The sequence below is a fragment of the Haliotis cracherodii genome, unplaced genomic scaffold (genome assembly GCF_022045235.1).
Source record: "Haliotis cracherodii isolate W230 unplaced genomic scaffold, xgHalCrac1.p SCAF_3, whole genome shotgun sequence".
Lineage (NCBI taxonomy): Eukaryota > Metazoa > Mollusca > Gastropoda > Lepetellida > Haliotidae > Haliotis > Haliotis cracherodii.
In genome coordinates this window covers 46,167,689-46,227,687 of record NW_027266286.1, presented here as the reverse complement: position 1 = coordinate 46,227,687, position 59,999 = coordinate 46,167,689, and the positions used below count along the sequence as shown (strand labels likewise).

The window sequence follows — 59,999 nt, the reverse complement described above, 5'->3', positions numbered from 1 at the left end:
AGCTGAAACCATGAAAATTTTCCAGGCTATAATTTCCTATTATTGCTTTTCGGATTTGCAAACGCATTTATAATGTCAATTTGAACTAATGTATAAAACAGGACGGGGAGACAAATGTTTGTAGGTGTATAACACATTCTAGTTGAAATGTAAGTTTCGGCTTCAGGTATTCATTGGTAACAGAGTGAGTTGATGCAAGTATTGAAATGTGTCTGTTTATAACTCATGAAAGTACGACGAGCCTTATCCGTGTGTGACCTTTGTGCGAGCACCACCATTGCTTGATATTGTGTAGAGCAGACATCCCTACAGCTATGATATAAGTTGCATACGCCATCAAGCGAGCAACGTCTAGGCATGGTTCCCTCTCGAGATTACACCAAATAGCAGCCATATCTTTTCACGGGTGATTGAGGAGTACAGTGACAAATGTACTGTGACGTGTCACTGATTTATGTAAAATATTGTGTCACTGACCTTTATTTGTCATGACCAGGCTCATGAAGTTCATATCAGCGAGCTAATTTCCTTTTTCAGCCTCAATTATCATTTGCATTGTGTTGTTCATGGGTCACAAAATCGAACCCCGGAATAAGGCCCATTCATTACCAGGCAGACAGACAGACAGACAGACAGACTTATTCAGTAATCAGGCCTCCAGCCCATAATACATGTTAACATAATGTAGATCATACATGCTTATATACTATGGCGTTATGTTAAGACAAATAGTTTTAGAATACGTTAGAACAGTCATGAGTTACGTATATATTTATAACTGTAGATAGAAATAGTCCAATACGTTTTAAAGTTCTTGTGGAGTTTGTTGACATAAGGTTTAAAAAACTGTTTCACTTTCAGCAAAGCATTCTCTTCTTGCAGCTCGGTATCTGTCACAGATTGACAATACATGATACTCATCCTCGATTTGAGTTAAATCTTTGTAGTGGCAATACACGCACACACGTTCTTCATATGGGATTTCAGAATGTCTTCCAGTTTCAACTGCAAGTTTAAAGTTGTTACACCTGAACATACATATTAATCTTTTATAATAAGCAGAGATTTCACATGATAATAAGTATTTTTCTACATTAAGGTGAGATGCCAGTTTTGAGAAAGACAGTCATACAGCCTCTGTTTAAATTTCATCATCAATAATTTGCTATCACTGCAGTCCTGATTTATCCAAATAAAACCAAATCCATGTTGAAACAGGATATTCCTGATGTGTGATGCTCATGTGGTTTTACCATCAAGTCATCAAGTGACTTGAGCATACAATAGGACTGATATATTAATCTTTGAGGCTCCATATGGATCCCTCTGCACCAGTAACTCACTGCTCTGGACATATAATGATATTGAAGCGGCACTCTCCCACATTCTCCTAGAGCCATGTTGTTATTACTATATTTATTAAGTTTCAAATATCTTTTGCAAAATCTGTGATGCACTTGCTCAATAGGGTTACAGTAGTTAATTCCCCATACTTCAGCTCCATAGCATAAAATGGGAGTTATCATTGAGTCAAAAAAATTAAAAACTTCTCCAACAGGAATAAATCCAAACTTTAGTTAAAATTGTTGAAGTGAGAATAAAGCTTTAATGGCTTGACGTTCAACTACACCAAATCAGAACCAGTTTGGACAGTACGGTTTTTGTAGCCTTCAGTGCAAATCGAGAGATATCTGCAGGCTGTGATTGGAGGATATTCTGTGAGATTTGTACATCCATCCGGTTATTAAAACTGACCATGTTTTTCTATATTTAGTACTGTCTTTTTCAACATGATGACCTATGCTGAATGTGACCACAGCTATTTTCAAGTAGGTGACATTTGGTGCGAAACTGGGGGTGGTGTGTTTAGCTTCCGGTACTCGGAAAAGGAGCTGGCTAAGCTAGTCATTTTTTATTTTTTTATTGCTGGTCTAAGGCCAAACTGTGCACACACGTACAGGTAATAGCTTTTGAATGCTAAAAAAAATTATAACGTTACTATAGAGGCCTATGGGAAAACATTTGGTTGTGTGTAACCTTGAGCGGCTAGACATATCTGTGTTTTAGCCCATGAAAGTTTCGTTGTGAAGAGAGTTCCCAGATATTTATAACAACTCACTGTTTCTTTTTGTTCACCTTTAAAATACCATTTCTCACATTTTCTCAGTGGGCCACCATTCCTAAACACCATGAATTTTTTCTCTTATTGAGATTTATCTTCATTCCTGTTGAATTGCAAAATTCTTCTAGTACATTAATTTTTCATTAATGCAAGTATATCTTGAATATCACTAGTTAAAAAAATTCCTCTTCCACTCTTTTCCTCCAATTTTATCACAAGTTGGTTAATGAAAATCAAAAAGATTAGAGGACTGATTATACAGCCTTGACGGGTACCAGTGCTGCATTTGAAATAATCCGACAAACCAGAATCTGTCCTCACACAAGCAGAAAGTTTGGTGTACACAGATGTAATAAAATTTAAGAAGTTTTCTCTGAGCCCTGCACCATGAAGACTTTGAAAAAGAACATCATGATTTATACAGTCAAACGCTTTACTAAAACCTATGAAGATGCAGTAAAATCTCCCCCCTTTCTTCAAAAGCTATTTCGTTATCATTGCTTGCAAAGTGCAACTATGGTCCGCTGTTGAATATGTAGATCTAAAGCCGGGTAGCGTTTCTGATAGTATGTTGTGACAGTCACACCAGTCTTTGAGTCTATTGTTTAACACTGCTATTAATACCTTACAAAAGGAGTCAATGAGAGATATGCCTCTATGCCAGGCTCCTGCACCGGTCCACTTTTATGAAGCGGACATACAATGCTCTGTCCCCAAAGATCTGGGAATGTGTTAGTAAAAAACATCTGATTAAAGAGTTTTGTAAGTAGTGGAGTCATATAGTCTCTGGTTGACTTCACAAATTCATTTGCAATCCCATCTGGTCCAGGATTTTATTATTTTTCAGACTTCTAATGCAGTGATAAACTTCTTCTTCTGGAATAGGTTTGTTTAAGTCCAAACATAGTATATCTTCTCCAGTGTCACATTCTAATTGCAGCTCTTGATTAGGATAAGATGAAAATCATAAACTGTAGGATTAAGTAAGTTCTTAAAATAGTTACACCATGTGCCAGTGGTGATGTTGTTAGATGAACTTCCTTTTTGTCTCTGATTCTTCAATAGCTTCAAAAATTGCTTAGAGTCTGAACAGGAAGAAGATAATAAATCTCTTTGCTTACTCAGATATATGCTCTTTTTATGTGAAAATAACTTCTTAAAATACCTTCTTACCTTTCGATACACATTTAAATCTTGGTCAAAGTCCCTATGATTTCGAAGTGCACGGTATTTATTTTGTTTCACACATTCCAGTCCATCGTCCCACCATGGCGGTTGTTTATTCTTAATACTGTGAAATGTGTTTTTGTAAACTTTTCCAAATCCTTCTCCTTCCTTATGGTACATATTCACAATTGCATGAATAACTTGATTAACACTGACATTGATCAATGCTGGAAATTCATCATAGTTTTCAAGAAAAATACTCTGAAACTTTGTTAAAAAGTCTAAATGTCTATCTTCATTCCATGTGTATTTCATCCACTCTTGTGAGTCATCATATGTAAGATCATTTTGGCTATTGATATTGTGCTGACAGTCATCATTCACATTTTCTTCCATATATTGAGGGTTTGTTTGGTTACGGTTAATCTCACATGAAAGAGGAAAGTGACCGAATTCATCTCTGTCAAGTACTTTCAAATCACTAAAATGTGGAAACAGGTCAGACGCTGCTAGCATATAGCCTACTACACTTGCTCCATTATGGGTAATACAGGTGAAGTTACCAACTTTATCTCCAAATAAACGCCCATTTAGGGCATGAATACCATAGGCAGCAAACATTTCAGCAAGCTTTAGCCCATAGTTTTTATGTCGCATGTTGTCTTTAGACTTCCTAGGCATATCAAGATTGTCTGATGGATAGTCTTGACTATCATCATGGATAAATTAAAGTGTATCTGATGGGATGTAATCAAGAAAATCTCTCATCCTTGCATTAAAATCACCAGACAGAACTAAATGATGATTAGCATGAGTAGTAAAAGTAGTTTCAACATAGTGTATAAGGCGATCAATACCATCCATATTCATTGTGTGATAGATAGGAGAACTCTCTGGAGAAATGGAAACAAACAAGATGACATTCATTACCACACCCATACAACTCATAATATCTCACGGTGTCATTGGTGTTATGTCATTCTAAATAGCAGTGTTATTTATCAATTTCGATAATCGTGCCTGAAAACTTTATCTAAACATAAGAAAGATAATTTATGGATGTCAACTTCTTTATCATGATAAGGAACACAACGTCATAATAAAGAAGTTGACATCAATAAATTCTATCCCTTATGTGTGTCACTTCGAGATGTCTTTCAAAGATTTATAATTAATCTGTACAGATCAGGAAAAACAAATGAGAGGGACATATTTGTATTGGAAGATTATGGAGAGTGGAGTGGAACTTACGGCTGTTTGCTGAAGTTTTATGTATGGACATACAAATAACACACGCCTTTGTCCTGCAATTATTTATTTTCAAGCATTAAGTAGAAAGCATGATATCATATCATATCATCTTAATGGCACTGCACTGGTTGTGAAACTATCTACTCAGCATCTGAAACCAAAAAAGCAAAAATGATAAAAAGTGAGTGGGTGAGTAGGATTTGTGTGCCCCTTTGGACATTATTCCGGTTATATCAAGGCGTGTCAGCTTAGTGTGGGAGAAAAGCCCGAAGTGATACAGGTCTCAGAATTTTACAACTTTGGTAAAACGCACGAGCACGGGTATGGTGTTGACAAACCTGGAAACATAATCAGGACGAACTGGGATTTCAACCCTCGATCATAGGTTTCTGCTGTGCCCAAGAGATGCAACTCTGCATAGCGAATTGTGGCACCATAGACGAGTTGGCAACCCTTGCCTCCCACGCGATAAAGAGGTGGTTATTTGCTTCTCATCATCATGAGAGGAATAACCATGATATTTAATCTGACATATATGCGATTAAACATTGAAAAATAAATCAACAACTCTGGGATGAACTCTAGATGTGACTAGAGATGGAGTCACCGGAAACACGCAATAACAAAATATCGAATTATCATATCCCAAATGAAAGTTAGCCATGCAGTTCAGCTCATACCTTTGAAACATCATAATTGCAAAGCTTAATAATAATATTAATAAATAAAGTCAGAGACTTTACAAAGTCAAAGAAAATCTAGAAACATACTGGTCAGAATGAGAGGGAATATCTGTATTTTTCGTCACATCAGGCACAATGGAAATCATACACATTGCGGATTTGAAACTTTACTTCTGCTTTCCTATTACTTACCGTCAACCATTTGCAGGATTTTTAATGCTTCACGTTTCTCGAACAGATTCTCAAATTCCGATTGGTCAATGTCCCCATCCTCATTCAGATCAGCAGTGGCAAGGTCATCTTGTACATCTGACAAATATGTTACAGTTTCCATGAAAACCTTCGCTCACTGGTCAATATTTGTAGTTGTTCTCATCATGAGAATAAATAGTACATGCTTGACCTGTTGTTGGATTGGCATAACAAAACTCATTGTATGAATGGTATGAGGTGAGTCTTTTAGGGAACTTGTTGCAGAGTTAGAGCTGGTAGCTCTATTTCGATTTCAAATACAGAAAAGTAATTCAAACGAAAAAACGCAGATGCCATAAGGCGATAAGAATACAATGCTTTAAACTTTGAGGTAGTCTAACTGTAGATTAGAACGTATTATTTTAATTTTCAATAGAGGACAAATTTCAAAACACAGTATGTTTATCTGCATTTTACCAAAACGCCAAGAGTACTTTAAAAAGGCATAGTTTCTAAAGGGCGAATATGCCAGCTATATTAGAACCTGCCGAAAAGGGGTCACGGGGATATTTTTATATATTCATGACCAGTTCAAAATAATGGTTACAAAGTTTTTCAAAAACAATTGATTGAAGAAAAAACCTTCAATAGATAACAATTTAATTTGATTAACTTCCTGCAAATTTGCACTGTTTGGATTCATCCAAGTCGTTTCTTGGAAATCAACATGACTTCTTCCATTGTATTGACCGGTTTTTCTACATATTTAGTCACAATCTTTTAGTAGGTTTGAAGTTGTACTTACATTTATGCACCATTTGGTTTGTAATAATTCCTCAGAAGCAACAATACTTTTTTTTAAATTACTCTGTCTCCATCCCGAACATAGACATGGCTGAACTTGGCATACTACCGTCTCTTTGCTATCCATGGCTGAAATAATAGTTGTTCACGGTAACAGTGCCAAATAGTAATTGCATGAACCAGGGGACAACCCCGACCCGTAATGATGTTCACCATTAATGTGATGATTTACTGATGGAAATGAGCCTGTCGGCATAATATCATAGTATCATAACAATACACCACTTCAGGATATAGAAATATATTTCTTATACGTGCACGTGCATGTGGTTTTTTTTTCTGATTATACGAAACGAGGGTCAGAATCATTGTATTTTCGAGCGAGAGCGACGTCAGATTTATCCCATAAACAGATTTGAATAATGCCGACCGGATGGAATAATCAATTCACTGGTGCGTTTGAAGGGATATTTGCACTTATCTACATACATTTTTTATTAACTAGGCTATTTGTAACCCTATGGGTAATTATTACTAATATTACACTGAGGTCGTAGCTAGGTGAGTCTGTGTAAGTTGTGCTTTAGATATAACGTCACATTGGCCGTAAAATGTCAATAAATATGTTAATATGTTTTGGCAAATAGAATTTCATAAAATACAATTCCACATACATATACAAAGGAAATACTTTTCTAAATCAGATGCATGTCACATTTTCATCGTCATACCTCTCTTTCCTATCCTTGCCAGTCTGGCAGCAACGCCAACTCCAGTAAGAAGCGCCCTGCCTCTGACACGGAGCCATCTGCGACGCCGACGCCGGAACAGTCCTTCCGTGGGGAGAACAATCAAAGCCATCAGGAGGAACACCACGAGCAGTCTCATCTGGAAGCAAAGAACGTAAAGCAATCAGATACATAGTAACAGAAAAGTAACAGTAACAGTATTTCAGTCATAAAACGGTGCTAAATTGGCCTGTGGATCTCAAAAGGAACACTAAAAACATACGATGTAGTTATGTGAATACTTTCTTCAGGCGGACGAACGTATGGACAGAAAATAAGCTATTTTCATTTTAGAACTGAATAAGAATCTCAAACATAAATAACCGTGTGCATTGTTTTTATTAAACCATTAATTCGTTCACTTCTTTAACTTTATACATAGACATAGGAGAAAATGAGAAATACTAACAAACATATGGGCACTGAGCGGAAGACGATCGAGTCATGATCAATAACATGTCTGTTGACAGTAAACACTTTAAACCTACAAATGGTAAACAAACGCAAACGTATAAATATCATGAACGGAGACGTTAAGGAATAATTGTCTTCAAATACTGTTTGATCGTCAATAGAGTGCACCTATTTACTTACCTTCAGCCTGACGTCGAATTCGTATGCCAGGGACGCATTGCTGACTGGGTTATATAGCCGGTTTATGGCCGCAATCACAGCTGAGATGTTTTGACGAATATTAGACTCAACGCCACATCAGACACCGCAATATGTTACTAATAATTGATAACAGTGAAGCTGACGTTAATAGCATTATGTAGGTGTGAATTAGGAAAGTCATTTGTGTTCATGTCAACACATATGTTTGTGTTTGCTTTTTCACAATGAGTGAATGAGTTGAGTTTAACGGCGCTTTTAACAGTATTCCAGTTATATCACGGCGTGTCAGCTTAATGTGGGAGGAAAACCCGAAGTGATGCAGGTCTCAGACGTTTACCTCTTCGGTGAAACCCACGAGCACGGGTATGGTGCTGACAAAGCTAGAAACATAATCGGGGCGAACCGGGATTCGAACCCACAATCATAGGTTTCGGGCGTGCCCAAGGGACGCAACTCTGCACAGCGAATCGCGGCGCCTTAGACGACTGGGCCACCCGTGCCCCCTTTCACAATGAACTATATTATAATAGATTAATATCACTGCAAACACGAAAACGTCGTTTTTTCCCGTATATGGTCATTGGACGGAAAAACGACTAAAAATTCATTAAAATTGATTAATTGGTCAGCGTCTAGAAAGTGTCCAGAAAAGTGTCGAGTTTTTCAAGCGTAAAATGGACGGAAAAACGATGCTTTTTGCTCCGCCTTGTACAACTGTTAACGGCCAATCAGATGGCGCTGGTCCCCCGACGCACGTGATGTCCAAGGCTTCCTTTCCGAAGCTTTAGGTTTCGTATTTCTGGCATGCCTTGCTCTAGTATCTGTCGCGCGCAGTGCAGCGAGATTTGCTGATAAGCTAGTTTTAGGATATGTTACATGTTAATGGAATTCAGACACGCGCCAAGAAGTCAAACCAAACAATGTTACTAAGTTTATTGTGGTAACGGCTATGTACAGTTACCCCTATCGGATAATGGGTTGTGTTTCATTTCGTTATAACAATAACTAATTTTTTAATGTGAAGTTTACAAGATATACGACTTGGGCGCGAGGTCGGTCACATGACGTTCTTCACGTGACTGTATTCTTGAAAAGGCGTAAACACTGACTACTTCCACATTCCTGGGAAAAATCCTTGGAATTCCCTGGTACGAATTCAAACAGAAGCGTGGTTGCAAGCCCATTTAAGGATACCCTCGCTGCAACCCATCCCAGAGAGAAAAAACACGAAAATAAATCCAAACTGTCGCAGTGACAATTTACAGAAATCTATGAACCTACCTTAGTATCTATTTGACACATCTTCACAATCACCTTTCAATGATCGGCCAATTGATCAGTGATGCCAAAGGCTTGAAATAGCCACAGGTTAATTAACAACTTCGAAAATATCTCCCGTCCCGTTTATCGTGTCGGCCATTTTGACGTATTGTACTTGATGTAAATGTATTACGACGCTCTGTCATTGTAATTGACTTACTGAGGTAATTCTGCAAAAGATCTTCTCATCTAATGAGGATATTGTTTGGAATATATTTCTTGTAAACCTACTAAAACATATGTTCCTCGCTTTGGGGGGAACTATTTTATTCCGGGGTGGCCCATTAAATCTAGTAGTAAGTCAAGGCACCATGCGTGATCTGTTATTTTATGTGTTTAAATTACGATTTGGGGCGTTAATAAAATACACTGACGCAAGTACATTCTATTCAAATCAGTTGGATAATTGAATATGCTTTCTTTTACATATTACATAACATCACTGCACAAAATATGAACAGTTGCAGTAACACACTACGGTAATCGCATTCAACTGTACAGTATTTCAGTATTTCAGTTATATCATGGTGTATCAGACTGCTGTGGGATAAAAATCCGAAGTGGTTCAGGTCATCCAATGGGTGTTCGGGAAAAGGTGAGCGTATCCTGCCACACAAGTGGCACCCGTCACAAAACATGCAAGGACAAGTCAATTGTTCACCTGAACAAAGCACGGAAACACACAATGATGCCCGTCCTCAGTTTTACCGAGCATGTAAATTATTTTGTCCGTCAAAAACATGGACGAGTATAAACAATATGTTCATTCACGTAATACATGTCATACATTTGACAAAATGTATTGACTTGGAGCATTATTGTTAATCACAGCGTATGCAGTTGAACTCATCACCCATCCCATTATTGATAACCCTTCTTGAAGATCTATGAAATCAGAAGCTGCAACACTCTATCTTTTAACTGGCATGTCAGACTTCTATTTCATTACTCAGTTTTATTTGCACGGATTACTATGGAAGGGACATTGTCTCGTTGTCGCATTGTCGCATTGACGCCTTTACAAAAACAAGCAAAACGTGTCAAAATTAACAAAAGCGCGACAATTGGCCATTTGTCGCATTGTCGCGTGTTCGCATTGTCGCTCTTTGATAATCCTTTTCTTTATTTTACAAAAGGGCGACGATGCCGTAACGCGACATTTTCAAGGTCAAAATATGTCTCGTTGTCGCATTGTCGCCCCATCACAAATGTGTATAAAAGGCGTAAAGTTCAGTTATTGTTACAGTTAGGAAGTTCAACCTGATAAATGTACGTCTTGAAATGAAAACACAAGTCTATCCGCGAGTCCATAACGTTTTATTGTGAGCTCTTCTCTAAAAGTGCTTAGTGTTCAACTCCCAGTTCCAAACACGTAGTACCTCCTCAATAATCCACATACCTCCAGTGCAGTGGTCTTCCGGAAGATGTTACTCTTGACCGTAATATACAACTGACGAGTGCACGCCTGACCTGTGCCCTCGTTGCAACCCTCGTGATGTGTTTGCCGAAGGGAGAGGTGTAGGAAATGTGTGCTCCAGCCCAGCGCAGAGCTCGCGACACACTGTATACTGATGTATACAGTATTTTGCAGTTGATATACTGTATACTGCATGTGATACTTATTTGCGGACATGTTACAACTTTCAAGATTCAAGATTCAATTTGCATATATTTCATATACAACAGACCGCCGTCATATATCACTGGAATACTGCTGAGAGCGGCGTTAAAACAAATTGTTTTCATAATGGAGCGCTGCAGTCATTTAAAATAGAACCGTATACATATGTTCATGTAGTACCAACTCACTCTATTTGTTTCGAATATTCAGCAGAAAATATATTATTAACCAGGTCTTTGGGAAAAGATATCAATTTTTTATAAGCAGCCACATAGGGATGACAAAGGACCCCTCGCTGATTAGGTTCTTGTTTACTTAAGAGCAGAGTTTGCCATGTTAGATGATATAACCAAAATCCAGGCGCTCCGACGGGGGGCAAGCTGGTCTTGTTAGTGTATGGTATGAGCTGTGACGTTGACCCAAGAGAATAATGTAAAACATGAGACCAACTCAAGTCTATAATGATTGGGAAAGTCTAGATTTCCACAGCTCTAGCCTGAAATTAAGAATTATTCTATGCTCCATTTTAATTGTAGTATTTTCATTTTGTAGACATGGATGGACCAACCAGGAAAGAAATTGATGGATTATCAATATCACATGTTACCACTGATCCAGTTAAATTCATCACACAATAATACATTAGTATTTGACATTACGGCCTTTGATTATTAGGGCATGATCATGTACATGTTCATTGTAGTAATGTACACACCAGTCAACTTGATTAGAATTTTTATCAAAGTGTAGCGCGGCATCAACGATTACTTTATGATATCCTCACTTGTCATCGATGTATTGACATCGAACAATGGACGGCAATTCGAAATTCTTATGGATAGCTTCAATAGGGACAGCGCCGGTGTCAGTACAATTTTCCTAGTTAAAATAAGTATCTACAAAATATTATCTGAAGCAGACAAGAACAATATTTTTTTTTTATTAATGCTTACTTTCATGGATAGAATTAAGGCAATCTAGGCTTGCCAAATCGTTCTAGACTTGAGCTGGATTCCTTTTAAATTTATTCTGTATGGTCTGGGAGACGAACGGGCGTCAGTATCGCATGGAGAACTGGGACAGCCTTAATCAGTGTAATCGGATATGTTGTGGAGTTTCGGTTTTGGGCTGTTTGCTGAATATATAGAATTGCGAGTTATGTATACTCTGTATTCTTTCGTCATGGTAGCATATATATTTTCTATGTTGCTTTTTGAATTATACACAAATAATGAGAACTACAATGTAAACCTCTCTCTGGAGATATGCAATAATACTACTGAAGGGCATATCTGAAAAATGGGACTTCTCGACAAATATTTCTTTCTTAAATACTACCCGTTACAGGTATTCTGATCATTATATCATACTTTGTACAGTTTAAAAGTCAAATAATGGCAAATTGTGTATCTTTCTACATTTTGAATTAATTATATTTTCTGAAATAAAACCTTAGCATCAGATAGTGATATACACGAATATGATCTATACTATTATAAATGAATTATCAATTTCGTATTATGAATTAGATAAACAGAAATATGATAGTAAAACAAATTATTTTAATCTATTCTTGTGAGTAGGTAACGAGAGATCTAGGCAACGCACTAACGTAGCCATTTATGAAAAATGAAATATTAAAAGTTTAGGGGTTTGAACATGCACATTGAATGACAGGGAAGAAAGCAACGCAATAATTTAATTATGAATCAAATTATGTTATAAAAATAACAGAATATTTAGAAAATATAAGTTTAATTTCTCATTGTTGGAAGGTGTTTAATAATTATATAGATTTTGTTTGATTGTTTGTTGTTTAACGCCGCACTCAGCAATATACCAGCTCTATGACGGTGGTTCGTAAATAATCCAGTCTGGACCAAACATTTAGTCATTATCATCAAGAGCACCGATCTACGCATTTGGGATACGATGACATGCATCAACCAAGTCAGCGAGCCAAGTCGCCTTCGTAGAAGCATGGGTTGTTGAATGCCTATTCTAACCCGGATCTTCACGGGTATTTTTTTAAATAATAAAGTACAATGAAATTCTTTTTTTTATCCATAATAAGTGTGTATAAGTAGATGGATAATATGTCCATACACGCCAAGTAAATGGTATATGCATTAATTTAAATGCAAATGATTCAATGATGAGTTCTTTCACAAGTCCATATTTCAAGGCATGTATTTGATATTCATAATAACTCCACAAAAGCTACACAATGGCAACAAAACGGTACCAGCATCACAGATACCAATAATACATGAGATACATATAATTACTTTAAAGTTAAAACATGTATCTAAATAGAAAATTAGAAGGATACACTTCCGACATTTATCGTATTTTGTTTTCGTTTGGAGAGAGAAGTTGTGATTGGTATCTGATGGGTGCAAACAGGTGTTCCCTTCCGCCCAGGCCTTGCGGCAATGCTATAGCCCAAAATGAAACAAGCCTTGTTCAACAGGTTCAGATTCAAAATTCTATCCCACTTGGGCTCCTTTTACATTTAAATATAATTTCTCGTGTCGATATGTGTCAGAAGAAATGAAATATTACAGAACTGGTGAATAGGTTATATGCGCATGTCAGCGTCGATCCTATAATATCCTTTTTTGCAAAATACATATATACTGATGAATTAAGGTAGTAATACTACGCAAATATATGTCCAGATGCATACATCAGTATCATCTCGTGATCTTAATTCGTGTCTTTGAGCCCTTTTTCTACCGGAGATTCTGGGGTGTTACATCACACCAGAAAGTCAGGTCCAAATTCAAGTCATAATTTCATGGTCCGCCTTGTATGTTGGAAACCAATATCGCAATATGGCTAAATATTGCTGAACGTGGTATTAACCCGATTACTCACATAATTATTCCATTTTCTACAGTCATCTACGAACACTATCTTTAAGGAGGTAAATCTGTATCATCCAAATGTCCATACATATATGTCCACATTTATATGTATAAAGCAAGTCGTCCTGCACTCTTCCTTAAAAGATAAATGTTAAGCATTTCCTCTGTATGGATTTATATAATGTAATATCGTTTTAATGTAATACTTATGCAGTAAACGTACCACAGACCTAATGCTAGAATAACATCTAATTTCTGAAATGAACATATTTTACAGAAAAAAAACAGTTGTTTAAACAATACTTATAAAATATAAGAACAAGGAGCCAAGAGACAAATATTGGGCTGTGTTGGACATATTTGTTTCGGGGTCTTATGACAGACAAACCTGATGCCTTTAAGTATAAAGATAAGTAAGTAAAGATGTTGTACATATTCAAATATGTTCGTGATTAACCCAAATTTGAAAAAATATTGAAAGATGAGTGGTAACTATTTATGCCATTATTTCAAATTAGAATGAGAACACATCAGGAAAGCATGGTACTTTAATATACGTATCTTGTTAACCCAATATTCTTTTTTAAGTAAGAGCAGCATGTATATCGAGAGTATAGGTTTGGTGCGTGACTTATCACACAGTACTTTCAGAAAGTGTGCATATTCTGTTTATCGGCAATAAATAACATAAGACGATTCATACGGGTAAATACGATTTACTTCAGAACTAGTATAGATTATTTAAGGTTAGGGGGAAATGTATGTAATTAACAGAACTTTGGCCGGGTTTGAAGGATTTGGGTCCTGGCTTGGGCTTTGTGTTGGACGTGTAGACGGCATTTCCAGGTTTGACGTATCAATGACAAAAATGATATCAGATGCAATTCTCTGCCTTTTCGGGTGAACGATTGGCTTGCCTTTGGATGTGTTTGTGGCGGGTGCAACTAGTGGATCGGAATGAGCTCGCGTTTTTGCGAGCATCCAATGTCATCATTTATTATGATGAATCATGAAACATGCTCCTGATGTTGTCGCAATGGTGCAGTTGGCGCTACTTTAATTTTGGCAAGGGTTTCTCATGATAATGGAAATGCTTATGTCGCTTTTGTTGACCGATAAACATGAAAAGATATACTGTTAGTGTATATATATAGTCATGTTATTAAGAAACAAACGACGAGTGGGAGTTGTTTATTGTACGATAAACAACGACCGAGACTCGTTTATTTCTATATGAGATATCAACATTACGTACAGCCTCTTTTAGGGTGTTAAATTAGGAAAAAATACACGCTTTACAATATTTACCCGTACTTAAATAATGATGATTCCTTGAATAGAATCCGACAGCGGCCATGCTAGATAAATCCATTTTAGGATTTGAGTTTGGTCCCGCATATTCTCACAATTTTCTCGTCAATCATCTGTACCTTTTCTCCCAATACCGATTGTCATATCACTCTCATTTTCGGATTCTCCAGTAAAATTTATTGGGAACAACTCACTAGACACATACCTCTCAAAAATAAGGTCAAATTTACAAATTTTACTTTTCAAGTTGCGAGTGCATGTTCGAATCTCAATAAATGACGTCATGATAGAACAATGTTTTATCGTGAAATAAATATCGCTTCCTTCTTTGTTCTTTGTGATTTATCGCGTAGCTATCTTATATCATCAAATTGCCAATTTCTAATTGCTTTATCATGACGTATCCGTGTCATGTAGCAATAACATACACAAATATCGTTGACTTCGACGTTAAAAAATTGTGTCATGAAATATGATTATCCTCTTGTGTGCAATATTTCTGGTTGATAAATCTAACATATTCTTACTTTAAGAATAGCGACTATACATTATTATATATCCCTTATCAGGTCTCTGTAACATTTGCAAAATGATACAAATATAAAAATACAACTGAACCTAAATGTAATGTTTTAATATCCTTACGTTGCTGAGTGCAGCATTTAACAATAAACAAACAAAACATAATATCTTTAAGAATTATGTTAACAATTCCGACGCTAAAAATAATCTCACAATCTCCATAACTCTTTCTCTCTATGAAAACATAATAACTTTTTTTTAATAATCTGAAGGAATAATAATGGAAATACTATCATAATTATCATCATTATTTATGTTACTTATCCTCAAGTGAAGTAGTCCTCCACACTATACATTTAGTGAAGAAGCCCATGAACATATGAACTATGTAACATACATTCATGGAAATTAGATGAACAGTTGAAGTTAGCAAATGATATTATTCGGTCGAACGTCTATCAGCCATCTATTCTATTCATGAAGAACATTTCACGTGGGACCAACAGAGGGAATTATGACTATCGACTTGCTAATTATTTTTTATATTCATGCCAGCTCAAACGATCTATTGGCTTGATTTATTGTTATGGTATCCACAAAATAAGTAGGATCCGATTTTTTCCGTTTTTGTTGAAATAAAACTGAATAATATTTGCTGTTTACATATCAAAGTTTGCCAAATTGTTACAAAATGTTTTCCCACAGCAAGGCCACGTATCCCCAACCTACTGTGCTAGGCACAGTATCACTGGACTGAGGGAGGGCGGTATTCCTCCTTGTGGGTCACCTGCTTGTCAATATGGGACAGGAAAACTGCAGGGGGTGAGGGCAGTTAAGTTGATGGTACAGACAGATAAGAGAGATCATTTTACAAATGTGAAACCTCAGTCCACAAAGGAAGAGGCGAAAGCTGAAACTTGGTGAGGTTTACAGAACAAAGGCAGTTATTTCTAGTTTCTTACTGACTCTCGAAGATACATTTAATAAAACAATTAGTGTGTGTGTGTGTGTGTGTGTGTGTGTGTGTGTGTGTGTGTGTGTGTGTGTGTGTGTGTGTGTGTGTGTGTGTGTGTGTGTGTGTGTGTGTGCGTGTGTGTGTGTGTGTGAGGCAGAAGAAGAATTGTACACCATAAAAATGGCTACGTATGTAGTTGGGGTAGATATGTTGAATGCCCGGCCAGTATGACCTTTGAGTCACTACAGTTGCAGTCATTAAAATGCGTAAAACAGTATTTGAGTGAAAGAAAACACTATAAGTGAGTGAAACAAAAGACCTCAGTACAGGCACACCCAGTCCCCCAACCCCAAGTCTGCATGTATCAATACTCATACCTGCCACATCCTCAACCACTTAACTTACTCACACAATCATCTGACAACATGTTCGCCAACCCTCGTATCACAACGCATGCACGCATGCACGCACGCACACACACACACACACACACACACACACTCACACATCACATTCTTCTTTCCCCACCATTATGTCTACGTCAGCCATCATGGATCCATGCGCATGCTTTCATACATAATCCATCCTCCCACCATTCCCCAACATCCATCGAACTATAACTATATCCGCCCTCATGTATCGGTATTCGTGCTTTCATACATACATACACCCCCCTACCATTCCCCTACATCCATCGCAGTATAACTATGACTATAACCGCCTTCGTGCATCCGCACTTATGTTCACATTGCATTGCATATGCATCGAATTACACGTTTAAAATATCGTTAATATTTTACATGTACATATTATATATCAGCAAACAGAGATTATTATAACGCAATAGATTTCATCCGTCAAAACATCACAGAAAGAGGAGCAGCCTGGAATTTTACAATGGCATCTGAATGCACTAAGACGTTCAACTGGTCAGGAGGTGAGAGTTGCCGAAGATTACGGTAAACTTCAGTTACAGATCTCCATTACGAATATCTAAAGTATGAATAAAGATCACAGCTTGCTATGACGTACTTCATGCCTGCAGAATTAGCAATGTCCTTAGCTCTAAATTGTATGTCTAAATGCTTATGTAGACAAAGACCCAAATGTATATAGGCATGACCATATTATATTCTACGCAAATATCACGACATTTAAAAACAAAGCTAGATTGAGTCTTTGAAGGGCATTAAGAACTGATACACACAAGGAAAATATTTATGGATGTCAACGGAGGAACACTGCGTTTCGGAATATATACTTTCTCCTTCATCAGGTGCATATTATTAAATGCTATGAGGCAGAGAACATATATTTGTACCTGTAAGAACAACAAAAGTAAAAAGATAGCAAAGAAGGGAACGCAACAAGGGAAGCCAACAGATAACTGGCATGGCGCTGATTACCCCGCCTCCCGTTTGCCCATTGTCCATTTCCCATTACCAATCATTCTTCAATTAAGTTTTGGCTTTAATTTGTCCATTGATAATCAACCATCAACGTCTATTATCTCCACCCTAAAAATATGTAGTTTACTGAGAAGGTGGTATCCAAATATAATGTGTGTTACTGTTGACCACTTTCTTAAAGGCATTGTTGGTTCAAAGCTTTCGGTCATAGAAGCCGTGCCATTTTTCTCTTGTCAGAGGAGTACAGAAAGTATACGTCATCTGGACTAACATTTTTGGTTCGGTGGCTGGGTTAGATCGCCAACTTTGTGTTCTGGCGATTGGGTGCCTCACTCACAGTGTGGGTTCAAATCCCGGACAGGGCTCAACCCAAGAAAGTACGAGAATCTGTACTTTACTCAGAAAGTGTTATCCCAATTATAACATTTGTTGTCAAGAAAACACAATAAATGTATATTCGGCTTTGGATGGGTAATGATATCACAGACATATACGGATATTGATGATGACTTGGAGGAGCTTCGTAACGCACGTCTTCTCAATTCAGGGATTGGTAAATCCAAATATGTGTGTGCGCGTGCGTGCGTGCGTGCGTGCGTAAATGTGGGCCTGTTGGATGTTACATAAAACATTCATCTTGAGCGGGATGGTAGTTCGAGTTGGATTAGCATGTTAACTATATGATCTTCTTTAGGCAGAGAATGCCGCGCATGAATGTATTGATGAAATTCCTAGGTACATGGGGCCTTTTCGTCCCCAGGAATACCCACAGTGGATACTTCAATGGGGATAGGGTGTACACAATGTGCTACCTGGTAGATTGTGTGTCATCAGACCGGACAACGTTGGTCTTTGACTGATTGTGGCGTAAAACACACTTATTCATTTACTTATATCGGAAATTGAATGTTCATCTTAATTGTTATTGTTGAACATGTAATATATTTTTAAAGAAATAAAAGAGTGACATAATAACTACAACTTTATGTGAGCGCGAGTAGCTTTTTGGGAATGAGATGAATAAGTCTTATAAAGTTGTAAGCTTCTTCACAACCGTGTAACTATGAATTGACTTTATTGGGTAATCAAAAAAGAGATAGGACCTAAAATAGCCAAATTTCATACGATTTCACTTGTCCACCATCTTGGATGCAAGGCGAAAACATTTCAGCGCGTTTGAAGCCACTGAGAATGCCCCCTGCAGAGTTGGACGAACATTCTGCGGTGGCGCGGCTGAGTTGACCAGAGGCTATCAGCAGTATTTCCTGTCCAGGTTATTTAGGTCAGTTGTTTGTGTGTGTGTGTGTGTGTGTGTGTGTGTGTGTGTGTGTGTGTGTGTGTCTGTGTGTGTGTCTGTGTGCGTGTGTGTGCGCGTGTGTGCGTGCGTGTGTGCGTGCGTGCGTGTGGGGGGTGGGGGCGGGTGAGATTAGGGGGATAGATGACAGATTTAGCAACAAGTAAGGTCATCTTGAGTGGGAGGGTATTCGCAAATGGATTAGCATATGAACTATGATTCTCTTTAGGCAGAAAATGAGGATCCACGATGTTCGACCTGGTAGAAGTGTGTTGCTATGGACAGTCACGGAGCCATGATCCAGAGAACAGGGTGTCATTAGATAGAAATAAACTAAGTAATAATAGGATTACCAGAAAAACGGGGTTTTACACACAAGCCAATAAACTTCGCTCATTAACACCAGGGTAAGTCAGTACAAGATTGAAAACTGCCCCATAATTATGTATGACATGCTTGTCGGGTATTGCTACATATATATGTGAAAACAAAGTTATTAAAATGAAGAGCAAAACTGATGAAAGTTAACAATAAACGTGTATACGTGTTATATCGTCACTGCAAAAATAATGATTGTTTGTCTTTAGTATTAACATTCAAATACGTTATATCCGTATTAGCGATATTGTCTTTGTTCCACCGGTGAGTCAGCGTTAGCCGTACTATCTCGTAGTATAATTGAATTTCTGAAGACATCACGATACAGTTTTTGCGATGCATCACGTCTGCACTAGCGCTTGATAACAGCCTTGTGTTTGGGCGTTTCAGTGGTTTAAATCGCTACTCTTGATATTGTTGATTAAACTTTGATACTATGAACAATATAATGTTATGTGAGAGGTTGACTTTAGAACGGTAACATACTAATAGTATATAGGATGACATAAACAGAGCAATGAGAAGTTCGTCCAGATTAGTGTATAGGCAACATTTAATAATTAAAATAATTACATTCAACAACTCCCCTTTTAAGTCCATTTTCCTGACTTATAAGTAAATGCAAGAACAATCGGCCGGAATACAATGTATAGTTCTTGTCCACTTCCATATGACTATATAGCATACAATAAGCTATCGGGTCCCGTTTAGATCGGTTTGGGTGGCAGCCTAGACAGCCAAAGAATAGTTTCATCTTGGAATCTCCCATATCACTGGGAATCCTCTTCAATTTAAATGGAGTTACTCGTTACGATTCCGAACCTTCACGTGACTGTGTTTATGAACCATTGTCAAATAGTGGTGACATTAAATCTAGGAAACAATACGCGAAATCGCGCATGCACAGAACGGAAAATTTGGTCAAGACATTAAGTAATCCGCATGCGCAGAACGATTGATTTCAGTACTTCCGCTAAGCGCTTCGAGTGCAGCGTCAAACGCGGGCCTGTAATCTAACACGCGGGGACTGACCAATGAAATCTGAGAAGTAGAAATACCGGTAGACGCTGTTGCTTGATTGACAATGTCAATCAAGAAAGGGAGGAGCTTAACGCTATCGTTCTCTCCCAGTAAATTCCGATGTCAAATAACGACGTTATTTGGACGGAAAAACGATGGTTTGAAAACGTCCAAATAACGTCGTTTTTCCGTCCAATGACCATATACGGAAAAAACGACGTTTTCGTGTTTGCAGTGATATAGTTTTTTCTGAATCATTTTGAATAAAGTCTTTGAAACTAAGGCATTTAGAAGTTATACACATAAGGAAGAGAATTTATGGATGTCAACTTCTTTATCATGAGGAACACGTTTCGGAGTATAATTATGCTTACTCCTTCATCAGGTGAAAGTACTGATGAAGGATTAAGCATATACTCCGAAACGTTATGTTCCTCATAATGGGGAAGTTGACATCCGTAAATTCTCTTCCTTATAATTGAATATGCAACCTTTGTTTATACTTGCCGTCCCTGATGAAAACAAGCTACTGACAGTAAAGCTCGGATTGTATCATTAGTTCTGGTCTTCTTATTCTTCATGCCGAAAACCCGGGTTCGATTCCCGACATGAGTACAATGTGTGAAGCCCATTTCTGGTGTCCCCCGCCGTGATATTGCTGGAACATTGCTAAAAGCGGTGTAAAACCATACTCACTCAATCACTCTTCTGATTCTACTTTACACAGACCAACATAGCCTAATAATTGGTATTTATGATGTAGTACGTGTTACTCCAGTTTTTATCATTATTGTATTTTCCCTTTCCATAAATTCCACGTTTATGATCTGTATATAACAGATATATTATCAAACCAAATTTGTACAAAACGCTTAATCTGACAGGGATCAAATATCAACAATAAATTATCTAAATGTGGTATAAGGAAATGACAAATAATAATGGCTACAGTCACTCTGACCAGTGACAACTTCAGCCTTAGCCACGTTTTGTCGTCAACGCACATAGATCACGTTCAACTGCATCCTGTCAGAGGTGTGTCAGGTGTCGATAGGGGACTGCATGATTCACTTCGAGTCATTTGATATCAAGTTTGCTGTCAAGCAGGATATGAGATCTCTAATGTGTGTACATTGTATGTATGTATACATGTGTAATATAGTTTGAATTGCCAGTTTTTATTTCAAATTTGAAATATATTCCAAATTCTGATTGTGAGATGTCGGTACATTCGAGATAACGGAGTTTGAGATAATGAGATTCGACTGTGTATACAGAGGACAGTGTTGTGTCCCGTCGTGGCAAAACAATGTTCACTCCATTAATTAATTGGTTCACCCAGTTCCGTTGATTAAAATGAACATGTATCATATTCTTATCAGACGTTGAAAGAAGGTTTTGTCATTTACTGACACTGTTTTGCATTCAGAAGTGTGGATTTCCTAGTCAATAGTTGTTAAACAGTACAGTCATAAATAACTCGAAAACATGTGAATTGTAACAAAGGAACCAATTGTCATGGTTGACAAATCGAGAGATTTGAATTTATCCACCAAGGAAATATACATGAATGATCACATTAACAGTCTCGGCAGGAGTTGTTGACAAAAAAGTAATTTCTAATTGTTGTGGGACAATAATTGTTAACTGGCCACAATGATCATGAAGAAGTCCCAGTAAACACGGTTTTCTAACTCAGATTGCATCACACAATCCAATTATGTTTACAACGGAAAAAAACAGCCCGCAAAAGAGAGACAGAAAACACTGGATTTATAGATATGAATGACGTATACAGCAACATTGATACGAGGAATGGTCAAAAAGTTCTCAGCTTAACAAACAAAACCAACAATTGTGAAAGTGTTCTTAAATATATTTTTCAACATAATCTCCCTGCTTCTCATATCGATAAAGAACCCTTTTAATTCCAGTAAGGGCGACGTTTCTGAAACCACCCACTAAACCCTATTTACGGCAGTTTTGTGGTCATCGTTGTAAACATAGGGCTTTCAACGAAGGTGTTTTTTTCAGTTTTGGAAAATGGTGGAAATCACTTGGTGCCAGGTCTGGCGAGTATGGTGGGTCAGGAAGCTTTTCGAACCCACATTGCCGTGCAGCAAGAGATTTGAGAAGAGGCATTTCTAAGACTTTCTAAGCAATCATCCTTTACATCCAAGAATACAGTGGCCATAACTTTCTTCATTGATCTTGAAGATTTGAATTTCTTTAGTGCCGGAGAAGTGTAATGGGGCCATTCCATGGATTGACGTTTCAACACGGGATCGTAGTGGTAGACCCATGTTTCATAACCCTTTACTAATCTCTTTTTTGAATTTGACGAAATCATCATCAATAAGCTCATTTCATCAGGCAATGTCAGTTATATTTTCCTTAAGATCAGAAACTTTGGCACCCTACGAGCAGATGTGTTATTCATCTCTAAATTTCATAAATAATATTTTCAATAGATCAATGGTTTAGACCTTAGTCTTCCTCAAGTTTAGCAATGGTGTCTATCTGACAGTAAAAGGTTTTCTGCCTCCTTGATTGAATCTTCATTGATGGAAGTTGAGTGACGTCCAAACCTAGGGTCATCTTCAGGGCTTGTTCTCACAGCCTTAAACAAAGCTGCCCAACGTTTAACAGTGGAATAGCTAAGACACTTCTCCTCACACACTTGTGATATGCAGTCATGAATTTCTTTGGGTGTACTTTTCTCAAAAGTCAAAAACTTGATGACTGTTTGGTACTCGTTCTTTTCCATTTGTGTGGAACCCCTGTCACGTTCAACTTATATACAAACGGTCTCAACAGATCAAATACACATGCAATGAACGACTCAAACAATGTACTATACTAACTAGTTCACTTTGTAATGGCCCATAGTTGAAGGGCAGCCAGGATTATGACTTTCTGACCTTCTCTTGTATTACATGAAAATAAAACAGAGGAATCACTGTGTACCTGCCAAAGAGTTATACACATAAGAAAGATGTTAACATAACTTAACCTTACAAAATGATAAGTATCTCCATAGCTAATAAACAATAATCAGAATATTAATTCTAAGCAGATCCATATGTGTTACTATTAGTGTACTGTGTGATGTTATGTTTAAACAAAAACATATACATAACTTGTTGGCGGCTTTCATCTTTCTATTTGCTGTGGACATGTCCGCAAATACGCTCTCCAACAAAACTAGCGGTTCATGAAATATAAATGTTATAATCGGTCGTCAAAAGAAACATCAGCTTTGAAAAAGGTCTGCCAGAGATAGAAACGATTCGGGTACAATACCAATGCCGCAACACATCAGAAACATTGCCTGTATACCATGCTTGCACGTGGGTACGGGTTATTGTTAATTTTGCACGTCAGTTGTCAAATCGCTCTTAACCATTGGTATTGTTACGTTTCATCGACCGCAGTAACATATGTAACCCTAACAAACAGTAGACATTAGAACATGCCAGAAAACTTTTATTTGTTTGGCTGCATTTAAGACATGGAGCATAAAACCATATCAGTCGGAGCAAAGGAGGAAGAGCCTTTTCGGGGCTATGACCACGGGGACTCTTTTAAAGTCACTGGACTTGTGGATTATTACTAAGCACAGCATTTCTGTGGACATTGATGGATATTATTACACAAGTATCCATACTGACTCCATACCATATGCTGCTGTAGCCGCATGCAGCTCGTGATTTATGCATGTCCAAATGAAATAATTCTCTCCCTGTGTGTACTCATACTCAAGGAGTTTTTCACATCCAACAAAATACGGCATTGCCTGCTATTTACTAAATTGTAGAGGGCGTCTTATAATAACTCGCCTTTCTTCTCGAAAATATGTATGTATGACTTTCACTTTTGGCAACATATTCAAGATTGAAAACCACAGAAATAATTCTCTTTTTTTAAAACGGAGTGTGTTTGAGAATTGGCATTACCCCTCAGGTCACAATGTCCGACATTTTGCATGTACAACAGTATTACATCATCATAGTGAAGCGTAGATCATTTTCTCAAGCTATGACGTTTGAAAAAAACAATTATTATCTGTTTCTATCAATTGAAATGCAATGTTAATTGAGACAGTACAAATAATTGCACCTCTTGTTCATGGTACTTTTCGTTAAACCCGTGCTGTAATCACAACAGCGTAAAACAATACTCTTCATGATTACAGTATATCGATCGTATACATTGCAGTGAAACCATGATGTACCACATTCTTCATTGAGCATGGTTGGTACATCCCAAAATTGTATTGTAGATGCCCTCCTTAAAACATATTGAGGCATTTGGGGAATATTCATTTATTGAATGTGCGTACGGACCTTTCGTTACACATCTGTTAAGTTGCAGATTTATCAAACCTCGCATTATTAACCCATGCGGTCTTGAATAAAGCTCCGACTAATGTCCAGAGTGATTCTAATGTGCATATCGTTATAATGTTACAGACTCACGATCACAAAGCGTGACGCGCGTGAGCTGGGTTTATCGCAAGCTATGAATACAGTTTCAACTTGACGTAGGAGGAACACCTTACACGATATGGTTACATATGCTGTACAATTTAACTTTCTCTTCTTGGCGGACATGATTTTCTATTTATTACTGATCATGAACTACGCCTTTCAACTCGCTGGTGTTGTTTTAACATGATTACAATCGTGAAACAGGCCATGCCTTGTCAGGGGAATTGAATGTCGACCCAGACGTAAAGGCAAATAGTCCTTTGTAATTATCAAAAAACTTTAAGTCTTTTGTGGATGTAACAATATTTGGACGGTCCTAGCTAGGTCGTTTCGGACCAATGCTCTCCCTTAATGAACTACATGTATATGTATAAGGTTGATATTGTCATGTCATGATTACCAGCCTAATGGTCAAATGGTCACGCCGAAGACCCGGGTTCGATTCCCGACCTGGGTACAATGTGTGAAGCCCATTTCTGGTGTCCCCCGCCGTGATATTGCTGGAATATTGGTAAAAGCGGCGTAAAACCATACTAACTCAGTCATGCATGATGACCACTTTAAACAACACGTAGTCATGTCCAGGCTGACAATGAGGAACTAGTCAGTTGTTTGTTTTCTTCAGTCTGGATTACAATTTGCATTGTATTGTTTATAGTTTACATAGTGTCGGCTCATGCAGCCCCTCCATAACTACTATGAAATGCATGCTTCTGGTGTGTTTTGCCATTCAAAACGGGAGTCCTGTGTGTCTTGTGTCATTTCTGTTGGTCAATATTAAAACCCAAATTACACATGTAATACACATGTAACAGAGTCAGAAATATATTCAAATAGTTGTACAGCATCTGTTTCAGATTTCTTGTTTAAAGTTTTAGCCATTTGCTGAAGGCTCCGAAAACTGACAAATAACAATTACACAACAGTTTGTTCTGCAATGATTTATTTTCAAGCATCGGATAGATACACTGAAATATTATATCACTTGTAGCACTAGTGTTGAAAGCATCTACTCGTCACCTACAACAACAAAAAACACATTGCATATGAGAAAGACAGAAATTGCACGAATAATTAGAGAAATCACGTGATATATTATAAGAAATTACCCGTATCCAAAAAGAACAACACCCACCCTGTGAGAAAAGGTCTTCCATTCCTCGGATGAACTCATCATGACTGACAACTGAGTCACCTGAAAACACCATCACAAACAATGAATGCCAGACAAAAACGACAGGAATATATTCAAATCCATACATGACTCTGAAACATATGTATTAGAATTGAAGTTATAAAGCAGTTTAATAGCAAGGACCCATGAGACTGCCATGATGACGGGTTGACCACTCATACACAAGTTAATTTCAGACAGGAATCTCAATAGCATATTTCATTGTGATAAAAACATACACATGACAGGTTGAAATCATTACATCTGCTATTTCGTTACTTGCCATCTATGTCAACCAAGTTCAGGATTTGTTCCGCATCTCGTTTGTCGAATAGATTCTCAGCTTCTGATTGGTCAATGTTGCCATCCTCATTCAGATCAGCAGAGGCAAGGTCATCTTGCACATCTTGGAAGATTCAAAGAATCGTGATTTAATAAATTGCTATAGAATACTGTAGTTATACAGCTATATATTATCGTTTCCTGTTGTGAAAACATACAAAACATACGTGATTAAATTGTATGGTTCTGTAAAATAGATTCAAATAGTATGAGTTGTTGGTTCGTTTGTTTGTTGTGCTATATAGTCAGCAATATTCCTATTTAACGATGTACATGAGCCGTCCTAGGCCGGACGAATAAGTGGTTGTCGTTATGTGCAGCGGCTCATGCCGACGTGGTACGATAATTGCAGTCAAGCAACTGATCCAGTTTACGCTTAATTTCAACTGATTAACGAAATTGGTCGTTTCATGACAATTATATTGCAAGGGTAAGTCATGTGTTCACGTGAACAAGTCAATATGGTGCATCGGATAACACTTTGGTCAGTGGTTCGTTCAAATTATCCTCCACGTGTCTATATAAAAGAGTATAAAAGCTTTGCTGAGGCCTTGAATGCTAAAAATATATGTGATCACACAAGTTTCAAGCAACAGTCGTCACATGACACAAATAACATTTGTTATTGTCATAGTTGTACATGATTGAATGAGTAAGTGTGTGCATCACGATTTAATGCCATATTGGTCATATGACGACTGTCAATATGTTTGCGAATAGTTTTCATCGTTAATTTGACAAACAAAAGTTGTATAGACAGCAGTTGCAGATCGGATGGTTGTCAACATAACTATCCTCTTACCTCTCTTTCCTCCTAACAGTGCCACTTTGGCAGCAATGCCAGCTACTTTGAGAAGCGTTCTGCCTCTGATTCGGAGCCATCTGCGACGTCGACGACGACGACGGAACAGTCCTTCCGTGGGGAGAACAATCAACGCCATCAGGAGGAACACCACGAGCAGTCTCATCTAGAAGCAAAGAACGTCAAATAAAGCAATCAGATTCATAGTAACAGAAAAGTAACAGTAACAGTATTTCAGTTATACAACGGTGCTAAATTGGCGCTGAAAGAACGCCCAAACTGATGCATGTTTCGAGAGCTGACAACTAATGTCTGTGACGGTAACCAAAAAGTCCACCTGTATTTTGACATGGAAGATTGGGGTTATGTTTTGTTTTAAACTTCGAGAATCAAATTTCAAATTCGAAATCACACTCATACGCTTTCAGTTTTGAGTGAAATTTTCATTTACGGAATTTGCGCTGATTTCTTTAATCTGCAACAAGAGGAACGTTACATCTGCCATACGGACTAGAGTGACAAACAAATGCAGACATCTTTAGGACTGGTTCTACATCTGTTAACCTATATGAGTACAATTAACGCAATATCATCAACGTACTTTTAATAGTATCTACACACAGTAACTTACCTTGAGTAGCCTCTCGAAGTCAGATGCCAGGGACATGCTTGTTGACTTTATATAGAATGTATGTGATCATTGCCACAGCTGAGGTGTTTGACGGGATCAACGTTGAATAATGTATTCCACAGCACATCAGACACCAGAATATGTGTGGCTGTCCAATCAGCGCTGAGTAATTGATAGCAAGATATAACTATCAATTAGGGTAAGTTACATTTCCGTGTCAATATGACAAATACGAGGCGACGTAACCGATTGGGTGGATATGACATACATCTGGGGTTCTGATTAATATAATGAAATGAATGCTTTGTGTTATAAAACCACTGTCTTGAGTTAGGAGAGAGGGGAGTGAGTGAGTTAAAATTTAACATCGGATCAGCATTATTCCAGCCATATAGCGACGAGAGGGAGGAAGAGAGAGAGAGATGGTGGCGATTGAGGGATTGGGTGAGTGCAGTTACCGGTTTGTCTGGTCAGCGCTTGATTATATACAGATCGCTGCAATACAGGTGGAAGACTGTTCCGCTTAGAACATCCAATAAATGAAAAATAACATTCCTAGATGTTCTTTCACAAAATAACATACGGTTTCTGTGAAATTAGTCAACAATATATTGTCGCACTGACATGTCACATGCTAATGACATTAGGTTTAACCTGTGGTTCACATGCAGCAACCCATACCAAGCTAAACCCATCTTTTCACGTCAGTGCATAAATCATATTCTGTTTATTATGGCCACCACATCCTGTTAGAGTTGTGTCTGATGCCAGCCAGTGAGGGTGAGAATGGGTGAACGGGGTTCACATTTAGGATTTACAAGTTTGCAGTCCCAGAGTGAGTGAGTGAGTGAGTGAGTTGTGTTTAACGCCGCTTTAACAGTATTCCAGTTATATCACGGCGTGTCAGCTTAATGTGGGAGGAAAGCCCGAAGTGATGCAGGTCTCAGACGTTTACCACTTCGGTGAAACCCACGAGCACGGGTATGGTGCTGACAAAGCTTGAAACATAATTGGGGCGAACCGGGATTCGAACCCACAATCATAGGTTTCTGGCGTGTCCATGGGACGCAAATCTGCACAGCGAATCGCAGCGCCTTAGAAGACTGGGCCACCCGTGCCCCCTGCAGTCCCAGAGATCAATCTTTGTATAATCATACCGATATTTCCTATGGACGAGACAAACAGACAGAGAGACAGAATTGTATTACACTTTTACTCCAAGTCGTCACAAAATTGTAACAAGTACAATACATGTATGACCACTCCGAACGGAGTTCGGAGAGACTCTTCTAAAGTGTATTTACCTATTTCACATATCAAAAGAAAACAGAAGCTGATCAGCAGCTGTGTAAATCACTTTAATTTTTGGGTAAAATGTCATTGCAGGTTTTGGTGGTAAGAGGACATAAAATTTTATCTGTAAACATATAGGCTTGTATTTCCTGTATATCTCATGATCACGAGTTGATACAATTTGAGAAGTGTGGCATTTGTTAAGGAAACTACATCGCTCAACATTATACACAGAACAATTTAAAATTATAGCATGGCATTCGTCTTCCATAATGTTCAAACACTGAAAACACTTCCTGCCCTCAGAATTCGAAGGCATGTTAATATACCGTCCTAGTTCAATTTGGATAGAAACAATATCAACATCAATTTTTAGCCAAAGCGGTAGTTAAGTTATATAAGTCTTACTTTAACAACACCGTATCCTAATGTCACCTCTAAAGGTATATATTCAGGAGAGGGGTTTGGAAATTAATTTGTTTCAGCAAATACTGGCAAATATTTATTTTTGCTTCAGGTTTTACAAAAACAAGTATTTGTTTGATGGACACAAAATCGTCCATAGTGTTATATATATTAACGGCGTCTTTGAAATATCCAAGGATTGAGACTCTACGAGGGATAATGGCACACTATATGTCTCAGATAAATATTATTCGAGAACACTCGTTCGGCGTTTTAATCTGAGCCGAAAGACTCTGTCACGTCACTATACACTACACAAAAGGAGGAGTGATCAGCTTGGAACCTTGCTTGATATTTATACATAATCTCAGTGATAATAATTTATACCTGTCTCATATTATCTTTGTAAACATTGTATTAGTGCTACGGGATTATAGACAAAACCCGTTTAATCGGATATATTGAACAAATGGCATTTGTGCCAACGTTTAGCTACGTAAGGATATATTGAAAGATATTGTGTACCTACTGTGTGAAAAAACAATGTTTTCGGCCTTTTCGGGGCTATGACCATGGGAACTTTTTTAAAGTCACTGGACTTGTGGATCATTACTAAGCACAGCATTTCTGTGGACATTGATGGATATTAATACACAAGTATCCATACTGACTCCATACCATATGCTGCTGTAGCCGCATACAGCTCGTGATTTATGCATGTCCAAATGAAATAATTCTCTCCCTGTGTGTACTCATACTCAAGGAGTTTTTCACATCCAACAAAATACGGCATTGCCTGCTATTTACTAAATTGTAGAGGGCGTCTTATAATAACTCGCCTTTCTTCTCGAAAATATGTATGTATGACTTTCACTTTTGGCAACATATTCAAGATTGAAAACCACAGAAATAATTCTCTTTTTTTTAAAACGGAGTGTGTTTGAGAATTGGCATTACCCCTCAGGTCACAATGTCCGACATTTTGCATGTACAACAGTATTACATCATCATAGTGAAGCGTAGATCATTTTCTCAAGCTATGACGTTTGAAAAAAACAATTATTATCTGTTTCTATCAATTGAAATGCAATGTTAATAGAGACAGTACAAATAATTGCACCTCTTGTTCATGGTACTTTTCGTTAAACCCGTGCTGAAATCACAGCAGCGTAAAACAATACTCTTCATGATTAGAGTATATCGATCGTATACATTGCAGTGAAACCATGATGTACCACATTCTTCATTGAGCATGGTTGGTACATCCCAAAATTGTATTGTAGATGCCCTCCTTAAAACATATTGAGGCATTTGGGGAATATTCATTTATTGAATGTGCGTACGGACCTTTCGTTACACATCTGTTAAGTTGCAGATTTATCAAACCTCGCATTATTAACCCATGCGGTCTTGAATAAAGCTCCGACTAATGTCCAGAGTGATTCTAATGTGCATATCGTTATAATGTTACAGACTCACGATCACAAAGCGTGACGCGCGTGAGCTGGGTTTATCGCAAGCTATGAATACAGTTTCAACTTGACGTAGGAGGAACACCTTACACGATATGGTTACATATGCTGTACAATTTAACTTTCTCTTCTTGGCGGACATGATTTTCTATTTATTACTGATCATGAACTACGCCTTTCAACTCGCTGGTGTTGTTTTAACATGATTACAATCGTGAAACAGGCCATGCCTTGTCAGGGGAATTGAATGTCGACCCAGACGTAAAGGCAAATAGTCCTTTGTAATTATCAAAAAACTTTAAGTCTTTTGTGGATGTAACAATATTTGGACGGTCCTAGCTAGGTCGTTTCGGACCAATGCTCTCCCTTAATGAACTACATGTATATGTATAAGGTTGATATTGTCATGTCATGATTACCAGCCTAATGGTCAAATGGTCACGCCGAAGACCCGGGTTCGATTCCCGACCTGGGTACAATGTGTGAAGCCCATTTCTGGTGTCCCCCGCCGTGATATTGCTGGAATATTGGTAAAAGCGGCGTAAAACCATACTAACTCAGTCATGCATGATGACCACTTTAAACAACACGTAGTCATGTCCAGGCTGACAATGAGGAACTAGTCAGTTGTTTGTTTTCTTCAGTCTGGATTACAATTTGCATTGTATTGTTTATAGTTTACATAGTGTCGGCTCATGCAGCCCCTCCATAACTACTATGAAATGCATGCTTCTGGTGTGTTTTGCCATTCAAAACGGGAGTCCTGTGTGTCTTGTGTCATTTCTGTTGGTCAATATTAAAACCCAAATTACACATGTAATACACATGTAACAGAGTCAGAAATATATTCAAATAGTTGTACAGCATCTGTTTCAGATTTCTTGTTTAAAGTTTTAGCCATTTGCTGAAGGCTCCGAAAACTGACAAATAACAATTACACAACAGTTTGTTCTGCAATGATTTATTTTCAAGCATCGGATAGATACACTGAAATATTATATCACTTGTAGCACTAGTGTTGAAAGCATCTACTCGTCACCTACAACAACAAAAAACACATTGCATATGAGAAAGACAGAAATTGCACGAATAATTAGAGAAATCACGTGATATATTATAAGAAATTACCCGTATCCAAAAAGAACAACACCCACCCTGTGAGAAAAGGTCTTCCATTCCTCGGATGAACTCATCATGACTGACAACTGAGTCACCTGAAAACACCATCACAAACAATGAATGCCAGACAAAAACGACAGGAATATATTCAAATCCATACATGACTCTGAAACATATGTATTAGAATTGAAGTTATAAAGCAGTTTAATAGCAAGGACCCATGAGACTGCCATGATGACGGGTTGACCACTCATACACAAGTTAATTTCAGACAGGAATCTCAATAGCATATTTCATTGTGATAAAAACATACACATGACAGGTTGAAATCATTACATCTGCTATTTCGTTACTTGCCATCTATGTCAACCAAGTTCAGGATTTGTTCCGCATCTCGTTTGTCGAATAGATTCTCAGCTTCTGATTGGTCAATGTTGCCATCCTCATTCAGATCAGCAGAGGCAAGGTCATCTTGCACATCTTGGAAGATTCAAAGAATCGTGATTTAATAAATTGCTATAGAATACTGTAGTTATACAGCTATATATTATCGTTTCCTGTTGTGAAAACATACAAAACATACGTGATTAAATTGTATGGTTCTGTAAAATAGATTCAAATAGTATGAGTTGTTGGTTCGTTTGTTTGTTGTGCTATATAGTCAGCAATATTCCTATTTAACGATGTACATGAGCCGTCCTAGGCCGGACGAATAAGTGGTTGTCGTTATGTGCAGCGGCTCATGCCGACGTGGTACGATAATTGCAGTCAAGCAACTGATCCAGTTTACGCTTAATTTCAACTGATTAACGAAATTGGTCGTTTCATGACAATTATATTGCAAGGGTAAGTCATGTGTTCACGTGAACAAGTCAATATGGTGCATCGGATAACACTTTGGTCAGTGGTTCGTTCAAATTATCCTCCACGTGTCTATATAAAAGAGTATAAAAGCTTTGCTGAGGCCTTGAATGCTAAAAATATATGTGATCACACAAGTTTCAAGCAACAGTCGTCACATGACACAAATAACATTTGTTATTGTCATAGTTGTACATGATTGAATGAGTAAGTGTGTGCATCACGATTTAATGCCATATTGGTCATATGACGACTGTCAATATGTTTGCGAATAGTTTTCATCGTTAATTTGACAAACAAAAGTTGTATAGACAGCAGTTGCAGATCGGATGGTTGTCAACATAACTATCCTCTTACCTCTCTTTCCTCCTAACAGTGCCACTTTGGCAGCAATGCCAGCTACTTTGAGAAGCGTTCTGCCTCTGATTCGGAGCCATCTGCGACGTCGACGACGACGACGGAACAGTCCTTCCGTGGGGAGAACAATCAACGCCATCAGGAGGAACACCACGAGCAGTCTCATCTAGAAGCAAAGAACGTCAAATAAAGCAATCAGATTCATAGTAACAGAAAAGTAACAGTAACAGTATTTCAGTTATACAACGGTGCTAAATTGGCGCTGAAAGAACGCCCAAACTGATGCATGTTTCGAGAGCTGACAACTAATGTCTGTGACGGTAACCAAAAAGTCCACCTGTATTTTGACATGGAAGATTGGGGTTATGTTTTGTTTTAAACTTCGAGAATCAAATTTCAAATTCGAAATCACACTCATACGCTTTCAGTTTTGAGTGAAATTTTCATTTACGGAATTTGCGCTGATTTCTTTAATCTGCAACAAGAGGAACGTTACATCTGCCATACGGACTAGAGTGACAAACAAATGCAGACATCTTTAGGACTGGTTCTACATCTGTTAACCTATATGAGTACAATTAACGCAATATCATCAACGTACTTTTAATAGTATCTACACACAGTAACTTACCTTGAGTAGCCTCTCGAAGTCAGATGCCAGGGACATGCTTGTTGACTTTATATAGAATGTATGTGATCATTGCCACAGCTGAGGTGTTTGACGGGATCAACGTTGAATAATGTATTCCACAGCACATCAGACACCACAATATGTGTGGCTGTCCAATCAGCGCTGAGTAATTGATAGCAAGATATAACTATCAATTAGGGTAAGTTACATTTCCGTGTCAATATGACAAATACGAGGCGACGTAACCGATTGGGTGGATATGACATACATCTGGGGTTCTGATTAATATAATGAAATGAATGCTTTGTGTTATAAAACCACTGTCTTGAGTTAGGAGAGAGGGGAGTGAGTGAGTTAAAATTTAACATCGGATCAGCATTATTCCAGCCATATAGCGACGAGAGGGAGGAAGAGAGAGAGAGATGGTGGCGATTGAGGGATTGGGTGAGTGCAGTTACCGGTTTGTCTGGTCAGCGCTTGATTATATACAGATCGCTGCAATACAGGTGGAAGACTGTTCCGCTTAGAACATCCAATAAATGAAAAATAACATTCCTAGATGTTCTTTCACAAAATAACATACGGTTTCTGTTAAATTAGTCAACAATATATTGTCGCACTGACATGTCACATGCTAATGACATTAGGTTTAACCTGTGGTTCACATGCAGCAACCCATACCAAGCTAAACCCATCTTTTCACGTCAGTGCATAAATCATATTCTGTTTATTATGGCCACCACATCCTGTTAGAGTTGTGTCTGATGCCAGCCAGTGAGGGTGAGAATGGGTGAACGGGGGTCACATTTAGGATTTACAAGTTTGCAGTCCCAGAGTGAGTGAGTGAGTGAGTGAGTTGTGTTTAACGCCGCTTTAACAGTATTCCAGTTATATCACGGCGTGTCAGCTTAATGTGGGAGGAAAGCCCGAAGTGATGCAGGTCTCAGACGTTTACCACTTCGGTGAAACCCACGAGCACGGGTATGGTGCTAACAAAGCTTGAAACATAATTGGGGCGAACCGGGATTCGAACCCACAATCATAGGTTTCTGGCGTGTCCATGGGACGCAAATCTGCACAGCGAATCGCAGCGCCTTAGACGACTGGGCCACCCGTGCCCCCTGCAGTCCCAGAGATCAATCTTTGTATAATCATACCGATATTTCCTATTGACGAGACAAACAGACAGAGAGACAGAATTGTATTACACTTTTACTCCAAGTCGTCACAAAATTGTAACAAGTACAATACATGTATGACCACTCCGAACGGAGTTCGGAGAGACTCTTCTAAAGTGTATTTACCTATTTCACATATCAAAAGAAAACAGAAGCTGATCAGCAGCTGTGTAAATCACTTTAATTTTTGGGTAAAATGTCATTGCAGGTTTTGGTGGTAAGAGGACATAAAATTTTATCTGTAAACATATAGGCTTGTATTTCCTGTATATCTCATGATCACGAGTTGATACAATTTGAGAAGTGTGGCATTTGTTAAGGAAACTACATCGCTCAACATTATACACAGAACAATTTAAAATTATAGCATGGCATTCGTCTTCCATAATGTTCAAACACTGAAAACACTTCCTGCCCTCAGAATTCGAAGGCATGTTAATATACCGTCCTAGTTCAATTTGGATAGAAACAATATCAACATCAATTTTTAGCCAAAGCGGTAGTTAAGTTATATAAGTCTTACTTTAACAACACCGTATCCTAATGTCACCTCTAAAGGTATATATTCAGGAGAGGGGTTTGGAAATTAATTTGTTTCAGCAAATACTGGCAAATATTTATTTTTGCTTCAGGTTTTACAAAAACAAGTATTTGTTTGATGGACACAAAATCGTCCATAGTGTTATATATATTAACGGCGTCTTTGAAATATCCAAGGATTGAGACTCTACGAGGGATAATGGCACACTATATGTCTCAAATAAATATTATTCGAGAACACTCGTTCGGCGTTTTAATCTGAGCCGAAAGACTCTGTCACGTCACTATACACTACACAAAAGGAGGAGTGATCAGCTTGGAACCTTGCTTGATATTTATACATAATCTCAGTGATAATAATTTATACCTGTCTCATATTATCTTTGTAAACATTGTATTAGTGCTACGGGATTATAGACAAAACCCGTTTAATCGGATATATTGAACAAATGGCATTTGTGCCAACGTTTAGCTACGTAAGGATATATTGAAAGATATTGTGTACCTACTGTGTGAAAAAACAATGTTTTCGGCCTTTTCGGGGCTATGACCATGGGAACTTTTTTAAAGTCACTGGACTTGTGGATCATTACTAAGCACAGCATTTCTGTGGACATTGATGGATATTAATACACAAGTATCCATACTGACTCCATACCATATGCTGCTGTAGCCGCATACAGCTCGTGATTTATGCATGTCCAAATGAAATAATTCTCTCCCTGTGTGTACTCATACTCAAGGAGTTTTTCACATCCAACAAAATACGGCATTGCCTGCTATTTACTAAATTGTAGAGGGCGTCTTATAATAACTCGCCTTTCTTCTCGAAAATATGTATGTATGACTTTCACTTTTGGCAACATATTCAAGATTGAAAACCACAGAAATAATTCTCTTTTTTTTAAAACGGAGTGTGTTTGAGAATTGGCATTACCCCTCAGGTCACAATGTCCGACATTTTGCATGTACAACAGTATTACATCATCATAGTGAAGCGTAGATCATTTTCTCAAGCTATGACGTTTGAAAAAAACAATTATTATCTGTTTCTATCAATTGAAATGCAATGTTAATAGAGACAGTACAAATAATTGCACCTCTTGTTCATGGTACTTTTCGTTAAACCCGTGCTGAAATCACAGCAGCGTAAAACAATACTCTTCATGATTAGAGTATATCGATCGTATACATTGCAGTGAAACCATGATGTACCACATTCTTCATTGAGCATGGTTGGTACATCCCAAAATTGTATTGTAGATGCCCTCCTTAAAACATATTGAGGCATTTGGGGAATATTCATTTATTGAATGTGCGTACGGACCTTTCGTTACACATCTGTTAAGTTGCAGATTTATCAAACCTCGCATTATTAACCCATGCGGTCTTGAATAAAGCTCCGACTAATGTCCAGAGTGATTATAATGTGCATATCGTTATAATGTTACAGACTCACGATCACAAAGCGTGACGCGCGTGAGCTGGGTTTATCGCAAGCTATGAATACAATTTCAACTTGACGTAGGAGGAACACCTTACACGACATGGTTACATATGCTGTACAATTTAACTTTCTCTTCTTGGCGGACATGATTTCCTATTCATTACTGATCATGAACTACGCCTTTCAACTCGCTGGTGTTGTTTTAACATGATTACAATCGTGAAACAGGCCATGCCTTGTCAGGGGAATTGAATGTCGACCCAGACGTAAAGGCAAATAGTCCTTTGTAATTATCAAAAAACTTTAAGTCTTTTGTGGATGTAACAATATTTGGACGGTCCTAGCTAGGTCGTTTCGGACCAATGCTCTCCCTTAATGAACTACATGTATATGTATAAGGTTGATATTGTCATGTCATGATTACCAGCCTAATGGTCAAATGGTCACGCCGAAGACCCGGGTTCGATTCCCGACCTGGGTACAATGTGTGAAGCCCATTTCTGGTGTCCCCCGCCGTGATATTGCTGGAATATTGGTAAAAGCGGCGTAAAACCATACTAACTCAGTCATGCATGATGACCACTTTAAACAACACGTAGTCATGTCCAGGCTGACAATGAGGAACTAGTCAGTTGTTTGTTTTCTTCAGTCTGGATTACAATTTGCATTGTATTGTTTATAGTTTACATAGTGTCGGCTCATGCAGCCCCTCCATAACTACTATGAAATGCATGCTTCTGGTGTGTTTTGCCATTCAAAACGGGAGTCCTGTGTGTCTTGTGTCATTTCTGTTGGTCAATATTTAAACCCGAATTACACATGTAATACACATGTAACAGAGTCAGAAATATATTCAAATAGTTGTACAGCATCTGTTTCAGATTTCTTGTTTTAAGTTTTAGCCATTTGCTGAAGGCTCCGAAAACTGACAAATAACAATTACACAACAGTTTGTTCTGCAATGATTTATTTTCAAGCATCGGATAGAAACACTGATATATTATATCACTTGTAGCACTAGTGTTGAAAGCATCTACTCGTCACCTACAACAACAAAAAACACATTGTATATGAGAAAGACAGAAATTACACGAATAATTAGAGAAATCACGTGATATATTATAAGAAATTACCCGTATCCAAACAGAACAACACCCACCCTGTGAGAGAAGGTCTTCCATTCCTCGGATGAACTCATCATGACTGACAACTGAGTCACCTGAAAACACCATCACAAACAATGAATGCCAGACAAAAACGACAGGAATATATTCAAATCCATACATGACTCTGAAACATATGTATTAGAATTGAAGTTATAAAGCAGTTTAATATCAAGGACCCATGAGACTGCCATGATGACGGCTGACCACTCATACACAAGTTAATTTCAGACAGGAATCTCAATAGCATATTTCATTGTGATAAAAACATACACATGACAGGTTGAAATCATTACATCTGCTATTTCGTTACTTGCCATCTATGTCAACCAAGTTCAGGATTTGTTCCGCATCTCGTTTGTCGAATAGATTCTCAGCTTCTGATTGGTCAATGTTGCCATCCTCATTCAGATCAGCAGAGGCAAGGTCATCCTGCACATCTTGGAAGATTCAAAGAATCGTAATTTAATAAATTGCTATAGAATACTGTAGTTATTTCATTAACGGAATTTGCGCTGATGAGCTTTTCAATGAAAATAAAGTTGTATTTTTTAAAATCTGCAACAAGAGGAACGTTACATCTGCCCTACGGACCAGAGTGACAAACAAATGCAGACATCTTTAGGACTGGTTCTACATCTGTTAACCTATATGAGTACAATTAACGCAATATCATCAACGTACTTTTAATAGTATCTACACACAGTAACTTACCTTGAGTAGCCTCTCGAAGTCAGATGCCAGGGACATGCTTGTTGACTTTATATAGAATGTATGTGATCATTGCCACAGCTGAGGTGTTTGACGGGATCAACGTTGAATAATGTATTCAACAGCACTTCAGACACCACAATATGCGTAGCTGTCCAATCAGCGCTGACTAATCGATAGCAAGTTAGATATAACTATCAATTAGTGTAAGTTACATTTTCGTGTCAATATGACAAATACGAGGCGACTTAAACGATTGGATGGATATGACGGAAATCCGAGGTTCTGATTAATATAATGAAATGTATGCTTTGTGTTATTACACCACTGTCTTGAGATAGGAGAGAGAGGGGAGTGAGTGAGTTAAACTTTAACGTCGGATCGACATTATTCCAGTCATATAGCGAAGAGAGAGGGAAGAGGGAGAGAGAGAGGGGTGGTGGCGATTGAGGGATTGGGGGAGTGCATGGCATATGATATCAATCACTGGTTTGTCTGGTCAGCGCTAGATTATATACAGATCGCTGCAATACAGGTGAAAGACTGTTCAGTTTAGAACATCCAACAAATGAAATAGGTCATTTCTAGATGTTCTTTCACAAAATCACAAATGGTTTCTGTGAAATAAATCAACAATATATTGTTGCACTGACATGTCACATGCTAATGACATTAGTCACTCATCTAACGAGGCAGGTTTAACCTGTGGTTCACATACAGCAACCCATACCAAGCTAAGCCCATCTTTTCACGTCATTAATCATATTCTGTTTATTATGGTCACCACATCCTGTTAGAGCTGTGTCTGATACCAGCCAGTGAGAGTGAGAATGGGTGAACGGGGATCACATATAGGATTTACAAGTTTGCATTCCCAGAGATCAATCTTAGTATGATAATACCGATCTTGCCTATTGACGAGACAACCAGACAGAGAGACAGATTTGTATTACACTTTTACTCCAAGTCGTCACAACATTGTAACAAGTACAATACATGCATGGACCACTCCAAACGGAGATCGGAGAGACTCTTCTAAAATGTATTTACGTATTTAGCATATCAAAAGAAAACAGAAGCTGATCAGCAGCTGTGTAAATCACTTTAGTTTTTTGGTAAGAGGACATGAAATATTATCTGTAAACATATAGGCTTGTATTTTCTGTATATCTCACGAGCTGATACAATTTAAGAAGTGTGCCATTTGTTAAGGGAACTACATCGCTCAACATTATACACAGGACAATTGAAAATAACATGGCATTCGTCTTCCATAATGTTCAAACACTGAAAACACTTCCTCAGAAGGCATGTTAATATACCGCCCTAGTTCAATTTGGATAGAAATAATATCAACATCTAGCTTTAGCCAAAGCGCTAGTTAAGTTATATAAGTCTTACTTAAACAACACCGTCTCCTAATGTCACCTCTAAAAGTATTCAGGAGAGGGGTTGGGAAATTAATTTGTTTCATGAATCAGCAAATACTGGCAAATGTTTATTTTTGCTTCGGGTTTTACAAAAACAAGTATTTGTTTGATGGACCCAAAATCGTCCATAGTGTTATATATATTAACGGCGTCTTTGAAATATCCAAGGATTGAGACTCTACGAGGGATAAAGGCACACTATATTTCTCAGATAAATATTATTCGAGAACACTCGTTCAGCGTTCTAATCTGAGCCGAAAGCCTCTGTAACATCACTATACACTACACAAAAGGTGGAGTGATGAGCTTGAAACCTTGCTTGATATGTATACATAATCCTGTGATAATAATATATACCTGTCTCATATTATCTTTGAAAACATTATAATAGAGCTACGGGATCATAGACAAAAAAAACCTTTTAATCGGATATATTGAACAAATGGCATTTGTGCCAACGTATAGCTACGTAAGGATATATTGAAAGATATTGCGTACTTACTACGTGAATAAACAATTCATTATTTTATCCAGCCCTGAAGCCTATTCTTTGTGAACTTTCGTTGTGTATTTAAGCTTACACATATAAGTGAAATGGTGTTTAAGGTGGCGTCAGGTCAGGAGGCTATTACACAAAACGTCAAAGATCCAGCGTAAAATATCAAGTTAAGGGAATTTATTCACATACTACGACAGGTCGTGTATACGTACATGTATGGCTTTGGTCATAGGTGAATAAAATGGTGAATAGAATTTGCGCTGTGATATTTTTTATACTATGACGTCCCTGCATTGCAACCTCGTTGCACTGCATGACGCCATAAAAAGAATATCTCCGCATATTAGACGTATGAGGGAATTAAAAAGTTAAAAAGTTAAATGCTATCATTTATAATGTTATGCAAAACTGTTAACGCGGTGTGTGATTTCCTGATATACCGCTATGATAAAAAGTGAATATGGCGCAGATATCCTCTACTGACCACCATTAGACATTTCATTTAGCAGTTCCGATTCTGTAGCCAAATCCAAGACAGAAATTGTAGATATTTTCACTCACTCCCATCGCATCCGGGCGTAGCAACGTCAACGATTGATACTTTATACAACACTAAACTTGACATATCAGTCCACATAAATGATACAGAGTACACAAGAGAGCTATTCATCAAAATAAGTTGTCATCTGCTCTTCGCGTTACAGACTATATTATTTCATAATCCATTAACAAGCTATATTTCAATGTATAACATATGCATGTATGAAGAATATATACCTACCTATACCTGTCCGAGCCGTGTCTCCGCTTATGGTTGTGTTTGTGATGTAAGCTAAGTTCCACCCATATTTTTGTGTTTATTGTTTATATGTTGTGATGACAATGTTGTCCTTCATACGCAACAAAGGCTTATTTACACGAAGGAGTATAGTGTCACAACAAACAAACAATCCCTAGAATTCAGTACCAAAAACAAAAAGAAGCGTCTGTAAACGATCAAAACATGTGTCATACATATGCTTGTTTTATCATTTCAAAACTCTTGGCTATAAATGTGTATCGGTGGCATTTGTATTGTATTGTCACTTCATTTGACGTCACGGTGGAAAACCGTTGAATATCTTCAAATATCATGTATCATACTACTGGAAAAGGCATTAACGAAATGTCAGTCAGACCCGTGAAGGTCCGGGGTAGAATATGTCTTCAGCAACCCATTCCTGCCGTAATAAGCGACTAAGCCTGTCGTAAGAGGCGACTAACGGGATCGGGTTGTCAGTCTCGCAGACTTGGTTGATGCATGTCATCGTATCCCAATTGCGCGGATCGATGCTCATGATATCAAACACTGGATTGTCTGGTCCAGACCCGATTATTTACAGACCCCCGTCATACAGCTTGAATATTGCTGAGTGTCGCGTAAAACAACATACCAGCTAACCAATCAACTAAATGTCAGTCAGCGGACAAATCCAACAAGAACCGAATGGTATTGTTAATGAAGATTATAAAAAATTTGGAAACACGAAGACACTAAAAACTAGTATTGAGGTCGCCATAAATGTCAGAAAGGAAACAAGTTGACTGGATTTGCGCCAAACAAAATATTGCAAAGATTGGTTCAGCAACTGTATTAAATCAAGAAGTGCTTGATGGTTAATTCTGAATTGTCAGATTAACCAGGGTGCCATTTAAAAGCATGTTTGGAGTGAGCGATTTGAAAGCGTTACTCTCGCTTTTTCTGACTTTTATACAGTTGTGTTGATACGTTAGGGTACATTATAGTCGCTTCCCAAAATATGTAGTCCTAAACAGAGTGGTAGTCCACCTTAGGACATGCCAGTAACATGTAATTAGGAAAAGGTTGCGACACGGAGGATCGGACCAGGTCAGATCAAAGGACGTACATTGAGAAGGCATTTCCGGGCACTCTTACGAGGACTATTTGAATGGCACTGGTCTTGAGGAATGTAACTAAACACATCGTTTTTGTGGAGAGTTATGGACATTTTTTCAATTTTTCCATATTTTATCCCGCAGTAGCCTGGGAATAAAATTGTAATTTGTTTGCAAAACTACGGAAGCGTAGTGGGGCCATGGTGACAATTGTTTTGTCTAAGATCTGCTGCGCAGGACTTAGTATCTTCTACGTAGGTCTTATAATTACTATTTCCTACTTAGGACTTACTATCTTATGAGATACTAAGTCCTACGTGGAAGATACTAAGTCCTACGTAGTAGATTCTTAGACACAAAAACTTTCACCGTGGCCCTACTACGCTTCCGTACAAAACCCTTCATGCACATTGAACTGAAAAAGTTTACAATGCCCGAGGCACAGGATGTTGAGGATTATAATATAACATCGTTATAGTGGGGTGGAGCTTCATATTCTCAAGATGTGACGTTTAAACATCTAATATTATACTTATTCAGCAGCAAACGAAATGTATCAACATGTTTTGTTTCAAATATTAGTATACGTGTGTAAAACAGCGGAGAAAGTCCGTTTTTGCCACTCGCCTTGAGGGCGGGCCAAAGTATGATCGAGATGTTGTGCTACTGTTGGAAGTCACTGTTGACTATAGCCGTATAGGGACGGGCGTTGTCCAGCTGGAATACGTATTTCCAGTGACGGGCGTACCTCGGCAGGACCTACGGTCTGAAAACGTGGTCGGTGTTGCAGATAGCAGTGACGCCATTATACCTGCCGTGGCCTATGTTCTGAAAGACCACGGGTCCAGCTCGCTGCTTCCGTCTTATTCCTCCCCAAAACATGATGCATGGATTGCCCCTTTTACAATTCGTTACCGTTCGTCCCCCTTTCGCCTACCCTGATTCTACCATCCGACGTTGAGATGCAATATCGACTCTCTCATCATTGTAGATGATGGCCCTCCATTGCTGATGACGCCAATGTTCATGCTGTGTGGCCAGTCAAAGTCGTTCCTGTCGGTTACGGTTTGTAAGAATGGGGACCTGGACGATGGCATAAGACGTCGTTGGTCCTTCGACGACGTCGGACTGTGTCGGCACTGACTAAATGTCCACTGTTTGCCAAGCTATTTCAGTGGCCCTGGTGAATCGTTTCTGCAACTTCTTGCGGATATGACCATCTTGTCCAGGTGTGATGACGATGGGTCGACCACTACGTGGTCGTCGATGCTTTTTGTGGCGTTATAACCATAGCTACCATGTGTTAAACATGTTTACAAGAACCTTTCGCAACGTGCCCACACCAACGTTTTGGACGTTGCGTTTGCGCCAATGATGTTGGTCGTATCTCATTTGCAACTTGCGTTTCATTGTAATGATACGATTCAGGAAGACGTTTACATTGTTTACTTCCTCAACAGTATATACCTGACCCCATCACTGTTTAAAACTTGACTTTCTTTTGCTGTTCACTATATATTTGTCCATCCACTAAATACTTAAATGCACCTCCTGTATACTCATGGTACTATTCACATACATTGTAATTTACTACCGCCTTAAACATTGCTATTCGTGATAAAAGTCACTGATTGCATACATTTTAGTAAAATTTAACATGATAAATACGATGTTATTTCACAACGATAGATGCCCATCTTGCAAACACATTTATTTATATGTTTCTTTGCAGTCTTATGCTCCCTCGTAACACATGTCATGTGGCCTTAAATAAGCGGCGAATATAGAATGCATGGGCTTAGAACATTTCAAGAGTCCCTCTAAGGTGCATATCAGTACGAGGTTACAGACCAACGATGACATCGAACACTTGCCCAGTGTTTGTGGGTTAAACGCCACTTTGAGTGTCAGCTTGACGGGGGAGCAAGGTCGAAGTGATGTAGGTCCCAGGAGCAAGCGTATGATGCTGACAAACTCAGAAATATAAACAGGATGAACCGGAACTCGAATCTACGATCACAGATTTCTGATCCAACAAAATGCCACCTTTGCCCCCGAACATTTTCCTAGATGCATATAGGTACAAATCCACTATTGAATGTTCTGCATGCATGTTCTGACATCAGCATGTAATAAGATTATTCCTCGGATTCAGCCAATTCTCTGATACAATACAAAATCATAATCCTTCTGTCGGTGTTCTGTGGTGAACAAGGGGGATCTATTTAGTCTCAAACCAACAATTCATGTTCTTACGGTGCACCCTTGTCAGGTGTTTGTGAAGGGGTCTCTCCTTTCTTTCCAAACGCAAGTTCAAGACCTATTCTGATCACTTTATTTACAGGTGAGACCTGACCTACATGGTTTTGTCGCTTTTATTTTTATGAACAAATGATATAGGAAGGGTTTTGTATTATTTATTTACGTGAAACACCTGGAATCAAAATATACGAATCTTACACATATTCTTGTAGTTGAATATGACATTGGTCTTTTCAAAAAGGTTAATTGAACTGTGACTGTAAGGTTAGGTGACAAACAACAATTGTTGAAGAGTTTGTGCAGCAATGATTTATTTTCAAACATCAGTGTAGAAAATCTGACACGTTATTTCATCTTGGATTTGTGTCGAATGTATCTATGCAGCATCTAAAACAAAAAACGAAAACATTCCTTGATAACGAGAGAAGTGGTACGCATATCATCATTTGAGAAATCCATGATATATTATAATTATATTCGATAAAATAGAACACCCACCCTGAGAGAAAAGGTGTTACACTGCTCGGATGAACTCATCATGATTTACAACTGAGTCACCTGTACACAGAAAGAGGAAATAAGGAATGCTTAATCAAATTTGCAGGTATACAATCAAAAAAGTCAAGACACTGCAAGATATATTATGTACGAGAACTGAAGCAACACAGTTGCAAGGACTCTGCAACGTTTACGGTCATGGTAAACTGGTGATCAGGGATTTTTTTATAAACTGCTTACAAGAAGCAACAATTATGTCACGCTAAGTACATTGTACTCTTTCACATGTTATGTTCAGACGTGAAGCACAAAGCAATCTCTCGTTGCGATAAAAAAGACATTCCCATGCATCTGCTATTTCGGTACTTGCCATCTATGTCAAGCATTTCCAGGATTTGTTCCGCATCGCGTTTATCGAAGAGATTCTCAGCTTCTGTTTGGTCAGTGTTCCCATCCTTATTCAGATCAGCAGAGGTAAGTTCATTTTGCACATCTAGAAAATATGTGACGGATTACATGAATTGTGAGTTCGTTAATGTCTTCATCAGTACAGAAACAAGGCAGTTCTTCCACAACAGAATAATTCATTATTATACCTAGATGTAAAAACGATGTTTTAATTGACAAACAAGACACGTATGTTATTCAATGGTATGTTTGTTTGTTGTGTTATGCTGCAGTCAGCCAAACATTAAACTACGGTTATAACAAACGCAAAGGGACCATCAATTTTAGTTCGTTATAACCGTAGTTCATTATAAGCATATATACATGATATATACAGCAAATCCCCGGGGCAAAAACAACAGTACGTTTTATCCGTCAAATCGTTATAAGCGTGTTCGTTAAAATCGTAGTTGACTGTATATCAATTTTTCCATGCCAGCCTGTAAATATAAATCTCTAGGCAAGATTAACCACTGGTTAGCATTATGTTCAACGTCAGGTTACAATATTTGCAATCAACCAAGACATCGAAATTCACGGCCGATCCCATTTAATCGTCCCTTATTATAAGCAAAATATAATGCGTGCCAACGACCTCTAAGGACCTCACGTGTCCCTCAGGTCTTGGGACATTATTATTTTCTACAATATGATATTGTTCTCTACATTTCACAACAAAAATCAACATGGTTGTTTGTAGCGTTTGTATGGGGAACAAGTCAAAAAAGGGAACTCCACTGGACATAACTTTAAAGCAACACTCGCGTGATATAATTTGTTGAAACGATTTCAAAGAGTGAGTTTGGTTTTACGCCGCTTTCTGCAATATTCCAGCAATATCATGGCAGGGAACACCAGAAATGTGCTTAACGCATTGTACCCATGTCGGGAATCGAACCCGGGTCATCGAGGTCATGACGAGCGCCCTGATTTAAAAAGAAATTAAATGAATAATTCTTTCCCGTCATTTTTTTAGATGTAGATAACTGAATGAGTGAGTATGTGTTTTAGGATTTAACGCCACATCTACCATATAATGACTGTTACTATATGTATGTTGATAGTTATCATTGTTAATTTGGCACTACAAAAGTTGAAGATCGGATGGTTATCAGCATTGCCTTGCCTCTCTTTCCTATCTGTCCCAGTTTGCTAGCAACAGCAAGGCCAGCGAGAACCTTACTGCCTCTGATACGGAGCCATCTGCGACGACGACGACCCTCGGTGGGGAAAACAATCAAAGCCATCAGGAGGAACACTACGAGCAGTCTCATCTGGAAACAGAGAATGGCACATAAAAGAATCAGTTATGCATTATAATTACAGGAAGACAAATGGTGGACAACTAAAAGCAAGTGTGTGTGTGTTAGTGTATTTTGTTTTAATGCCACTCTTAAAAGTAATTCAGTTATACATATAGGGGTTAGATGGATGTTCAAAAAAATTCCAAAGTGAGAATAAAAACTAATTATAATTATTATCACCAAAGGACTTCGGTTATCAGCGGTCACTTTGTCAGGGTAGATTCGAGTCAAACCAACCGTGTTTCGGTTTTTTTTAACTTGAGGTTTCTGAATCAGAATCCAATACAAAATCTCACTTTGGCGAAATCCATTTTGAAGGAACACCACGTGTACTGAATCTACCCTCACAACCGCTTATTTGAAAGTACAGGTCTGTTTCCAAAATAACCAACATCAACATGAATTGCCTCATATCGACCAGTATTAGGAAGAATCTGGCTACGCACAGTAATCAATATTTGAGTCAATTCATATCATTGTGTGTGTTTTACTCATCCCTGCTCGTCTTCATAGAGAACAGCTGTGAGACAAAAATGTATATTTAATTATCTTTGTTTGAGAATATTGACAAACGTGGTTCACACTTTAACTCCGTAGTTCAAATCTGGTTCATAAAAAAATATAAATAAAAAACAACTTTCAAAAGTGGGATGATATCTATTATCTAATCGAATGGGTCGTTATAAACGAGGAAACATTTTCATATTTCAGCGGAAGAATCGGTTGGAACTGCGGAAGATCATAAAACATAGGCTCAGTGAGACACTGATGACTTTCGTACGCCAATAGAACTGCATGAAACACTAGCCAAACACACAGGGAGAAAATAACCACAAAACTATGGATATCATCAGAGTGATTTCTTTAACAGAATCATTGGCGAACACTTTTCAACTTAGCTCTTAATAGAGCCTGGGCTTTCTTTTTTTTTCTTTAGTTTCATCTGAACAAATACAAGAAATACAAATATATATTATTTTGTGTTGTTGGTTTGTTGTTTAACGACGCACTCAGCAATATTCCAGCTATATGACGGCGGTCTGTAAATAATAGAGTCTGGACCAGTCAATCCAGTGATTAATATCATGAGCATCAATCCATGCAATTGGGATCGATGAGATGCATCAACCAAGTCCACCCGATCCCGTTAGTCGCCTTTTCCGACAAGCATAGTCACCTTTTGCGGCAAGCATGGGTTGCTGAAGACCTATTCTACCCCGGAATCTTCACGGGACTATTATTTTGTGGGATTATTTTGTGTGGTGACAACGGACGAATATGGCTACGTATTGTAATCGATGTGTCATGTTTGCAGGTCATACCTTAAGTTCAGCTTCAGTGGGAGGGCCGGGCGAAAACAATGAAAAATAAGAAGCACAACTGTATTGTTTAGCATTGGTAACTGTTGAATATTTGGAAATGGACAGAATCATCCACAACTGGTTTTCAACACATTAGATAGATTTAAATAGTTTCTGACAATGGCACATGCACGTTCACATAAACTCTCAGCATCGTTATTGTTGATGAGGTTGGTGCATCAGTCCTGGGCTCTTAATAAGCGGAGTTCTTTGCAAAGCGGGATGGTACACATATGTGGTCGGACGAGGAATTGGATTGTTATAAAACACTTTTTCTTTCATTGAGCAGGATGGAAAGATGGGAGATGAGCTCAGAAACGCAAACAAATACAAATGCCTTAATGGATGTTTGTATGAAACTTATGTTACCCTACGTGACGAAAATAAACGCACAATTCTGAATATCATCAAAGTATCTTCCTAAACAATCGGTGGTGAACACTCGCGTTATGAAAAACTATTAGCATTTCAATCAAATCATACACAACGCATCTTACCTTGAGTAGTCTCTCGAATTCGGATGATATGGACTCATTGTTGGCTGGTTTATATAGAAGGTGTACGATTACTATCACAGATGAGGTGTTTGGCATGACAAGCGATGAATAATGTATTTCAACACGACGTCAGTTCAAATCAGTACTGTATAATCGATAGCATCCATGCATCATCACCATGTGTTCGTGTGATTATAAATTAGGTTTTGGGTTTGTTTTATTTCATTCACAATGAACATTGCTAAACTAGGCACAGATTATGCATGCAACTAATGCGAGCCTACTGAAAGGATCACGTGGCCATGACAGGAATATGAGATTCTGATAATGCTTTCTTGATAATCTGATATCGTTCAATGATGGTCAACTTTGGACTTCCCTTCATACTTTTTTTCGCGAAGACCTAGTATCGCCAATATTTGATAGTGATTCATAAACACATCTTCATGTTGGAGTTGGAATCGTACATTGGACTCTTCTCTTGACAGTGACTTCTTATGATTATGATTTTGTTACTTTTATTGATTTCTATGAGAGAAGTGGGTGAGTGAGTATGATTTTTACGCCGCTTTTAGCACTATTCCAGCAATATCACGGAGGGGGACACCAGAAATGGGCTTCACACATTGTACCCATGTCGGGAATCGAACGCGGGTCTTCGGGGTGACGAGCGAATGCTTTAACCACTAGGCTACCCGACCGCCCCTCTATGAGAGAAAGGGTTGAGAGGTGTTTGATAGTAAAAATGGCATACGATGTGACTTTTTGCCAAACCTTTGTCTAATCCAAACGATCATTTACAAGCCGTTGCAATATACATGTAGATTAAAGATTGCTGAGTGTGGCCTAAAGCATCAAACAAATCAAACATCGCATATGACATATGGTTTCTGAAAAATAGAATCAACCATTAATTGTAACATTGACATGCGCCATGTTGATGACATCTGTCACTATGATGTGGCAGACTCAATCTGTGTGCCACATACAGCAACCTATCCCAAGCCCAACCTGTAAGTTCACGTCGGTGCTTATACAGGTATATTAGTCTGCTAATATTAGCTGACTCACCACCACCTGTCAGAGAGTGTCTGATGCGAGCGGGTGAGGTTTTGCATTCCCAGAGCTAATTAATCTAAGTAAAATTGCGAAATACGGTATCTTTTACCTAAACAACAGTCTCCTAATTTCACATCTTAAGTTATACAGGAAGGTGGCTGGTACTTTTGTCAAAAAGTAATTTGTTCCAGAAAACGGTGGAAAAAAATGTGGCCTCAGGTTTAACACAAACAAATAATAGTTCTATATTCATGCTGGATAGCCATACACAAATCGTAATTGGTATCATTTATATTTACGGTGTGTAATGATGTGTCGCTTTGAAACCTGCTTGCTGTTTGTACATAATCCTGTGACAGTGAATATTTAAGCTTCCTCATAAAATTTCGTTTGCATATTTTGTCTTGGAGGCACATAATTATGGATCACAATACCGTTTAAACGGAACTATTGAACTTATAAGTACTATAATATATTGAATGATAATGTATATGCCTACGAATGCCTACGTGGTCTAGTGGTAGAGTGTCTGCCTGGAGAGCAAAAGGTGTGGGATCCGATCCGCGGCCGCGTCATACCAAAAGACGTAACACGATGGTACTTGTTACAGGCATTAAGGGTCTGAAACGAGGTCAGAATACTGTGTCGGAGTGTCAGAGTGGCCATGGAGTATTCATGTTAAACTGCTGCCAATATTTTGTGGACTTGCACCATAAAATCGGCACGTGTCAGGGACAAGTAGAAGAAGACACGACGTTAAACCATATTTTACCTCACCTAACCTACTAACGGAATAAACAATATATTAATTTAACCGGGCTTGAAGACTTCCTCTTTGCTGACTTTCGTTCAGTGTTTATTATGGTACTTTTGGATTTTCAAATTTTCTCTGGTGGGGGGGGTCATTTTTGATGCCACGGATATATAATTCTTTAGTGTGGGCGTACCCCTTTCCAAATCAGAGTAAGAATAGGTCTTGAACAACCCAATACATGTTTGCCGTAAAAGGCGACTATGCCTCGTAAGATCCGGCTAGCGGGATCGGGTGGTCAGGTCTCACCAAAGCGAACTGTGGCATCCCTTGTGAGACAATATATGTTTTGATGATAGGGGGGTGAGCGATCAACAAACGAGCAAACAAGCTTTGAAGAGACAGTGGTGTCACATTCCTAGTAACACACAACGGTGATGCTGGTATTATATATTGTGACGGGACATTGTTAGTTTGTCCCTGCCTCTTTCATCAACTGAAAAGCAAAAAAAATTGAAACCACGAGTAAATAATGGAAGTAACGGGAAAATAATTGAAATTACGAAAATATACCCGAAATAACGACCAAAGAAAACAAATTCGTGAAAATAAACCAATATTTGTAATATCGCGAAATTTCGATTAAAAAATAAATATATATGCTACCCAAGTGGCACCGTTAGGCTTTCGTAAAGAAACCCTGGACAAATGATTCGAAACGTGATCAATGCTTGTATCCGCTAGCTTAGTTGATTGTAAAGGTGATTGGGAGGCACGGTGGATATTTGAAATATATACATTAGCTACAGTTGGATTCCAGGTGCATTTGTAATTATCACTACATACATACATATATCTGAATGTTGCTGACTACGCATTACCAATGGCTTAAATGGCATATGATCCGGTTCAACCCTGTCCTTTACATGCAGTGGCTATCAACTCCAGCGATAAAATAATCGTGTTGAAGGTAAATTCTCCTTCGGGGTCCGTTGAGAATATGAAAATTGAAAGTATTACACAGCTTTAATAATATTCTTTCAAATTTATTGGTAATATTGTCACTTACTATAATATTGCGACTGTTAAGTGGCACCGCTTCTTCTTCTGGAAAAACGTTCCCGGATAGGTCAGATAAACTCTCGGGAGGGGTTGTCACTGCGTCCATCGGTGAGCTAGGATATCTGGGTTGTCATCCAACCACTGCTCAAGGAGTTCAATACCAACGTTTTTCCAACTTGATGTATAGTATGGGGACCCCTCTGATACGTACATACCTATCAAGAAATATCATTTTTACTTTGCTGTGCCCGTTTAAGTATTCTCAGAGCAACAGAATTATCAATACCAAGCATCACATGTACAAGTGTGCGCAATGGTTCTGATGTATTTTTGACAAAATATACAAACCGTCCAACAGTCGTCCATGTGAATTTCACTAAATAAGGTGTAAACACTAATAAATATGGAATTGAATAGTTTTTTATCACTGACTGTTTCCAGTAAATACAGAAAGTCAAACTCAGATAAATATTTCAGAAAATTTAAAATCATCGAGTTATAATATCTACCGTTAACATTCCATGTTCAAACGTTATGACAATGAGTAAGTAAATATTCACCTGATAAGGAAATGGTAAGGATTGGTGCTTGACGGTTCTCTGGTCCATGGCCTCGCCCCTATTCAGGAGCATCACTGGTATTACTGAGTGAAGGTTGTGACTTCTCCTCCAGGTTGGCATTTGGGGTCGGCTGTCTACCGTCATTAATCACCTTTGACCTCGATCTTCTCGCTGAAGTCTGTGTTTGCCTTTTGTCATCTGTCTTCAGTGGTTTCGTCTGGAGGCGGCCGATCTTGAAAAGTGACAATCAACCACGACATCGCATTTCTGCAATAATCTAGATCTGTCTTACATTATTTGAGATGCCCTAGTTATCTGATAAGAATGGATTGGTGTTTATCGACTGCCTGAATTTTGCTGCTAGACCTGTGAAGATCCGGGTTAGAATAGGTCTTCAGCAACCCGTGGGATCGGGTTGACCACCCGATCCCACGGGTTGCTGAAGACCTATGTCATCGTATCCCAATTGCTTAGATCGATGCTCAAGATTTCAATCACTGGGTTGTCTATTCAAGACCCGATTATTTACAGGCCGCCGTCATAAATGAGTAGCTGGAATATTGCTGAGAGTCTAAAGTTCTCTATTTCTTTCTTGATGAAGTCTATTGTCATCTCAAAAGATGAACATTTCCTCTGTGGTTGGTCGTTCTTTCATGCAATTGATGTCTTCAGGGACCCCGTTTGAAAAGCGCGCAACTCATCAACTGTTGCTGATTTAACCTCATTTATGATCAGGTATTTCATTCATAAACCAGAGTTTAATTCAACAATATCAGAATATTCAAGAGAGAAACATCCAATTCTAACTATATGTAGTTAGATCCTTAGCAAATATGTAGGGGTGTTGAGTGTTGTGTACACATCAAAGGTCGGGTAACTCCACGTATGCCCATCTTTTAAACAGTATGATTTGATTGTTTGTTTGTTTGTTTGTTGTTCAACGCCGCACTCAGCAATATTCCACCTTAATGGAGTCTGAACCAGACAATCCAGCGATTGACATCATGAACATCGATCCACGCAATTGCGATACGATGACGTGGATCGATGCTCATGATGTCAATCACTGGATTGTCTGGTTCAGACATGATTATTACAGTATGAATCAGCTTATGGCATATCATTTTCAATTGGCTTATGTACATATAGAGCTTATGCAATATTAATGTATCTTTGCAGATTTATACACCCCTCACAATGATATATATATATATATATATATATATATCCCTCTTTGTCCCTCGTCTGTATTACAGTTATGTATTACAGGTCATATCATTCATGAAGACTTAAACCTCGCTGTCAATATGCAGTAGAACAAAATTAATATGACGTAAGTAACCCTCTGTCCAGCATGTTCTGAATAACAGCATTCTGACAGCCTCATTCACGTACGTCGAACGTTGATTTTTTTTTAAATTGTAACCTGAACTCACAAAATCTAGTCTTCTTAAACTTTTCTTTCACTTTAAAAATTATGAACGACATAAGTCATTTCCACCTTAAACAACTAAGCCTGTTGGATGTGTTATTGAGTGTGGGTTATAATTTGCATTGTGTTGTTCACAGCTCACATACTGAGGACTCTTGGAAAAAAATCTGTTCACTTCCTCCCTCATAGCAAAGCCCGAGTCATAAAAAATGTAACACAATGGAAGGAATCAAAGTATGCGAATGTCATCTAATGTAGATCCGTGTATATGATCATTTGCTGAAGGTTAAGTGAACCGTATTTGACTTTCAGTTTAAGTTGGTTGGTTGGTTGGTTAGGCCGCACTCAGCAATATTACAGCTATGTGACGGCGGTCTGTAAATAATCGAGTCTGAACCAGACAATCCAGTGATTGATATCATGAGCATCGATCCACGCAATTGGGATCGATGACATGCTTCAAACACGTCAGCGAGCCTGACCACCCGATCCCGTTAGTCGCCTCTTACAACAAGCATAGTAGCCTTTTACGACAAGAATGGGTTGCTGAAGACCTATTCTACCCGGGAGCTTCACGGGTCCTTTCAGGTTTAGTGACAAATAACAATGATAAAAACAGTTTGTTCTGCACTGATTTATTTTCAAGCACCGGTGTAGAAAATCTGACAGATTATTTCATCTTGCTGTACTTTTGTCGAAAATATCTACTCAGCATCTAAAACAAAAAGCAAATAAAGCCATGATAAAGTGAGTGAGTGAGTTAAAGTTTTACGTCACATCGGCAGTATCTCAGCCATATAGTGACGACCATGATAAAGAGAGGAGTGGTACACATATCATCATTAGAAAAATGCAGTGATATTTTATAATTATATTTGATAAAATAGAATAGTACACACTTTGAGAGAAAAAGTCTTCCGCTCCTCGGATGAACTCTTCATGACTAACAACAGAGTCACCTGAAACACACAAAGACGAATCAATGAATGGTAAATAGAGAGGGATACAATCACAGCCATAAATGTTTTTTTGTTTGTTGGTTGGTTAACGCCGCAGTCAGCAGTATTCCAGCTATATGACGGCGGACTGTAAATAATCGAGTCTGGACCAGACAATCCAGTGACTGACATCATGCGCATCGATCCACGTATTTGGGATACGGTGACAAGCCATAAATGTAGTTCAAATGCAAGGAACCCTTAACAGTCCTACTGACCATGTGGTCAAGGCAAATTCTGCGTTTTATGACACGCTATACTACTCAAACACAGTTTATTTTCAGAAGTGAATCACAATTGAATCTCTAGTAGTGCTAAATACATATAACTGTTTTAAAACTATATGCATCCGCTATTTAGTTACTTGCCGTCAATGTCAGCCATTTGCATGATTTCTTCCGCATCGCGATTGTCGAAGAGATTCTCAGCTTCCGATTGGTCAATGTTCCCATCCTCATTCAGATCAGCAGAGAAAAGTTCATCTTGTGCCTCTGACAAATACGTGATTAGTCGTGAATGTCATCATTAATAATCGAACAATGCAGTTCCCCCACAACAGGAAATGATAATACCTAGTTTATCTTTAATCTATAATTGACAAATAAAACATATCCATGATTTTATTGTATTATTCTGTAAATCAAATTGGAATGGTATGAATTTTGCGTGTTTCTTTGTTTTGTTGTTATGTTATGGTGCATTCATCAATATTGTAATTGTAATGGCAGCCAGTAAATATACTGGTCTAGGCCTGAAAAACCTGTGGTTGGCAGTATATGCAGCGTCCCATGGCGACGGGGAACGCCAGCGGCAATCAACCATGAAACCGCGCTTTACCACCGATCCAACTTGTTTGCCTCTTACAACAAGCAAAATGTAGAGCTTTGTGAACCTGTGCCTAACCTATGTCCCTAGAAGCAATAAAGATGTGACGTTATGATATGTAAATAGGATATGTTTCAATCTTATAATTCTCAACACTTCAAAAGATTAAGTAATATGATATGGTCGTTTATAGCGTGTCCATTGCTATTAAATTGCATAGGCGCGTCAATAGTTCAGGGCAAAAATGAAAAGTCAAAGTCAAAATAGAGAAGTGTATCGGATATCATTATAGTCACGGATGGGTCAAATGTGGAATTGTGCTCCACATGTCTATCGCAAAACTTTATGAAAGCTTTACTAAGGCATTGAATGCTTTAAGTCTGATGAAACGAATTTTGAGCAAGAGTCGTATGACGCTTCTTGAAAACGCCACATCGGCCTTAACGACAATTAATACCTATGTGAATATGTCACATTTGTAATTTGGCAATACAAAATTCATATAAAAACGGTTGCATGTCGGATGGTGGTCAACATTTTCATCGTCTTACCTCTCTTTCCTATCAGACCGAGTCTGCTAGCAACAGCAAGGCCAGCGAGAACCCTACTGCCTCTGACACGGAGCCATCGGCGACGACGACGACGGAACAGTCCCTCCGTGGGGAGAACAATCAAAGCCACCAGGAGGAACACCACGAGCAGTCTCATCTGGAAACAGATATGGGCACATAAAGCAATCAGCTGTGCATACATAAGTTATCACATTGATTGAGGTGAGGTTAGGTGAAATGGTGTTTAACGTCGCGTTCAAGATTATTGCACTTAAATAGCGATGTACATTGTGTGTACAGACTCCGAGCCGACCAGTCCTTGTTTTTGCCCCTTAATTCCGAGATGATTCAGGCACGGTAACAACAAGTACCTTCTTTTATCGTATTTTGGTGTCTAGAGAGCTAGAAAATACAGCTTTGATTGTTGTAGGATACGGCTAAGAAGTAATTTGAGACTGTGGAAGATAAAAAACACGACAAAAAGTAAACACCATTGGGGACTGAGGATTCTCATACGACGGATGTCAAATTAAAAACAGAGTTCAATTTCTTCTGCTTGATGAAGTTTGAGTATACAATTGGTAACCGTTTAGGTGACTTTAATTAGATATGAACAAAAATGTCCATTATTGGACGTCAAGACTTCAGAACGAGTTACGCTTTTTTCATTAATGCATGTGCTCATAAACTCGCATCGTTATTGTTGATGAGGTTTGTGTATCGGTGCTGAGAGCTTAGAAAGCAAATATCTTTCAACATTGGAGGATACACACATGTATTATTTTGTTGTTCTTCTTGTTGTTCTTCTTGTTGTTGTTGCTGCTGCTGTTTAACGCCGAACACTATTCCAGCTAACGGCGGTTTGTAAATAAGGGAGTCTGGACCAGACAATCCAGTGATTAACACCATGAGCATCAAACTACGCAACTGGCATACGATGACATGCATCAACCAAGTCAGCGAACCTGATCGCCCGATCCCGTTTGTCGCATCTTAAGACAAGCATAGTCGCCTTTAACGACAAGCATGGGTTGCTGCAGGCCCATTTTAACCCGGATATTCAAGGGTAATACACGTATTCAGACGAGTGCTTGGGTTCATATTCAACGTATTTCATCTACTGTTGAGCCGTCGGGCAGACGGCGATAAGATCAGCGACACAAACAAATACAGTCTTAATCAAAGTATCTTTCTGAACAGAATCGGCGGTGAACAGTGAAATCTATTTGAATTTCAATAGAACCTGCACAGATTGACTTACCTTGAGTAGTCTCTCGGTTCGGATGCCAAGGACTCAAAGTGGACTGGGTTATATAGAAGGTGTATAATCACTATCACAGATGAGGTGTTATACACGGTGAATAATGTAATCAACACCACATTAGACACCACAATTCATGTAGATGTCTAATCAGCACTGTGTAATTGATGGCATCATATACACGTAGCTATCTGTCAGGGTTGTGATATATATTTATGTATACACACATGATGTTGTGTGAATTGTTTTATTTCCTAAAGAACATTCCTAGCATTGGAACATATATGCGTGTATATAGGCGAAATAATACCAGTTGACTTAACAGATCATGCTTGGACAGGTTTCTGAGGATCTGATTTAAAAACGGAATGTGTGCTTTGGTTTACATCACCAAAATACTGACGTTGAGAGAGAGAGAGAGAGAGAGAGAGAGAGAGAGAGAGAGAGAGAGAGAGAGAGAAGAAGGGGGGGGAGGGGGCGGTGTTGGACATGACATAAATCAGAATCGATTATTTTCAGACCTTTGCAAATGAGATTAAAGTCTGCTATCAATCTCTCGTCCAGACTTGATTATTTACAGGTGGTTGCAATATAACTGGATGATTTACTGAGTGTGTTTTTTACAAATCAAATATCGCATATGACATTATTCCTTCATCAAATTGGACAAGATATGGCTTCTGTGAAATTAATCAACCGTGTGTTGCAGCACTGACATGTCACATGCTAATGGCATTAGTCACTCAAATGAGACAGGCTTAACCTGTGTGTCACATACAGCGACCTATACCGAGCCAAACCCATCTTTTCACGTCAGTTAATCAATCATGTACCGATAAGTATACCCATCACAGGCTGTTAGAGGTGCATCTGATGCCAGCTGCTGAGGGCGAAAATGAATAAATGGCATCGGACGCACTTCTTTGAAAGTTAGTTCGTATTGATGTAATACCGATCTATTTTATAGTCGAGCTTGCTAAGTTCTACATGATGAACAAGACTGTCTGCTAATTTTATTTTAGAGTATTCAGGAGGGATGCTCACATAAAATTTGAAACAGAAGTAGGTAATTGCTCGATGGAAATGCCGGATGAATCGCCTTTTATAGTATTGACATTAGCGGCGTCTATGACATCTCCGAGGATTCAGGGGTTAGGGGGACAATGACAAACTGTGTTTCAGTTGAAGTATTAATCAAGAACACCTGTACACCATTCTTTTCTGAACAGAAAGCTTTTGTTATGTCACTATACGCTACAACGGCTGCCATTTTCATTATTTTCTTATTCCTTCTTCATGTTGTTCGTTTGTTTGTTGTTTAACGCCGCACTCAGTAGTATTCCATATATGTGGCGGCGGTCTGTAAATAATCGAGCCTGGACCAGACAATCCAGGCGAAACAAGTATAACAGAAGAAACATAAGTGTATTGTTGAACATACAATTGGTAATAGTTTTGTGGATTTTTTAGCTCTGGACAAAAACGTCCATAAATGGACGTCAAGATTTCAGAACAAGTTACACTCATTAACTCTCTGCATCGTTATTGTTGATGGGGGATATGTATCAGGGCTGAGAAAGCAGATATCCATGCAAAAACAGGGATACACACATGCATTCATTTTTTGTTGTGTTTGTTTGTTTAACGCCGCACACAGCAATAATCCAGATTTATAACGCTGGACTGTAAAGAAGGGACCTTGGACTAGACAATCCAGTGATTCACCTTATGAGCATTGATCTACGCAATGGGGATACGATGACATGCATCAACCCAGTCAACGAGCCAGACCGCCACCGATCCCGTTCGTCGCCTCTTGCGATAAGCATAGTCGCTTCTGAGGGCAACCATGCGTTGCTGAAGACCAACTCTAACCCGGATCTTCACGGGTTACTTCTTGATGAAAAGTGGCGGGATCAGCTTTGACTGTGAAGCCAACTGGCTATTTGTATATAAACATGATGATAATATTTAAGCTTTCTCAATTCATTGATGAATACATATTATTAGTGATATTGTATATTATAGATTAAAAACAAGGTTAGAGCCTATATTTTGAACATCTCTGCTAATTTGACGTAATAATATATTGAAAGATAACGTATATGCTTACTAATGCAATAAATAATATATTATTTTATCTGGCCCTGAGACTTTATTCTTTGGTGGTTGTCGTTTTTTTGTGTGTGTGTTTTTTGTGGTACTTTTAGGACTGAAATACATTTTTGTACCTTTTAACTTTGCAGGTTTTGACGATTTGGCACCTGCAATATATATATTTTTAACTGACTGAGTTCTCGAGCCCTCGTTCTTCGTCGCCGTTACTTTTTAGAATGGACATAAACTCGGGCGTTGTCCTCTACTGACT

The 59,999-nt window shown here is 38.4% G+C and overlaps 4 protein-coding genes across 5 annotated transcripts; all 4 read right to left on the bottom strand.

Annotated features, from left to right (window-relative positions):
- Positions 1 to 25,744: 25,744 nt before the first annotated feature.
- Positions 25,745 to 27,797, bottom strand: LOC139475836 (uncharacterized). Its single transcript, XM_071259035.1, has 5 exons — positions 27,762 to 27,797; positions 27,131 to 27,296; positions 26,270 to 26,392; positions 25,948 to 26,007; positions 25,745 to 25,832 (listed from the first exon to the last, which is right to left on the bottom strand). Exons 1-5 carry the CDS (start codon positions 27,795 to 27,797, stop codon positions 25,822 to 25,824), a joined length of 396 nt encoding a protein of 131 aa, XP_071115136.1. The 3' UTR covers positions 25,745 to 25,821.
- A 4,085-nt stretch (positions 27,798 to 31,882) lies between these two features.
- Positions 31,883 to 49,142, bottom strand: LOC139474977 (uncharacterized). 2 transcript variants are annotated; one of them, XM_071258179.1, is made up of 5 exons: positions 49,133 to 49,142; positions 33,269 to 33,434; positions 32,408 to 32,530; positions 32,086 to 32,145; positions 31,883 to 31,970 (listed from the first exon to the last, which is right to left on the bottom strand). In XM_071258179.1, exons 2-5 carry the CDS (start codon positions 33,432 to 33,434, stop codon positions 31,960 to 31,962), a joined length of 360 nt encoding a protein of 119 aa, XP_071114280.1. In that variant the 5' UTR covers positions 49,133 to 49,142; the 3' UTR covers positions 31,883 to 31,959. The 2 variants fall into 2 exon arrangements, with proteins under 2 accessions (XP_071114280.1, XP_071114279.1); XM_071258178.1 differs by lacking the exon at positions 49,133 to 49,142 and adding an exon at positions 33,900 to 33,935.
- Positions 45,381 to 48,603, bottom strand: LOC139474978 (uncharacterized). The gene is made up of 5 exons (XM_071258181.1): positions 48,597 to 48,603; positions 47,097 to 47,244; positions 45,894 to 46,016; positions 45,524 to 45,583; positions 45,381 to 45,412 (listed from the first exon to the last, which is right to left on the bottom strand). Exons 2-4 carry the CDS (start codon positions 47,242 to 47,244, stop codon positions 45,540 to 45,542), a joined length of 315 nt encoding a protein of 104 aa, XP_071114282.1. The 5' UTR covers positions 48,597 to 48,603; the 3' UTR covers positions 45,381 to 45,412; positions 45,524 to 45,539.
- Positions 49,143 to 54,615: 5,473 nt separating the features above from the next.
- Positions 54,616 to 57,680, bottom strand: LOC139474686 (calcium-binding protein 5-like). The gene is made up of 5 exons (XM_071257780.1): positions 57,632 to 57,680; positions 56,371 to 56,527; positions 55,363 to 55,485; positions 54,896 to 54,955; positions 54,616 to 54,711 (listed from the first exon to the last, which is right to left on the bottom strand). Exons 2-5 carry the CDS (start codon positions 56,525 to 56,527, stop codon positions 54,701 to 54,703), a joined length of 351 nt encoding a protein of 116 aa, XP_071113881.1. The 5' UTR covers positions 57,632 to 57,680; the 3' UTR covers positions 54,616 to 54,700.
- Positions 57,681 to 59,999: the final 2,319 nt, after the last annotated feature.

Excerpts from the sequence above, each read along its gene's own strand:
- LOC139475836 (XM_071259035.1), bottom strand. The coding sequence starts at position 27,797 with ATGTCCCTGGCATCTGACTTCGAGAGGCTACTCAAG. Across the intron at positions 27,297-27,761 it reads ACTTCGAGAGGCTACTCAAG|ATGAGACTGCTCGTGGTGTT; the intron begins GTAAGTTACTGT and ends CTTTGCTTCTAG. Across the intron at positions 26,393-27,130 it reads ACTGTTAGGAGGAAAGAGAG|ATGTGCAAGATGACCTTGCC; the intron begins GTAAGAGGATAG and ends GAATCTTCCAAG.
- LOC139474977 (XM_071258178.1), bottom strand. The coding sequence starts at position 33,935 with ATGTCCCTGGCATCTGACTTCGAGAGGCTACTCAAG. Across the intron at positions 32,531-33,268 it reads ACTGTTAGGAGGAAAGAGAG|ATGTGCAAGATGACCTTGCC; the intron begins GTAAGAGGATAG and ends GAATCTTCCAAG. Across the intron at positions 32,146-32,407 it reads GAACTTGGTTGACATAGATG|GTGACTCAGTTGTCAGTCAT; the intron begins GCAAGTAACGAA and ends TGGTGTTTTCAG.
- LOC139474978 (XM_071258181.1), bottom strand. The coding sequence starts at position 47,244 with ATGAGACTGCTCGTAGTGTTCCTCCTGATGGCTTTGATTGTTTTCCCC. Across the intron at positions 46,017-47,096 it reads GGGACAGATAGGAAAGAGAG|ATGTGCAAAATGAACTTACC; the intron begins GCAAGGCAATGC and ends CATATTTTCTAG. Across the intron at positions 45,584-45,893 it reads GGAAATGCTTGACATAGATG|GTGACTCAGTTGTAAATCAT; the intron begins GCAAGTACCGAA and ends TTCTGTGTACAG.
- LOC139474686 (XM_071257780.1), bottom strand. The coding sequence starts at position 56,527 with ATGAGACTGCTCGTGGTGTTCCTCCTGGTGGCTTTGATTGTTCTCCCC. Across the intron at positions 55,486-56,370 it reads CGGTCTGATAGGAAAGAGAG|AGGCACAAGATGAACTTTTC; the intron begins GTAAGACGATGA and ends CGTATTTGTCAG. Across the intron at positions 54,956-55,362 it reads GCAAATGGCTGACATTGACG|GTGACTCTGTTGTTAGTCAT; the intron begins GCAAGTAACTAA and ends TGTGTGTTTCAG.